At 42.1% G+C, this 59,559-nt stretch overlaps 2 protein-coding genes and 1 long non-coding RNA gene across 8 annotated transcripts; 1 reads left to right on the top strand and 2 right to left on the bottom strand.

Moving 5' to 3' along the window:
- Positions 1 to 1,310: 1,310 nt before the first annotated feature.
- Positions 1,311 to 36,819, bottom strand: rbfox2 (RNA binding fox-1 homolog 2). Of its 6 annotated transcripts, none has more exons than XM_023290140.3 (13): positions 35,732 to 36,819; positions 29,283 to 29,333; positions 16,276 to 16,482; positions 14,004 to 14,174; positions 13,432 to 13,485; positions 13,216 to 13,308; positions 9,206 to 9,293; positions 8,808 to 8,864; positions 8,297 to 8,441; positions 7,184 to 7,220; positions 5,137 to 5,225; positions 4,849 to 4,921; positions 1,311 to 4,307 (listed from the first exon to the last, which is right to left on the bottom strand). In XM_023290140.3, the coding sequence occupies exons 1-13, from the start codon at positions 35,981 to 35,983 to the stop codon at positions 4,263 to 4,265; spliced, it is 1,362 nt and encodes a 453-aa protein (XP_023145908.1). In that variant the 5' UTR covers positions 35,984 to 36,819; the 3' UTR covers positions 1,311 to 4,262. The 6 variants fall into 6 exon arrangements, 4 of the variants coding, with proteins under 4 accessions (XP_023145908.1, XP_023145907.1, XP_023145906.1 ...); XM_023290139.3 differs by lacking the exon at positions 7,184 to 7,220 and adding an exon at positions 7,675 to 7,720 and having other exon boundaries at positions 14,004 to 14,171; positions 35,732 to 36,814; XM_023290138.3 differs by lacking the exon at positions 7,184 to 7,220 and adding an exon at positions 7,675 to 7,720 and having other exon boundaries at positions 35,732 to 36,813.
- On the top strand, positions 23,866 to 40,775 carry LOC129348681 (uncharacterized). The gene is made up of 3 exons (XR_008601313.1): positions 23,866 to 24,016; positions 25,179 to 25,280; positions 40,636 to 40,775. It is a non-coding gene; the product is annotated as an uncharacterized LOC129348681 (long non-coding RNA).
- Positions 38,841 to 51,602, bottom strand: LOC111581803 (uncharacterized). Its single transcript, XM_023290153.3, has 19 exons — positions 51,153 to 51,602; positions 50,577 to 50,735; positions 49,636 to 49,754; positions 49,335 to 49,518; positions 48,263 to 48,375; positions 46,918 to 48,160; positions 46,234 to 46,358; positions 44,149 to 44,407; positions 43,818 to 43,945; positions 43,631 to 43,727; positions 43,387 to 43,509; positions 42,924 to 43,096; positions 41,898 to 41,995; positions 41,066 to 41,193; positions 40,655 to 40,835; positions 40,276 to 40,420; positions 39,238 to 39,314; positions 38,973 to 39,016; positions 38,841 to 38,888 (listed from the first exon to the last, which is right to left on the bottom strand). Exons 1-17 carry the CDS (start codon positions 51,553 to 51,555, stop codon positions 39,240 to 39,242), a joined length of 3,753 nt encoding a protein of 1,250 aa, XP_023145921.2. The 5' UTR covers positions 51,556 to 51,602; the 3' UTR covers positions 38,841 to 38,888; positions 38,973 to 39,016; positions 39,238 to 39,239.
- Positions 51,603 to 59,559: the final 7,957 nt, after the last annotated feature.

Genomic DNA, 59,559 nt, shown 5'->3' with positions numbered 1-59,559 from the left:
TTCTAAGTGACCCCAAACTTTTGAATGGTAGTGTATATATCTGTGGTCCCCACAGGATACAGTCTATATTTGGTGATCTTCTGATTTCTATGGCACAATCATAAGATTAAATGTTTCCGCTAAAGCATCTCATACTTTATCAATGCGTTGCCTTGTACTGGGATGTTTTAAAACTGAGTGTAAAGCAGCAGGAATGAAAGTCAGCACCGCCAACTCAGAGGCTGTAGTTCTATGTCGGAAACCAGTGGACAGCTCCCCCTAGGTTGAGGGTGGGTTGCTGCCCCAAGTGAGGGAATTTCAGGATTTCATATTTCACGTACACAAGTGATGGGGAAATGACAAAGATGATGAACATGCTAAACAATACTGGTAAGCACTAATTAAGACCAGTCTTGACCATGTGTGATGAAAAAGACAGCAGTTAGCAGCTGCTGGGTGAACGTAGTGATGCACATAGCTAATCAACTATGAGATTCCTTTCTCAGCAGTTTGTGGACACCAAATCGGAGGCAAATTAAGCTCTGACCAATTCACCTCATAAGTACAGTACTGAGAATATAGGACTTTCAGCTGAATGATATTGCTGCTTTAATCTGTTACAAACGTGTAAGTGGATGCCGATATATTCACTCTATCATCTTAAAAGGTGATATTATGGCAGTGTTTTTTAACCACGTGAACATTTCCAGAATGTGTTTCTTATGCGCAAGGAGACATTTCATGAGCAAAATCAGTATCCAGTTCAAACACGTGTGGCTGAGATATACCAGTACTGCACCTTGCTATGGTGTAGCACAGAATAACTTCACACTGTTTAAACTGTCAGAGATGAGCTGGTGTGCCTGAGGTGCAAGTGAGCTCTGAAAGGGTGGGTGGAGAAAGAAATGAGGACTTATTGCATCTGCACATTCTGGAGTTGCATTGAAGATATTTACAGCTTTAAATGATTATTTTTATGGGAAAATAACCTTTCTGATCTTAGTGATGAGAAAGGAAATCTAATCAATGTCAGGACAATGTCGGAAACTTAAAACCTATAAAATATCAGGTATATTTTACCAGGGGTTAAACCGGGATTTGTAATGTGGGGGTTTGGGGGTCTCTGTGGGTTCAGGGTCGCCATGAGTGCACATGCTCGCATGCATGCAACATTGACATTCCAAATCTTTCTACATACAAAAACCGAAATTTGAATCAAAATCTATAGATGTGACAGAGTGAGCCTATGATTGATATATTTTGACAGACTTGGCATAAACTACAACAGGGTCTGATTTTGAACACCAAAAGAAAACGATGTGAAACCTCCATCACAACAAAACATTTTTATATAAAACATTTTATATGGACATTCAATAACAAAAAAACATAATGGCAGTCAAAGGGGGATACAGACATGACAGAGGGAGAGAACTGTTCATTGAAAAACCATAGCAACTATGAAGAATGACCACATAGTTTACTATAATACAGTGGCAAGAAAACCATGACAGGAAAATGAAGCTGCCACATGTTATTTGTGCAGCAGCCATTTTGTTTGTCAGCAGGATTTTTTGCCAAACAGCACTGTGCTCTTTGTCGTGTTGACTAGCTTCAGACCGCTAGCTGCCTGTCATGGAGTTTAGTGGTAAAGAAGAACGCAGCTGGGCTCTGCTGCTCAGGAGTCAAATATGAAAAGACACAAGATTCATGCAAAACTATTTTTTTTTTTTAACTTGACAAGTATCGCTCATGCTGGTTTGTCCATGCCTTCAGTGGCTCCAAAAGTCCATCTGCGTGTTTTATGTAGCACTTTTCAAGTTGGGGACCAGAACATGCTGGGGACTGATAGCATCTTTGGATAGTGCCTTTTTTTAAAAAATGTTGTCCAGAGCACATTCTATATTAATATGAGGATTTTTTTTAAGAGAAAGAAATGTTAAATGTCAGGAGAAAATCCAACAGCAGCACGTTTAATAGAAAAAAACCCATTATTGACCTGTATGTTTTTCCAAGTGTGAGAAGTGGAAAACACAAAGGTTGCTTTGAAATTAGTTCAAGGGAAGAAAAACAAAACTCATTTTACACACAACTTAAGATAATATCCCACACTGACATTTTGTTTTTCACTACGTTGGAATATGAACCTGTGTATGTATGAGTGATAATACTTTCAGACATTTTACTGGAAATCTTCAAATAAACCTGGAGCAAGCGCACGGGCCAAGCTGACAGATTTAACCACTGAAATGTAAGGAATCTGCTTTCAAAATAAAATGAAAACTATATTTAAAAAAGGAATAAAGAAAGGAACACAGCTGGTTTTAACCAAAGTGCTACAGGCCTATGCTCATTCATTCTTGAATGTCTCAGTCGCCTGCAAATTCTGGACGCAAAATGAAAAAAAAAAAAAACAATCGGTTGTTTCTGTATATTTTGAAATATGATTAAATGTCATGCTAGTGGATCCTATGATCAATTAAAAACAAATAATACAGATTTAAAAAAAAAAACAAAAACAGCCTGAGCGGACTGAATATTTAACCGAGAGAACAAAAGTTTGTTAACTCATACCTCTGTTTGTCACTACTCCGGCACACTCTGAGCTCAAGAAAAAAAAAATTTAACTTGCACCTTACTGGAGAAGGAACAACACAAAGATATTTTTTTAAAAAAACTGAACATGAAAGAAAGTAAATAAAGACAGCTATAGGATTATGACAATAACAATAACAAAGATAATATATTTATACATACGGCAGAAAAATGTGCTTTCTACAAATCTTTGGAACAAAAACAAAAGTCAAAAAAGCCACGTTTTGGAAGTATAGAATACAATGGTATAGAAATATCCACAATAGTAAGGTGTTTTGCATTTAAATATTTACTATCAACTCGCTGACTGAATCTCTCTCTCTTGCTCAGTAATTGCCGCTGGCAGCATCTTGAACACAATTCACCAACTGAAGTATGTTTCAGGAAGACTCGTTCAATGTTGGACTCTCTAGAAAAGATGGAGCATGAGGGGAAAATCCAAATAATAAATCTCTACATTAAAAAGGATCAAGAAATACTTGAACCCCAGGGTCGTTGTGGGTGGAGGATTTAATTTGGATTTAAACTCAACTAAAACATGAAAATGTAGTTCTTTCAGTGTAGTGTAGCACTTCATGTAGTGTTTATTGATGGTTGCACACAAGAGTGTAGGGAAATCCTGTGCATGAGCAGGACAATGGGAGACTATAGCTATGTCATATAGATGGAAGGTGGAGGATTTGAAATATAGATGCTTATTTTCTGATTTTAACCCCAAGGTTCCTTGTTGAATCTTCGAACAAAATAATGGTTCAATAAGAATGAGAATAATTACAATAATAATAATAATAATAATAATAATAATAATTTGGTAGCTTTTTTTTCTCTAAACTAATTTCTTTGCATATCATAACAATTTTTAAGTTTAAAGGTTTACCATTTCCACATACTAAGAAAACTTGAGGTAAGGAACAGCTCTAATAACCCTCCCTCCTTCAGCTTTTGGACATGATTTCTGTAGCGTTATAAACCGTCACATCATCTCTTCCATCTCGCCATGTTCGGTTTCCCTTCTGCCAGAACACAGTAGGACTGGAAATCCTCTCATTACTATCCGCCCACGTAGAGGAGGAATTATAAAATCCATCAGTGGGTGGTTTTATCATTTTAGCGACTCACCATTCTGGTTCAAAAATGTTTTCAGGTGCTCTTTCAGCGCACCGTCTTCCTTCCTTCCTACCGCCCTGATGTTTTGTGGACACCTTGATTGCCTGTTTTCTTCTCTTGTTCCTGAAATGCAGTGTGTGCAGATCACACAGCTCAGCTCGGCTCTTTCTCTTACAGGGGTGACAGCTGTTTAAATGTCAGTTATCCACATACAGCCTTTGGAAGAACATCTGGGCGCCGTCCCAAATCTTGTGCTGCTGAGTGCCGAGGAAATAAGAAGGGGGAGACTATAATACAGCCGTGCAATAGGGAAGGTGGCCACTCTGAGTCTTAATTTTTTCTTTCTTTTTTTTTTTTTTTAAATGTAAAGGCCTTCCTTCAGTCTTTAATACAGCATTCCTCTATTTCTGTAGTAGCGTATATAAGAAAACGTGGGACTGCTCTGGGGTGGGATCTGAAATATCTTCATTGTGGTCGACTCCGCACTTTAAAACTGGGTGCAGTCCACCTCCACGACAACAGGGGGAGCTCTTTCAGAGAAATTCAATGGAAGAGAGGAGCTCCTGGGAAATGTAGTGTCTTTAATAAGGGGCAAATCTACTGTAGCCTCCCCTGTACAGCGTGGCCTACAGAACAGCAAAAGAAACACACATTTAGTAAAGAATATCGTTCACTAATAAAAACTGCATTCATTTCAAGATCAATATATAAATAGTCAAAGTTGAAGTATTTGACTATGAGTCGAGTCATTGCAAAATAAAATGATCTTTTTCTATTTTCTGCATTGGAAAACGAGGTGGTTAAAGAGCTGCTGTGTAGTAATTCATTTAAAAACACACTAATTTAGTCTAGACACAAAGACCTTCTTCAAAACCACAAGACCCCTTTAATGTTGGCTGATATTCTGTACATGGTACACATGTCTACATGAAATTTCCTTCATGTCATTACAAGAACACAGTTGACAATTAAAAAACCTTGTTGTGGACTAAGGTCCTTGGATTTCTGGGGCCCAGAGGAGCTAATGGGTCTTCCCAGTTTATAATCACAGTTTGATCTTCACGATATAAAAACTAAATGCAGAATAATCTGCAGCTAAAAACATTTTCCAAGTGATCCGACCTTATACTCTAAATATTTGAGAATATATTTCCTACATGGACTTACCATGGCTCCAACACCGTAGGCAGCTGGGGCGAGTGCAGCATGGTAGGGGTCTGCCGTGTAAACTCGTCCATAGCTGTCAGAGATACAAAGTTTAAAGAGGTCAAAACAAAACAAAACAAAAAAAAAAACAGGGAAATTTATGTGAACACCCCAAACTGCCTCACGTCTTTCCTCTCATCCGATGATCTTTGCAAATATCTTATGTTGCTATTGGTCATTTTTTCTTCAAGCTGCAACTTTTTCAAGCTTCTGGCGGCTCTAAGACGTGCTGGACTGTTGGCCACTCACCTGTCACTGTAAGCTGCCGCTGCTGCAGCTGCAGCTGCAGGAGTTGCTACTGCAGCCGGCTGGGCGTAACGATAAGCTGCATAGCCACCCTGTGAGGAGGCAATGAAGAGGACAGAAAGAGGAAAGAGTGTGCAATGGAGGAGAAGGGAGATAACATAAAGGGATGGGTGAGAAGGGAAGGAAAGAAGAGTAAATTCTGATTATAAGTTTGCCATATTTCCTCTGCAAACTGAAAGCCTAGTGGTGAATCTAAAGGGTTACATTGTGAGAAAAAAACTGCTGAGAAGAGAGCGAAAGATTAACAAGCAGACAGTCAGCAAAACTGGCTAATCTGGTGCAGTACAGCATTCACAAGGATGTAGCTCAGGCTCTGGGTGGCTCTCTCACTCCATGACTAAGCTGGAAAAAATGTATTGTACAAATGCTTTTTACCATTTGTAGCACTGAAGTGCTTCATCTTTCCCACTGCGACTTAGACATAGAGGGAGAGAGAGCTCAAAGCCATAACTGTGCCCCTACCCCGGTTCCCCTACCAACAACATACAGTTAAAGAAAGGGGAAGGGGTGGCAAGATGATTGTGACATTATTTATGTTTGGATGAACGGCTCATGAACAGACACAAAAATCTACAGGTGTAAGAAGACAGTCAGCCAGTCGGATTAAAAAAAGGGGCAAACACACACTCTTACGTGGTCAGCAACCAATCACTGACAGACACAGCATGCTTTCCCAAACTCAGTGTATTAGGTCAAACATCCCTATAAAATATAAATTAAAAGAAACACACACCACCGCATTCTACCCTAAAGAATCAGTCACGACCAAGTCCCTGCATTCAGGACCACACAGTTGCTGCTATGGGAGGAAGGCTGGACTGGGAAGATGGGAGAGAGGAGGGACAGGAGGAAGATAGGAAGAGGAAGGAGATGTAAAGAGGGACAGAGAGGGAGAAGAGGCGAGGTAGAAGGTTTACAAAGGAAGATCAAAGATGTAAGAGTGGACGAAGGGGGAGAAAAATGAAAAATGATGAAAGGCAAAGAAAAGCTGGTAGAAAAATATCCCAAACTATTGTAGGTAACAGAAAATGTGTAGCTACTTCAACAACTGAGGAAGGAAAAGGTGAGGAAAGAGAAAAAGTGGTGGTGTACAGAAAGAAAAACAAAAGAGTCGGGGGGGAGGGACTGAGAGGGGAGGGGTCAGCCTTGTAAGTACATCTGCATGCTGACATTGATTCAGTTAGCATGCCACAGGTGAAACAGATAGGGAGATTCCTGGAAGGGGTCTGAATTACAGATGATTGGAACAATATTCTCACCCTACATCCCTCTGACTGCCTGTGTACTCAAGTCATGTGTTCTTCTGCTTTTATGGTAAAATATCGTGTTGTGTTTTTTCCTATTTCAGGTCATGTTGAGTCTGCTTCTTCATAACAGAAATGCATCATGTTACTGAACTACCTCACTAGCTGCAGGGCACGACGTCTGAAGTGAAACTTCATGAGAACAGAATGATCAAATGTCCTGGCTCAAAAAAAAAAAAACAACATTTGCTTTTCATCCCAGTTAACCCAATTTTAGAGAACTTCAAGGATTTTAGAACAAAAATAACTGCAGTGATTAAAAGACAAAGCGAAACATTTTATACTGTGTCTGAAGAACTTGAAAAACATGATGCAAAATAATCATTTTTAAAGTATGTATCTACAACCTAATGAAAATGCACTAAAAAACTATACAGAATTCATATATTTCACTGGGTGTGAAGCACATCCAGATTTCTCCCGCTTTACTTCCCTACGATGGTGCCTTTAATTTACAAAAAAATGTCTATCCGCCTCACTTGCAAATGTTTCAAATTCTTTCCGACTTTAAACTTAATTCTTTTGTCCCCCTTCCGCAACTCCACCTATGTCAGAATCCAGTGCGTTAGTAGAAGAAGACAGAGAAGGCATTTCAATCTCAGATGGTCAATAATGTCTAGCAGCACGCAGTCATTGGAGACGAGGAGGATGCACACTGGCTCTCACACAGAGTGTGTAAACCCTACCTGGGGCAATCTGCCACTAATGTCCTGAAACACTAGTCTACAGAGAGAACAGAAACAGCTATTGTCAACCTGGTCACACACACATACACACACCATTACACACACAGGCACACACTCACAATCACATTGGTACAAACTAACTCACAAATGCACAGAAAGAAACCCAAGAGGAGTCTACTTATGAACGAGCATGTGATTAAAGTTTGAACTGAGCTGCTGATGTGTCATATTTCTCTCCTGGCTTATCGTATATTATGCATTATTTGTGGAACAATTTACATGAGACTGGACATGGAAAAATGATGAACGGTTGTGATTTTCGTATAATAATCATAATTTAAGTTGTCGAGCAGTGATGAATGAAAACACTCAAAAGTACACGTCTCTGTGGGTTTGATTTGTGCCGTTTCACACTTGAAAAAACCCACAGGCAAGAGGGGGGGAAACGTAGGTGACGAGGGAGGCAGTGGAGGAGAGACAGGCATACTTACATAGAGATCAGCTGCACCGTAAAAGCCATCCTGATAGGCCATCACACTGAGAGAGAGACAGACAGGAAAAGAAAATGGAAGGGAAAGGTAGAGAGCAGTGGTGGAAAGTCCAAATGGACAAAACAACAAAATGGTGTGATGCGCCACCGTGTGGCCGTTGCAGAAAACAACAAACGGGAGTGACGATTGAAGGAGAGAGAGGTGAGAAAATGGTGCCAAACAGATTGTGAGAGGGGGAAGAGAAAGAAGGGTGAGATTTTATTACACACCGTGCAACATGCAAGACAAAATACCACCTCTTTGTATACAACTGCACCAACTTTAAAGTGATACTACTATGAAAAAGAAACAAAGAAACACTACTTAATTTGACCTTAATGCATTAAAGTAGCATTTCATTGCCACTTTGGAGGTACAAGGAAATGGTATTTCAGCTCAGCAAACTATCACTGTCAATATCTCAACAAAACTGTATTCAACCATTCACAGCATGCTTAATTATCAAGTACTATTTGTATAATAAGTGAGGTCATGCTTTTAAGAAGACAGTCCTATACAGTCTACGTTTCATTATTTGAAGCAGTTTAGTGGTGTTTTTTTTTTTTTTTTAAAGTGCGTTTACCCAGGGTAGGTAGGGATGGCAGGTTGTGGGACAGCTGCCCTAACTGCACTGTAGACGGGCCGAGCACGACCCCGGAGATGAGCCCCTCGAAAGGTTGCAGCAGTGGAGGCAGCTGCTGCTGCTGCCGGGTACGGAAACCCTGGTACTGAGAGAAACACAGAGATACAGGGGGAACATTTAGGATAGATTATTTCTAATAATAACACTGGAAATGCACATTTACATAAATTGATTCATCTACAGATCATTTTCCCAAACGTTTGTTCTGTAAAAGCCACAAGTCAACAAATGCCTGTGGAGATCAATTCAAATCTCTTGTTTTATTCAATCAAAAGTCCAAAGATATCCAGTGTACACTCATATATGACAAGCAAAGGCATTACACTGTCGCATTTAAGAGACAGGACAGTAAAAATGTTTGCATTTTTGACTGAAAAACTACTAGAAACAGTTCTGTACTATTGTCTCCATCAGTCTCAGGTAAAAATAAAGTTAGCATTTGTTGTCTCACCTGTATAGAGCTCAGGACTGTACATGGCACCAACCATAGGACTCAACTTCCATCCAGCTACAGTCGACAAAAATTACAACACACATTTAAAGCAACATTTCACATCAAACTCAACTGAAACAGCCTGATATTTTTATGACTTCTCTGGGATCTCTAAGGAGAGGCTGTATATAGCTTTGATGCTCAAATGGCATTTATTCAATATATTGATTTTTAAAGACATGATCAGGTTAATTTAATGTAGTTCACTGCAATAGCATCAGCTTGACTATTTCACATATAATTTTCTCTATATATTTGTCACATTGTAATATCAAATCAAAATAGAAAAAAAGCTTTAATATGGTGATAGTGTTTTCTGCCACGTCTCGCAGGTCTGACTGTGCAAAATGCATTACCATACGGTAGTGCTGCGAGGCCCTCTCCATTAGAGTACGGTGTTGTCATCTTCTTGTTTGTCATCACTCTGGCTGTGGCATTATTAACCTGGACACCAAAGAAAGCGGTCAGAGGGCAATTTTACTCAGCTTAATAGATACACAAGTAGTGAGCAATTATCCAAATGTTGCATAATATAATCACATAATAGTTTGTGTTTGATTCTGTATTAAACTAAAGTAAAATATGTAACAGACAAAGGAGATACTCTTCACATGATGACTGGAGCTTTCAGTTTAAACTGGTGCTTTAAGTGCCATTACACTTGAAACCATTTTCTAACTTATGACAGGGGTTAATTCTGTTGATGAGCAGCGATGGTATTTGATGCATGCGCTTCTTTTGAAGGAGAAAGACATTGAAAACAAGGATCCTGGTGAGTAGTCAGGCAGTTTTGCACACAAACAATGCAACCATTGGCACACAGAACAAAGAAAACAACTAAATATTTCAGAATAAAGGCATTCAAAAAGAAATCGAAGACCATTATATTGCTACCTTTAAAAAAAAAGGAGGGAAAAAGAAGGTGAATTAAGCGGCAGATTCATCAGTTGAACACAATGCAAAAAACATCAATCGAAGAGTTCATACACAAATTACACACAGCCAATCAGGAGCGCATCACATCACCAAAGGTGAGCAAAACTAGCCAATCAGCAAGCATCAGATGCAGCAAGAGATCAATCAAATAAGGTTGGCAGCCCTCCCAATCAAATACACATCATACAGAAAAAGGAGGAAGAGCAGGGAGAGAGAACAACAGAGAAAAGACAGAAATATAGAGGGATGCAGAAGGAGGAGGAGCCAGTCCACATGAAAAGACACAGAAAAACACATACATGATGTGAAGAAAAGAGAGACAAAGAGAGTGAACAATCCATCCAAATGTGCAGTTCTTCTAATGAACAAACAAACGAGAAGATGCGATATGCACATACAACATACATCTGACTGTCTACGTTTGGTCTAACCGTACATGAGCAATGATGGAGAAATGATGAATGGAGCAAGAACAAATACAGAGAGAGAAGAGCCTAGATAAAAGACAGAGGATGGGGGATGCAAATATCATTCCTCAAAAAAAAAAAAAAAAAAAAAAAAAAATCAAAAACAAACAAAAAAAAATCAAATCAAACCATGGCTGTGAAACACTGCCAGGCATTTCAGATCAGTGTCACACACCAGAAACACCTCGAAGCACACAACCACCAACACACACCATCCAGAACCAAAGTGATCAAAAAGTAAAAACAAGGACACCTCTTTACAGAAATCAGAACAAAGAAAAGCTGTCACTGGTAGAAATGTAGAAGCTTGCTACAAATTACTTCACGAAAGCTTTTTTTCTTTCTTAATTGTCTAAAATTCTAAGTGTACATGTTACATACAGTATAGAAAGCAAGTTTGCTTTAAATTACAAGATGCTTGCATCCACTTTGGGACACACACTAGTCATCCACATACATAGCTTTAATTTGAATGTTGAGTCTGCACAGCCGTACCTCTACAACTGTCTGCAATCTACAAATTGATACAGAAAGTGATAATCAAGCACTACAGCACGCCATGATATACAGACAACTATTATCCCCTCGCCAGTAAAGCTAACATAGCACTCATGCTTCAGCATGCTGTCCCACTAAGGTGCAAAAATGCAGCAATTGGCTGACACATGACACAGAGAGATGACATAGTACTATATGACGTCATACAGATGACGAGAAAGAGAGTAAACCATGCAGGATACAGCTCTGGAATTAAATGCTGAATGCAGTTAGAGAGGTGATTGGAATGAATGCATAAGAAGTGGTAGTCATAGTTGTTGCACTTGCAGATAGATGCAGTACATTCAGTTATACAAGTGGCCTTTATAATGCCATGCGGTCAATGGCTAATCTCGTAATCGTTTCATTCACCACCTCCCCAATCAATCACAGGATTAGCCAATCAGGATTTTTTTGTCAATCAACCAATCAATCAAGCTCCCTTCAGCAAAAGGAGTCCTTCGTTTGGGTGTTGGGTGCATTTTATCTCATTTGGACGGATGGGGTGGGGGGAGGGGTCATTCAAAGATGATGCCATGTGTACACAACTTACCGTTGCCAGGGAAACGGCGTGAGGACACGCGAGCAGTTACCGTGGAGACTGACAACAACAACAACATACAAAAATCATCAGGGAAATAGAGAAAATATATGTAAGAAAGAAATGATGAACCAAAAAAGGAAAAAAAAGAAAAACATAAACAAACGAGGTAATGAAAAGCAGCCCCCACCCTGTGGTAGAGAGGAAGTGATGTAACAGGTCACGTGTCAACAGTCAGCTACAGCCATGTCACAGCAATCTAGCCTCAAAAAAACCCACTACAAACACAGATCATAAGGGTTTGTAAAGGAGCAAACAAAATGGAAATAGAAAATATAGAAATTAAAAATCTAACTCAGGAGGGAAACTCAATACGATATTATTGCCCAGATTATATTCAAAGAACTGACAAAATAATCACTCAAAAATCAAACTTAATCCCATTCTCCACTGTTTAGGCTACCTGACTACATCCCAGGACAGGGTCATGGACACAGATATGGGGGGAGGGATGGACAGCAGAGATGCAGGTGCATATGGGGACACAAACTGGGAGAGACAGACAGACTGGCCTGGTGAAAAAGAGTTAAGAGAGATGGAGGAGAACCAATAAAAAACAAAAAATTCCAAAAGAAAAAAAGGAGAGGGAACGACAGCTATCTATTGCATTCTCTTCACTTGTTCATTCTTTCTCCGCCCTCCATCTTTTTTAATTCTGCACACCCACACACAGAGACAGAGAAGAAGAGTGCAGGACATTCGAGATCATGCAGAAGAGCTTTAGTAGCAAGTAGAAATAAAAAAGAAAAGCGTGATTTTAAACTCAAGAGCCAGAGCAAATGGCAAAAGCATGGTGTAGTTGATCTCCCAAGGCCATTTGCAACTGAAATCCGAGCTCATGCTGACAAATTAAAAAATAAAAAATAAAAAACAATGTCACAACAAAATGCACTTCCATGAGATCTGGTGTTCTTTTTCAGGAGAGGTGGATGCAAAGTGCGTGTGTGTAAACAATACATGTTTCTTGTATTTGTACCATCCATCTTGCATGTCTGAAATTACATTTATTTTGTTTTGGTTCAAGTATCAAAAATGACACCACACTTCTCACAGCAGTCTCATTCCCAAAACTGCCCCCTGAAAATGCCCCCGACATGCATCAATCTCTTAACACATCAAAACATAAAATCTGCGACCCAGAAGCAGCCGCATAATGTCAAGTGAAAGAGTGGAAAAACTCCTTGACAACATCTGACCTTATGCTCCAACCATGCAACATACAGTAGCCTCTCACAGACATCAGCAAGCACTTTTTCCCAGAGGAAAGTAACTGAGAGGCTTTTAACTGCCCTTCCAGTCATAAAACACAACCATAAACCAAAACAGCCACTCATCGTGATCATGGAAGAAGTGATGATGGTGATGATGGAAAAGGTGCAGGAAAACAGAAAGAAAATTAAAAAAAAAACGATCCTACATGCTGTAACAGAAGCAGATATCGTCGGCAAACCGTGTCGTAGTGACGTCTCACCAGCCATGCCTGTTGTGTAGCCACTCCACCCAGCATGCTTTGCAAACCACACAGCGTTTTAAGATCAAGGTGCAATGGACAGCCCACAACATCAACAAGAACATCCACGACAGCATGAACATCGACGGGGAAGTGCCGTCAAAAGAGACGTCTGTGCGTGCGGCACCACTGCACCATGCTATAGTGAAGCTAGAGGGGGTTAGAGTTCAACACAGAACAGCCATCCGGAAAAAAACCTTCTCTGGGGCAAGTAACGGCCAGAATAAAACTCATTCTCATTGTCGAACATGGAGGGGAAACAGAGGAGAAAATGGTCACTGCTTCAAAAAAAGGGTGGCGAGGGTGGTGAGTTACCTCAATTTTACGTCCTTCCACCAGCGTACCGTGAAGCTTCTCTCGGGCTCGTTCTGCATCTGCACTCGACTCAAATGTGACAAAACCGAAGCCCTGCAAACAGTGCAGAGGGGAAATGGGAAAAGGAAAAGTCGGAAAACACCAGTTAAGCTTTAGCCGAGCCTATTTATCAAACCGATTTTCGATTTTTTTGATACGATATTTTTGCTGTCCTACCTTGGAACCCCTCTCGTTGAAAATGATCTCAACATCGAGGATTTTGCCAAATTGCTGCAACAACAAAAAAAAAAAAAAAAAAAAAAAAAAGAGGAGGAGAGTGAAGAGGCTGAGCGTGTAAAGTCACATGCTGCATCTCACCACAGGGTGTCAGCACTCTGCAAAGATGATGAGCTGGCACTGAGCCAGCTCGGGGAGTCTGCTCTTCTACAATATCTTTCTTGCCTCTGCTCTTTTCGCTGCACTACATTTTGGAGACGTTCCTCTTACAAAACAACCAGGCACAAGGCCAGATTATTACACCTCACTCTACATAACAAGCCGAAATTCAAAACAATCAGTTTGGGTTTTTAGTCAAACAGGACAACTGATTCCTTTTAGCTGAGACAGATATGACAGAGAATTATTTCTATTTAAAACAACACTTGAGGATCTTAAGCAATCCACTGACAATGAAAAGAAATCTGAGGTCGGGCTCCTGACGTCACCACATGGTTATTTTTACTACTATTTAATCGGAAGCTACAATTGTTGATGCACAATGAAAAAGAGGAATATTTTGCTCTACATACCCCAAACATCTGCCGTAGGTCTGGGTCTCGGAAGCGGAAGGGGATGTTGGATACGTGAAGGCGTTTGGGGGTCCCCTTGGCGTCTGAGTCGTCCCCGACGCTCCCCCCACCCCCTCCTCCTCCCGAGCCAACCCCAGACTGGCCGTCGATCTGGGAGGATCCATCTGACTGCTGGGACAGACGGACGCAGAGGACACGAACGAAACACAGAGGAAGAAAACAAAGAGGTCTTGTTATGGTTGTGCAACGACAATATCAAGTCCACCACGAGATGATGGATTCACTGCCATCTGCCAGAGATTTGGATTTCTCACACCAGGCCTGTCATTTTCATTATGGACTAATTAGATGTTTATTATCCTGATAAATCGATTAATCAGCTTGTATAGATGATGTCTAGAAACTGTGAAAAAATATCCACACTTTTCTCAGAGCTGAAGGTTTTCAAAGCACTCGTTTTGTTTTACCAACAGCCCAAAACAGTACATGTAACTCACAAATTAAAAATAAGAATTAAAATATAATCCATATATTAAAAAAAATGTTAAAAATGCTTTGCTTTTTCCTTGACCAGTTACTAAAATGATGAATGGATTGTGAAAATAGCTTTAGGCTTTCTGCTGCACGACATACTGACAGTAGACTGCAGGTATAAGCCACCGTTTTACTGTGTATTTCCATTCTGCTATTTGCATGATACCATTTTTGGAACCCCATTCGCTACGGGAAACAATAATAATAGTGTCTGAGTAGCAACCTACATTAGCAATAGCGAGTTTTGATGAGGGCACTATTTTAATGACAGTCCTCGTCTCCTTATGTGCAAATGTTGCGCCAAAACAAGCTCCTCCTGCTACAATTTTGCACGAACATCGTATTTACATTCTGAGCTTAGTGCTGTCCAAGACCAACGTGATTTAACAAAGAAGTCAGAGCATTTCCTCCCATATAACGGAAAAACAATGAGGTGCAGTCAGACCATTCTACAGAGCCCATACAGCCCTGTGGGGAGACGTCTGGCTACGTTAGACTAGTCCATTGATCAGTGTTTCAGCTTCGTATCTCTGGATTAACTTTGGTTATATTCAGCAACTGGAGGCAATATTGTGTAAATAACTGAGCACGACTGCGTTGATCAATATTGGATTTCAGGATGCAGGAGTAATGATATTCCGGTATTTAACTCGTTGGATTAGCAGAGAAAGATTCCAGTCTGCACATTTTGTCTATGAACTCTAGTGGTGATTTATGGGATTAACTGATGAGCTGTAGTTAAAGCAACCAAAAATATGCAGCTTCTTCTTTTTTTTTCTCAGCTTTAAATCATTTTAATTAATAATAATAATTTGGGGTATCTAGCAAGACCAGAGATTTTTAAATGCCATCATTAGGCTAAAAAAAGGAACATTTTTAATATTTGAATCTGAATGATAAGATTCAATGATTCAACAGATTTTCAGAATTTTGAATAAATGAGCATGTATAGTATTTTGATACTGTGACAAAACATTGCGTTCAATATTATCACAGCTTTTATTCATATCCTTCTATTCCAGAATTTACCAGAGATTTACAGATATGTTGTGTTGTTGTCAGCACAGACACTGATGTTATTAAAGGAACAGATTTAGGAAATTCTATGCTTTTTTTTTTTCCACAAAGAGCTGGATGACAAATCTTTCATATCTGTTCAGAATAGAAACAACAAATTGTGGGTTTACAGCGACTTGCATACTGGACTATTTTATGCCTCTGCCAGACATAGTGACTTGTTGGATTTGAAAGTTTTATACCTTTAAGCAGACTTAGTATCAAAAGGTTTCCTAGTGAAAGTTAAAAACAAAGCTAAAGGAAAGTGAGTATTGGAATTCACTTTTCCAACTGACCAGATATACAACTACAAATAAATACAAATGTTGCTCTATAGGTGCTGAACGTCTCAATAAGTTAATAATGTGACAGGGTTACATTCACAAATTATCTCTGCTGTCTCGAAGGGTCTAAAAAACTGTTAGCGCAGGATTTTATAATTTGAGCTTGAATATGCAGCTGCAGCCTGCATGTGGACAAAAGATCCTAATGAGCTCTACACGGGTTTACAGACTGCAACTTTGGGAAGAAAAGGACAGTGGTATCAAACCTGTAATTGGTCAGTAGACTCATAATTGCTATCAGAATCAGTATGGTGCACCCCTACTACCATTTATTCACATATCCCCCTACATGGTTGCTCTTTGCGCCCTCTCAAGGCCCGATGCGTTCTGGCACTCACTTGGGCACTGAGGCTGTTGGCGGCGTTGGCTGCGTTGCTCGCTGCTCCGCCGGCTTCCACGGGGCCCTGAACCGCCCCTGCTGCATACAGACTGCCCCCGTAATCCAGGGCCAGGCCGTTCTGGGGGGGCGGTGGTGGGGGAGGTGGGAACGCAGAGAAAGGTGGGGGCACGAGTCCCTCCTGACCGCCAGCACTATCCTGAGAGCCCTGTTGGAAGACGGCGAGAGAGCGGAGAGAGAGTGAGGAGGGAGCGAAGACTAAAGTAGCCGGCTGGCGTAATTCCACAGTGTCTTTTACAGAGAGCATCACCCAACCACACAGCAACGACTTTCCCAAGAGCTTCAGTGTAAAAGTCATACAGGCGTGGATATTATGTTTCCATTTCCACGTGTATATGTGTGTAAAAGCGTGCATGTATCTGCACCCCCCACCCATTAAATATTCACTGCAGGCACATCTATTATTGAGGGTCAGATGCCTCCATGCTCAGTGTGTTGTACAATGATGAGTGTCTAATGCCTTCACACACACTCACAAACGCCTCCGCACACAAACCACCTTTGACACGCGAACACCCACACACCTAAACGCTCACACAAAGACCAACTGTTAGAGAGGAAGCCTGCCCAAGCATTTCGTTGTTACCCCCCTCAGAAGATACTTGCTTAAGTTGCCGACACTCGCAGGAGAACAATGCAGGCGTCCAATATGGTGGAGACGCACAAACATGCACAGGCGGCTATAACACAACGCGCACAAATATACACACACACATTCCTTGCTGCTGGCAGTGGGGCATGGATACCCTAAATGGTAATAGCTGGAGAGCGAAGGGAGGCTGCATGGGTGGGAGAGAAAAGGGGGGAGGGATGGACAATAAAAGGTGATGACTGATAGAAGAGGCATGGCCTGTCTCTGACCCATAGCTGCCAAAGATAAACCGAACATCACTGTCTTTCATATCTATTTATAACTCTAATAACTGCACTGGGTGGTAAATAAATTACAGACTAACACAAACACGGGGAAATTTAGAAAAAAAAATGTGTGCAGGATGCATCCACATGGGACCATGAATGCATGAAATCTGTTGAGATATTTCAGTCTGCACCAACATGACGGAGCAAGTGACCATTAGTGTTAACTTGTCATTATTCATGTTAGCGGGTAGGCTAATAAAAAAATACAAAATATCAGTCTTAGTCAGTAAAAGAAGAATAAATTCCTGAGTTTATTCCATCATTACCCCTCGCTGTTAAACAGGCCACTAACCTTTATTGAGTCAGAGAGGCAGCGTCTCGCATTAAGAACTAAAGAACCAGAAAACTGAATCACATAAACAATCAATATAAATCATCAAACATAACCAAAATAGAAATTCACATCATAAAATACAAAAAAACTAAAGATCTTTAGAAATACAAACCAGCACCCACTGTTTAACCTTTAGTTGAGTCTATTCTTCTATTTCTGTCTGCTTGAACCCTTTTGTTCCTCTCCTCCTATGACTAATCATTATTATCATTATCATATTCACTATTGTTATTAGTAGTAGTAGTAGTAGTGTTAATAGAAGTAATGCGGTCGCTCTAGAAGCAGACAGTAATGATAATAATTCATTTGCAAAGGTAATATTTGGTGTCTTTTTTTCCCACCACCAAAACTGTATCACATCTAAAAAGACTCCACCGAGCTTAGAAGACATCTGCTTGGCTACATTTACTTCAAGTGTGTATGTGTGTGTGTGTGTGTTTGTTTGTTTGTTTGTGTGTGTGTGTGAGTGAGTGACAGGCTGCAGCGATGCCCATCTGAGTTGCACAATAGATCACTGTCCCTTTGGGAGTGTTAAAAGTGTGTGGGAGGGTGTGTATTCATGTGCATGTGTGTGTGTGTGTTTGTGCGTGTATATCAGCCATCTGTCTCCCAGCTTTTTGACCTTTCCCGGCGTCACACCTGTGACACTGTACTCCGGCCCCTCGACTCAGTAACAAACCGGGGGGATGCACGCAGTCGACACGGATCACATCGATACTGTGAGACATGAGAGCGGCTTCGGCAGCGCTGCAGCCACAGAAGAGTGGGAGGGAACTTCGTCTTGTAATTAACAGAGATAAACCAAAGTAAATACGGCGTTCAAAAGCATTTAACGAAGAGGTCAGACATATTCGAGGCAAATTTACATCAAAATTTAAATCAAACGGCATCTATTTATCCTGAATTTCAACTTCTTTCTATAAATCTATTTTGTCAGGTTGTATAATTAACATAGCCACTTTAAAACCAGGGCTACCTTTCATGATAGAACATTTGAAGGGTGCATTAATATGTCAAAACTGCTAAACTGCTACGTGTAAACTGAAAAAGAGGATACCCCCGCCCCTTGATGCTGCTCTGCCAGTCAAATTTAATGAATCCATTTTTACTAGCTGTAAGACATCACTACAAATTGTATCGCCTGTTTGAATAATAAACTACAATGTAAGTCTATCCATACCATTATATATTAAATACTTTTTGTAATGTCTGCAACAGCAATGGCAAATAAATCTCCCATGACTAAATATTTTTTTAAACTGATGTGTACCAAGTCATCATAAAACTGCAGAAAGTAAGAGGTTTACCATAAAAGGGAAAGTACAATCTTTTATTTAGGAATGAATGGCTCTCAGCAGCTCAACACTATCTGCATTTCTTTGTCTAATAAATTACAAGAACATTCCCTTTACTCCTGTACCTAGTGGCTGTTCCTCTTTTTCCTGCTGATGTGAGACAAAAGGAGACGGTGCCAGACGCTTTAAGAGAAATGCTTTGAACTCAACCTTTAATGACTGCAGCACTGGTCTGCCTCCCGTGATTTCAGCAGCGTAATCACAACCAGAAATCCTGTTATCGCCCTCCTTCTCGCTCGCCGATAACGGGCACTAAATGCATGTTTATCATTAATCTCAACACTTTGAGTCTGGTACTAAATCGTGCTGCGACACCATTCACTGCATACATTCTTCTTCCATACAAAAAAAAAAAAAAAAATGCCTGAACTGTCCCTGCTGCTCGGCTGCCAGGTGAAGAGTTTCCACCTCAGCCAGAACAGAAACCATTTTCTCCATCTTCAACGCTTGGCACTTGAGCAATGCAGCCGCAAGATTACTGACCACAGCGTCCAAGTTTAACTTCATTCACATTTTCAGATAGCAGCTGTGTCCGCTCATCTAAACCCTGCAGCTGTATGAACCTCTTCCAATCTTGTCCACAAGCATCCAAATTAAGATTTAGCTAAGTGATAACATCCCTCACATCCCTCCTGCCTTTCTCTCCGGTCTTCGTTTCATGTAGCAACACAACCACCTTGTACTTCTGTGGATGCTCACTATTGGTGGCAGTGATTGCTATAACTAGTAAGGATTAAAGTTATGCCATACCAAAACATAGGTATACAGTCATTCCTGACATTGCAGCATAAAGAAAAATGGATTTCAAGGCGTTTCTCAGCTGCATGTCTCATACACAACCTCTTCTTTCTTTTCTTTTAATAGTTTACAGTCCAATTAACGAATGCTTAAAATAGACCAGAAAACTGTTAATTTGTGAAGAATTTCCTCCTTATTGTGACAAAACAAATCTCCTCTGTTACATCACTGATGGTAATAATGTGAACATGAGCTGCAATCCTCTGATGAGGCATCCTGAATTCATTATATTTGCTCAATTCAGAGAGACAGAAAAAGGGAGAACAGAAACATGGAAATTAGCCAGTTTAGATCAAGCTTTTAACCGCAGGAGAGAAAACACACATAATATGCAAAATGACACGCTGGATGACCTCACCCTGCATCTATCCTAGACTAAATGCATTTGTGGAGGTGAAAATGGTAGTGGGTGGAGCGAGTTATTCTGGGTCACCAGGTAGGAGCTCAACTGGATGACAAACAGAAATAAAGAAACTAGACCCGCTCCTGTGTCTTAGTAGAAAGAGAAAGTTGATCACCCAGCTTGGGTGAAGTGGTGAAATGAGAAAAGTAGAAAGAAAGGAGACCAGACTGTCAACAATTTGCAGCAGTGAGGGAACGTTTTGTGTATACGTGTACACTTCGCACTAAAATTACAGGAAAAGTTTAATGTTACTTTTCTATGCAAGCTGTGTGATGTGTCAATGTGTCTGTGGGTATGTCCACCAATGAAATGTCTCAACAACTGCACATTTTAATAGACTGAAATCAATATGATCCCTGCTAACTGAATGTCGACCAACTGACTGAGGCAACTGTTTGGGAATTATTTACATCGTGAATTTATTTATTTATTTTTTTTAAAAGAATAATAACAGTCTTATCAGAGGTGGGCGGCCCACTTCACACAGTCTTAAACATGTTCAAATATATGCTGATCGAGACTCACCATTCACTATTTTTCTCTCCTGGTCTACTTTGTATTTTTCATTTTAGGTGCAACGGTTCAGACTTGTGCTTTTCACGGCTGTAGAAGCACCACCGGACTGCGTTTTCTCTTTTCAGATCCTCATATGGCTCAGTAATGGCTGCAGATGGCAGGACGGTCCCTCGATAGCAACACCGCTGTTATGTAGGAGAGTTCCGGCTTCAGGCATTACTGGGGCTGGAGCCAACGGCTCGAATTGATATGGCTCGGGATCATCACAGTCCTCCACCACACTAATGTCCGCTTCAGGGGATTCTGGAGGGGAAAATTCCTCCACCTCAAAAGAGCCATTTGTGGTATAGGTGCCTTGTGATTCTGTATTGCTTTTTTCTCTGGCCTGGGGACGTCACTGAGCAACTCCTGCACTGTGAAGTTACACTTCCAATGTTCTGCCATGAAATCTGGTACAACCAATCATCTTTTCCTGAACACTGAGAGAAGTTCAAGTGATCACTTAAAATTTCATGTAGCACCATCATCATGTCTGAATTTAATCCAGTCAACTATCTTAGTTGATACACCTGCACACCTAATGAAATTCCCATCAGCCTCGGCTTCATTTTGTGTTCTGTGCATTAGTAAATGTTCACATTCCAACAGACTAAACCAAAATAATGAGCGTTATAAACATTATACCTGCTAAATATGACCACATGACCTTACCTTTAGCAATTAGCTTTAAGTAACAAGGAGAAATAAGGATGGGGTTAGGCTTAAAAAGGCACAAGATGGCAAAACTCTTTAATCGCTGATTTAAACTTGAAGGTGGAGCGAGAAGACAGAAGGGAGACTAAGTGATATTATTTGAATGTAGGGATAACAGTATCAGCTGGAAGATATTCATAGTTTTTCACTCAAAAGTGACCATAATTGTCATTTATTTACCTCTGCACACTGGAGCAATCACAGAGTAAAGTGGATATGAATGTCAGATTAGTGATGGGTGATGGCTGGACAGAGCCACCGCCTAATTGAAGATTTTTTTTTGCTGATGCTATTCAACTATCTAATAAGCAGTTCCAACCAACTATACTTGAAGCTTAAATTTTGTTTAAAATCTAAAGCTATCATTGGTGCTACCTGTACTTGCTGTAAAATGAACTGCCTTGCATGCGACAATAAGCCAGATATGGACCAATAACAAAGACAAAGGAACTAAAAGGTGCGCGAAAATTTTATTCAAGGATCCCCCTGCTGTAGTGGCTTGCCTGTAGACTGGAAGACAAAATGCAGGTAATGGAACTCTACCTTTTGTCCAGTTTGTTGGGAAAACTACCCTCCTACTGTGCAGTAAAATGTTCATCGCGGCTCCAGTGTTGTCGTACTCGAGTCCCAACAATGATGACTCATGACACATCTCACTCGACTACAGATGAGTCAGTCCTGGACTTGACAAGTTGTGATGCAACTCGGACAGAATGATAGTGACTTGGATTTTAATACAGCACACTTGAGGTTTGATATCTCTGCACAGTAAAAAAGCCATTGATCAGATCAGAACTCTGTCAATCATTCTAGTCTCCTTATTGTTGCTGCTCATGCACAGGAACAGACTACAGCCTTGCAGGAGAATGGACAACCCCGGCTGTTGCTGCTCCTTCTGCCAGACCAAAATAGAAGCGGGAATACAAGCCAAAAACAACCTTGTATTTGTGTCTGACGACTGGCCTTTTCAGAGGAGATCCATTTTAGCTGCATCTCAACAGTCCTCTCCCTACCTGATACTCTGCATCAACAGCCTGATATCTACAAAAACATTATGTGCTTGCGTGCTGCTTTTTTCCCCCCCAGGTCTCTCAATCTGTCAAGCTATGGGCCTTTTGCGGACTGCGAGTGGCCTTTGTAATTTGCATCAGGATAAAAGCATCTACTGAATAAATGCACCCAGATAGCAGGATAAGGAGAGGAACACCAAGACAGCGAGGGAGGATATTCTTGGTCAATTTGAAGAGAAGTGCTGCCCTGTAGACAAGCAAAGTGTGTGCTGTGCATTTGTGTCAGCGCTGAGGTTTGCATACGGTTTGTTTGTGTACATCTCTTGTGCATGTCTCCCTGTGTGTGTTTGCACATACGCTCCCCTGGTGTTAGGATGTTAAGGGTTGTGTAAGTGTATGCGTTGGCCAGGCAAAGCCAGTGACTCAGAGCGGTAGCTGTAGCTGGCTTACTTTCGGGTCAGTTATCAGCAGCAAGTGCGTCTGAGGAGGCATGTTATAAAATGTACTCGTCTGCAGCAGTCTCACTACGCTACAGGCAGAGGAGAGGAGAGGAGAGGAGAGGAGAGGAGAGGAGAGGAGAGGAGAGGAGAGGAGAGGAGAGGAGAGGAGAGGAGAGGAGAGGAGAGGAGAGGAGAGGAGAGGAGAGGAGAGGAGAGGAGAGGAGAGGAGAGGAGAGGAGAGGAGAGATGGCTAGCAGCTAACTAGGGCATCACTGGGTCATTTCACATGAATAATGATATTTCAGGATCTTACTTTCTCTGGCCTCCAGCCATTACTCTATAGCGTAATTCAGCAAACTTGACTATGGAAAATGTGATTCATGTGCATTCACTGCAGCTCATATTTTAGCTCGATAATCGGATTAACTGGGGGAACTTCAGTGTCCAACTCCGATTTTGGCTTTTTCAGTCTGTTGTTACCCAAGCTGCAAACAGCTGGAGAAACGCTTACGCCGAGTCTGCGGCATACCGATGAGCCAGGAGACACCCTCTTGTTAAATTATTCCATCCCACGTCAACCCCTCCTCCTCCTCCTCCTCCTCCTTCATCATTCTCCCTCCTCCCCCTCTCGCTCTTCCTCTCTACTCCTCTTGCTGCTGTTCTCCCTTTCCTCCCACTCTCTCTGCTGTGCGCTTCACTTCTTTACGCTTCATAAAATCCAGACGGGACCCTTGCATACGTCCCGCCCCCACACATGTCAATCAAACCCATTTGCCTCATAGCAACAAGAGATCGGTGGAGTCCAGGCTCCTCCTTCCACACTCTTCTCCATCTCCTTATAGGGTAACATGTCTGCTTGTCAAACAAAACCCCTCCCAAATGCACCCCCATCCTTTGCCTTCTAGGGTCTCCCCTTCCTCGAACGCCATTTCTGGGAGACCCACCCCCCTTAATCATACATGTATGCACGGAACACACAATCTCCCAGTTTCCCTGTCATCTCCTCACCGGCTGCGTCACTGGTCTGTTCGGCACCACTGCAGCGTTTTTATGAAAGATAAACACTCCAAAACAAAAAGATGATGACACTATTTGTCCACAATTTATCCCTCATTAGAACCCGCACGGCAACCTGGACAAACACACGCGCAGGTGAGCACACAAACTGACATACAGGTACGTGTTTACCCGATGTGGACACACCTCTTCCAACGCATTTGGGATGACCATGAAACGAGTTTGTCTTGTTTAGGACGGGGCTCTTTAATAACACAACGCCTGTCTGGTTGTCCAGTGTGGTTTAAAAATGTACACAAGCCAGCTGTAGGGCGGTCACTGTCAACGGCACTATCCAAAGAGTCAGTGAGGGCAACCCCTATCCTTTTCAAGACAATTATTTTTTTTTTTTTAAGAGCCACACAGATGCCTCACAGCGAGCACGTTTACAGCAATTACAGATGCAAATAGCTGCTAAAGACGCAGAACCATTATGGCACCTCAAGAGTGGAGCAATTTCTTAACTGTTTCGATAGAAGCATAGTCCAAAAGGTGTTTACCTCGCACAGCTCTCTCTTTCCCATCAACATTTTCCTCATGCCTCGAACCATCTAACAATCAGCACAAAATGAGTGACTCACGCAAGTTGCCACGGCAACACGGCTCATTGGGATCATTTAACGACCATCATTGTTAACCCTGCAAAGAATCAATAACAAGATTTGGGAGGTGGAGGCGCCCGGGTGGGTGGGGTGGTGGATGGATGTAGGGAGGGGGGTAAATCCTCACGACCCGTTTACAGTTTATGCAAGCGTGGCAGTGTGTGCACAGCTTTTTTTTGCAGGAGCAGCAGGTAGGCGTCTCTCCCTTGCCTTAGGGCACACTCTTAGTTGGGGCTTGAGAAAATATTTCAGTCCTTTTGCACCCGATCTGCTGCTACAACTCTCCAACAGCGGCACAGGGCAAAATTATCAGCACAAGGAGCGCTATTGAAGGGCTAATAAATTACCCCCATCATGAGGCAAGTCTGAACACATGCACGCATGTAACTGCAAAGTCAGCTCTACGGTCTGAAATTGCGTCACTGAGCAAACTAGACCTTCTCCAGCTGACCTACAATATTGTCACATTTCCGCGTTGCTCTCCATGTATTTCAACTCATCTGTCCCTCTCTGCGTAATGCGAGCTTCCTCACCCGCGAGCTTCCTTGGTAACTGGCCGAAGGTGTCCCGTCACCTTAAAAATCAATTTCCTATTCTCATGATCCCATTCTCACTCTCTCTCTCTTTTTTCTACCCCATCCCCCTCTCTTTTCCAGGGGCTCTTAAAGGAAAACATTGAGATAACAGCTGCCAGGGCCCCAGGGAGAGCAAGAGGAGGGAGAAAAGAGGTCAAACAGTAAAGAGAGCAGGAATCCAAGGTACAGCTGAAAGAGAGGCGCACACATGCAAGCAAAGACAGGAAGAAACGCACACGCACACCACAACACACACACACACACACACACACTCATCCTGACTCACACCAATTGAAATGTAATGATATGAACATGACACTTTATGCACCAACTTTGCAGCCCACTGTGTGCTTGAGCTTCTGTGTGTTTGTGAAATGTGTGACACAGAAATTACAGTGAGGAGGTGTTGTTAGCTGAAGAGAAAGAGATGCAGAAGGGAGAAGGGAGGAAGAGAAAGAGCGAGCGAGTAATGATAAAAAAAAGACAGAGACAACTGCTCTGTGGACACCTGTCCCTTTCGCTCACAGGCTTGAGCGATATACAAAGACAGCTGCAGGGACAATGAAGAAGAAAGAGTTTTTCACTTACCTCTCCGCCCCCCCATTCCTTCTCTCTTTCCACTCTTTTTCCCTTCAGAAATGCCTAAAGAGTTGATCGCTGAAGCAAACCGCTACATATCCAGCTGTACGGACGAACAGCCTGTACTGTATGTTCACATAGATTCTTCTGAGCATGCATAATACATGGCAGAGCACAGTTTCTGGCAGTGGCAGCTCTTGATGTTCAGATTGCGTGCAGTTCTAGCTCTGGGCTGGAGAACAGATGCCACAACAACGGCGTACAATAATACATCGTCACTCGTGCATTTCACAACGGCGAATCGCAACTGCAGCCCGTATCTCGCTGTCATCTTACTACACTACTTTCAATGTTTATATCCTTCACGGCAACCGGCCGCCGAGTCCTAACAAGAGTCTGAAATGTCCTGACTGGACCAACTCTTAGCAAAACGGGTCAAGTAGAGTCCTCACCACTTAGTAGTTAATTAACATTTAATGCTGGATGACAGTGCCGCCCGCTCTCACGCCGTTTCATGTACAGTGGAGGCCGAGCGTTGGCAGATACAGACACAGCCGACGTGTACACAGCAGTAGGAAATGAAAAGATATGGAGATAAACACTCACCGACAACACGTTAGGATAGTACAGTCCCATCATCGTATTCTGTGCAACAACTCAAACTGTCGTCGCTCCTCTCTCCTCTCTCTCTCTCCTCCCTCTCTCCTTTCCTCTTCTCACGCTGCCTCGCTTTCTCTCTCTCTCTCCCTCTCCGAGCCTGTGTCACCTCACCAGCTCAGTCTCTCTTGTCTGTCTCACAGATTCAAAATCTCCCTCTCTCTGCCCCCGCTCGCTCTGCCTGCCCTGCCAATCCCCTCCCCACCTCCTCCTCCTCCTCCTTTGCTGGCCTCTGTCCCTGTCACTCTCCCTCGCTTTGCTTACTTGTTTTTCTTTTTTCTACCCCCCCCCACCACCCTCTCTTTCTCTCTCTATCCTTTCTGTGTGTCTCCCACTCACTCTTTTCTTTCCCTCTCCCACTCGGTCCTTGCTTTGCCTCTACCCCCAGCCTTCTGTTTTGCTGCTGTGCCCTTGCCTGCTCATCTCTTCTCTGTCTCTTCTCCAGTCCTCCTCCTCCTTTTCCTCCGTTCTCACCCAGATAGCCTGACGCCTCCCCTCCCTCCTACGTCTCTGCCTCTCTCACACCTGCAAACTTTCCCCTCCCCTCTGCCTCTCTCTCGTGTCGCAGTCCTCCCCTCCTCTCTCTCTCCTCCTTTCTTTCTCTTCTTCTGTTCTCTTTCTTCATGTAGGTGAGTTAACTGGGGCTGCTGGCACCACTGGGAGAGGAAGCAAAGACTTTCCTTCTTTTCCTCGCTCTCTCTCTCTCTCCCTTTTCAGACATGCACCTTGTTAAGCAAATGCGCTGGTAATATTACACGCCAATTTCACGTTTGAAGTAATTTTTCCGCAAGAGTCACGACTGCAATCAGGTCAGACCCAGTCACATTTTCATAACACTTGCAGCGTGGCTCGAGCCCGAATATCATCACCTCTGTCTGAGTCTTCAAAGCTGCATTAATTGATACCCTTTAAAATAACAAAGGGTCAAATGAGTGCAAGGGGTCGCTCATGAATTTACCGGCGATGCAGTTTCCCTCAGCTTTACAAAGCACTTTAGCACCTTTCAGCTCATTGTTTTGGCTTTACTCTCATCACTTCCATCATCCACATTTCCAGCAGCCAATGGCAAAACGAAAAAACGCCAATATGAGTTGTGTCCAGCACCAAACAGCAAAGAGATAAACTCAGCAAACCTGGTGAACATAGCAGATATTTTTCTTAGAATTAAATGACACCACTGGAGGCACCAAACACGCCTTGAGCAGGAACTCCATCAAAAATACAACAGAAGGACTGATTGTCAACATACAAAGTATCATCGCCTCACAACAACTTAATACAGAAGACCAAAGAAGGCCATCAACAATGTCAAATTAAGACTGTACTCATGGACAGGAATTTGTCTTCAGCACAACACAGAAAACATAAAGGCACTGTTTCCTGTTAATAATTTGTGCAAGTACAATCATGTTCACATCTAGAATCTAAAAGTCTGCAAGAGTGGAAATACTAATGATAGTGTCTTGTGCATATTTTAACTTGCTGAGAAGATGCTGCTTGAATCACATGTTAGCCTCTTTTTATATTTGGATTTTTTTCCTCCCTTTGTGTAAATCTTAACTTGCATTCGCATTGACTGCATACAGAATTAATACTCAGCCAGAAACTTTACATCCAACATGTTAGCAAACTCTCATGATGGGCTTCAACGAGCCTTTAGGGGCGGAAGATGCTGCACATCAGAGAACAGAAAACTCATCACCCTAAAAATGATTCTATTTGGCAACTCAACCATGTTTTGCAGCAGTGTTAATGCTCCCTCTCACTCGCCAGGTGACAAATACTGCCAGAGTCTTACATGACATACACATCCTGTTGTGCTTGAATAAAACCCATCAACCGATGATTTATCTACATACAATGAAACACAACCTCAAATGACTTCAACAGACAGCTAACGCCAGTCTGGTTTCATAATCCATCTGCAGAGCACTTGTCTCCTGCTTCACACACAGGGCTCCTGCTACTCTCCAGGCTCTTCCTTTCAGGAGCCTTTGATCACATCATTCTCACACTGCTGTTGACAGTTTAGCACCTCAGTGTTGTGGAAGCCTCCGCTGGCTGGCATTGTTTTCTTCCTCTCTGCCTTTTTTCTTCCCTGGTCAGAGGCAAGTTCACACTTTCAAGCCCCTCAAGTAGTCCTTGACTGACTTCTCTCCATCCTAACAAGTGATTGTTCGCACAAAGAAAAAGTCTTCAACATTATAATTATGAAGAAAAATGACTCAAAGCTCTGTGATCTTACAGTGAATCCAGACTGTCTAATTGACTTCCAGGGCTGACAGTTCGGGAAAAAAAATCCGCTCTAATACTGAAGCAAATTAAAGGGTACAAGTGAAGATGTAAGACAGATAAAGTGCAGATAAGCAGCCAGAGGTTGCTGGGCATCACGGAGAGCGAGGGATGAGGGGATTATGGGCAGAGCATGAGAGGATGAGTGGATGAACGGAGGATGAGCTCAGGATTAACCACATAAACTGAGCAGTCTAATAACACAATCAGCAGGCTAATACAAAGACAAGCAAACAGATTGTAGGCCTTACACACAGACAATCTCACACAAAACATGCTGCGCAGATGAGTCTTTTTAAGAGTGTGTCTTTGTGGGCAGAGAAACTAGAATATCTCTGTGTTTAAAGGTGCTAAAAGAGAAAAAAAAGATTTAGATTTACAAGCTGAAAGATGACTAATATTATCTTTGATGATTGAGAGTAGAAAGGAAAGTGGGAGGAGGGTAACACTGGAAGAAGGAAGGTTGTGGAGGCATGTCTTCTTCTACATAAGCGATAAATTATAATCCACACCCCCACCTTGTGGTTTAGAGAGCTACACTGAACCATAATAATGCTATATGAATAGTGTAACCAGATAAAGCAGAAAAATTGGATGGATGGAATGGGAGCACATTATACAACATGGATTTTTGCATGTGTTTGCGGTTGCCCTTACCTGACTGTGAGACGGGTATCCATGGTAACCGAGGGTCAAAGGATCGTTGTTCTGAAAGAGAAATGCAGATTTTTGGAAACATGATCAGTAATTTGTAATTCAAAAAGGACTCGTCTCCTAATATGATTTTCAGCGCTCAGGAATGCCATTTTATTTATTCTTTATTCCCTTTTCAGTCACGTCTCTATATTTGACTTCACGGCTGCATGGAATTTCCGACTCCTAATCAAATTAAGTCCATCAGTGACACACTCCTGCTATCTCCCAGCTCAGTCTCCTCCAGAGTTTTCCACCCAGCGGATCTTTTGTGCTGCTTGTAAAAGACGTGATAACGGGGGCGAGTGAGATCATGCGAGCACGGAGATGAAAGACAGGGAAGAAAGAACGAGTGTCGCCACGGCTCTTAAATCATAAATAGGTCAGGAGTGTCAGTGAGCATGAAGCCCATCGGTGTGAAATGCGATCATGAGCCCTGATGCAATCTCCAACACATTCCACTCAATGTTCTGGTTGTGTAAAGCAGCAACGGACACATCAAACATCTGGTGAGTAATTACAGTAAAACAAGACGGGGAAAAAAGAGATCATTTTTGTTTGGAGCCAAATATTAAACAGAAATCACGTCCGTACTCCCTAAAATAGTTTGTAACTCACTTTATTCAGACTCATAACACTGTGTTCCGGCTTTTATGCTAATGTATTCCATTAAAAAGGACGCTTTTCGCAGCAATTACAACACACTTTGAAGGGGGTAAACAGATTTGCCTGTCACCGACTTCATATCGCTAGATTAGAAAACAACTCCGTTCCTCTCTACTCTCTCTGTCCTTCCCCTCTGATCTTCCTTTCATCTGGAACCAATGTCCCTCGTCTGCTCTGTCCCCGGGGGGAACACTTTGCTCTGTGCGCTTCACAGCTTGAGTTCGCCTGATTAATACTGTAGCCATCTAACTCCGGACCCCATGGGGCCATTTCACTAAAACTAAGCACAACGTTTCCAAATGTAAGAGGCTCTGTCGAGGAGGAAGGAGCAGGAAGTGCCTTCGTGATTGAAAAATGCAGGTTGCATGAGTCTATCTCAAAGCCAAAAATGTACTTAGTGAACTGGCTTTGGGAGGTAGAAGCTCTAAATAATGAAACAGCTCTTAGAGGCTTGAATAACATGAATAAAGTATAAATGGTATTTTACAGAGAGGACAAACTGGAGACGCAGTGTACTGATGGTATGGAGGAGGAAAAACAAAACCAAATAGGAGGAGACAGAAAGAAACGTATGGAGTAGCACGATATATCGAATGAAGACACATCTGGAAGCATCATATTAGCTGGGAAAGGAAGCTGGAAATACAATGGGGAAATGGACAACAACAACAAAAAAAATGAAAACGAGATGGAGGGAGCAAAGACAATGACTCATACATGAGTGGAGTCATGTGCTTAATTTCCTTAAGGAACTGGGAGGGATGAGAGGGGAGGGCTGCATGGAGGCTGCTCAAGTCTCACTCTCAACACCGTCGTCGCTTCTACAGAGAAACAAAAAGATTCTGTGCTTAACGCAGTCATAGTTAATCGCGGTTCGACCTTATTTGGGCTTTCTTTGTTGTTTGGTGACAAATGAAGCACAGCTGAATCCTGTCTGGGGGTGGTGATAGCAGTGGTTCTGGGGGCGGGGTGGCTAAAACAACAGAAGAAACTGCAAGGGAAAGACCGGGTGAGCAATCAGGAGAAAGTAACAAAATGACCTGAAGTCAACAGATGGCAAAGAGGGGGTGAGGAAGGGTGGGAGGAGGAGGAGGAGAGAGGAGCTTGGGGCAGAGGGAGGGGGAGCGAACAGGAGGAGCCCTGTAATAACAAAATCTGAAATGAAGTGAAGGATGACAAGCTCGGTTACCTTCAGGTTTCCTCCTCACATGGCAACAATAATCCACTGAGCACATGAACCTTCCAAAAACTACAGGTGGTGGAAGGTGTGTGTGTGTGTGTGTGTGTATGATTGTTTTGTGTGTTGTCTAATTTGGTCACAAGACTCGTGTCTATTCCTATCGTGTCTTGGGACATCTGAGGAAGGAGGAGAAGAGGAACTACATTTCACTGCTCTGAGAGTCATCCTACCTAACTGCAAAGCAGGGCACTCCATACACTCAAGAGGATGTGAATCCATTTCTTCCACAGAGCACTAATGTGCTAAAGCCTCCGGTCGGCCAGACCATCTGAAGTTTATTTTCCCTTCGATATACCTCACATCCCTCTCACTTTCCACAGTAAACTTACACGCGATTTTTCAAGGGGATGCTGGCTGGAGTCAGTGGGTTTTGGAAGCTGGTGCTACAGTTCTGGAATTAAGGTAATCATATAGCGGCATCGGCTGCCAGATCACACGCTGCATAATGAAACCGATGTCCGCTGCACTGATCTGCAGCTCAAAAAAAGCTGTGATTTCCTCCTCCTTCCCAATTTATTTCAGATTTGATGAGAGCAAATTTGCTTGTAATTATTTACTGCAAAATATAATTGCCCATAATGATTACTTCATTTCAACATCATTCCAGTGAAACTAGAGCCTCCTACTGGGTGTTTGGGCCTGATGTCGATGCCTGTATTTGGAAGAACATGGTGGCTGCTGTTCATTTTGGACATTTCAGTTGGGAGATGTTAAATTTGTTCATAAAAAAAGGGACCTAAACCATAAACTCACAGAGTACTGGGCAGTGAAATAAGTGGAGAAACTACAAAACAAATGACCAGACTTTTATTTCCAGAGTCACAGCTACTTTCATTATTGATTGATCTGCACATTACTTTGCTGAATAAATGGCTGAAGAAAAGCCAGACGTCCGGTAAAAATGTCTAATACAATTTGCTGAGCCTAAGGTGACGTCTGGAAATTGCATTTTCAAACGTTTTTCAATGAGTCAATTTACTCAGTGCATTTTGTGATCGCATAAGAAAAAAGAAATGGAAGCTGTTGGGGCTTCTGAAATTATGACATTTAAAGAGCTAGAAAAAAACAACTCGAGCATTTCTGCTCAAAAAAGCATTGGAATCGTTGTTAATTAAACTTTAGCTACTTCATGAATCATTCCAGCCATAATTAGTTTATGTCCTACAAATATTTTACTTACTATTTTTATTTTGAGCTTCTGGCCAACAGGCTGTACACTGATTATATACTGATATATTTATTTTCTTGGCTAACTAACTGAAGTAAAATTCACCCCAAATGTTCTGATGTTGATGTATAACTACATGAAAAAAGAGCATAGCAGCACCAGTTGTAGCCAATCTTTTATATAAGCACAAATTAATATCCTACTACGCACCATCTAGACCAGACACACTGCAGAAGCACCAAATCACTTAACTGCAGTTGATGTGATGAGGATAACGACACTTTAAGCACATCAAATCTTCCCCTGAGCAGAGTCCCAAAACACTGATGGACTCTCTCCAACACAAATCAATCAACGGATTTCTACCAGCAATTTATCACAGGAAAAACAGGGGCCCAAAAACTAAACAAATATTCTCTGTTGGGCTGTAGGAGTACATTTTTCTTGCTGACGTTTTCATACTATTTCAGTGCCGGGCTGAGATGAAAGTACAGAGGGGTGATCCACCTACATTAATGTCCTAGTCAAGTCATTTGTCCTCGGTGCTGTCACCGCAGGCAGGACCTTATTAGGTTAGAGAGAGCCCCGGTTCCTACGCAGAGTGACAACAAAACACGGGCCGCTCAGCAGCGGGCCAGATGGATATTGAAGCCGACAACCACCTCTCAACATTTCCCACAATCTGACTCGGGCTGAAGAAGCAGGGTGTTGTTATGAATCCCCTGAAAAATCCCCCGATGCTGCACTGGAATGTGAAACAAGCTGATCATGTGTTGGTGTGGAGAGCAGAACACTCAATATTCATTTAACATCCCCATCATTGGATAATATCAGCACCAAGCTAATTTCGGCGAGCGGCAGCGAACATTTGAACACAGACTGCTGAAAGCACTCGAGCTTCTTCTTTTTTCTTCCGCTGGCTTCATTTTGCCCGTGTTAGCTGAGCACTCATTAATCTACTACATGCTGCACGGATTTATAAATGCGCTGCTGCTCAGCTAGAACTTTGCAGATCTGACTTGACAGAGCATTTCTTCCCCTGTGCTGTGGTGACATCACACCCTAATGAGAAAAACAGCAGTGTCAATAACCAAATGAGAAGGAGTCCATTATTAGGCTGCAGTGGTGCAAAATGGATTGCTCTCAACCACAGCCACACCCCATTGTGCTTTGCTTCACGTGCGGGTCAGAGTTCACCTCTTGCCGTGATGTCAGCAATAAAGGATATTTCCTTTTTTTAAATAAAGGATGGAAAGGATTAAGGAAGGGAGGTGCTGTGCTTTACCAGGCTGCTGCTCGCTGTAATATTTTCCATCCTTTACCCTCTTCTGAAGATTACAGAAGCAGCTCCCTGCATTTTTATAAATGTTTCTTGGAAAGTCAAGAGCTCCGATTTATTTTTTTAAAAAAAAGTAGGAAAACTGAACGTCACTCAACCCAGTTTGCTTCTAGAATATTAATGGTGTCACCGGGTTAGAAGAATAAAAATACGTCACAGTGTTTTATATACTCACACTGGGATTGGAGAGCGGTTGTTGTGTGTGAGGCACTGGACCACAGAGGGAAAAAATAGTCTATACACTGGAGTTATTTTGAAAAGGCCAAGCTTAGATTGAAACCCAGTGGAGTTCTGGGAGTCACGAAACAAATTTGGAGTGAGTGTTGCCCCTTTTCCCCATTGTGCATTAACTTCTCATTTAAAATAATGAAAAATTTCCCATCACAGTTCAGAGTTATGCATTGAGATGTTTTTTCCAATCAACAGTTCAAAAACTAGAGATACTCAGTGTAGGCTGTAAAGGGAGAAAAACAGGAGAGAATTAGTCAATTATAAAAGCAGCTGGTGAATATTTTTTGATTAATCAACAACTTGCTGCACCAGTTTCTGCATCATAATCTTCATCTGGATCTCACCATCTGTACATGCATGTGAAAATGTGGGCATCCTATAAATCCTCTGCCTTAAATAAGCATCTCAAAGATCAGTGTGGTTGTAATGCCCCCTCCAGTATGAGATGTGATCCCATTAGCTGGGAACAAAGCCTCTTTACTGCCAGTGATAGGGCAAATCTGTTCCTGCACCAACTGAGAGCAAAGGAGGAGGGGGTATATCTCTCCCACTCTCATTTCCGGACTGGCCAGTCGGTCCACGTTCAATACATTTTAGGGCCTGAAGCTATTGATCTGTGCTTCTCTCTCTCTCCCACACACAAACATGCTTCCACTCACATCTGTTTCTAAGTGCATTACATTTCTGAGGCTGTCTGTCAGCACTCACCGACAGCACGGCGATGTAAAGCCAGCCATTTAGCTTCCCCAAACAGGAGCAAACAGGCCACTTCACCTCCATTACTGGTGCTTTCAGTGACAGAGAAATAAGCTTTCTGTCTTCCACTGGAGTACTTCACCCGACATAATCAACCCCAATGATATCCTGCGCAGCCCCCACCACCACGATGCTCTGTTAACTGCAATATTCCACCATTTGTGGGTCAGAGAGGGGGAAAAAACGGCAGCAAATTGATTTTGCCGACACTGAAAGAAAAGAGTTTAAAACCTAATAGAGGTCACTCCAAACCGTCATGCTGATAGAAGCAAGGGTGCGAAGACCAAGGTAATTAGATTGATTAGATGTGGGCCTGACTGCCCCCCAATAAAGCTGGTGGTCTTTGTTTACCTCAAATACCCCCTCCAGTCTGACCTCCCGCCTCAGAGACCAAGCAAGCAAACACTGACATCAATTCCCAAACGTAGTCCAAACCATTATGCCACATGGCACTGGGTCTTTTTTCCCTCTTTTTTGCATAATGAAAGGTCAGGTTTGTTTACATTCTCCACCCTCTGCTGGGACTCTGTCTGTGCTTTTGCAGATATTCATAAACCAGAGAGATATTCTTTTTGGACAGTGTCTCAGCAGGTTAATACACACCGGATGGTTGCAATTCCTCCTTTAAATATCTGTGTGAGCTGCAATGTGGTAGCTAACAGCCCAGTTAACACCGTGGATTACACTGGTACTATTTCAGCTCTCTCCTAAAACTGAATTAAAAGGACGCACAGTCATTTACAGCTGGGAAACGTGGTGGTATTTCCTGCACAGCTGGTAATGGACTGAGCAGAGGATATGGAGGGCCTTCTGCTGGAGCTGTAACTGCAAACCAGCTACTGCAAGTATCACTTAGACATGTGAGCAGATCACAGATGTAACCACAATAAAAGCACTGAGGCAGTGTTGGGTAGAAGCACTAAAATGCACAGGCATGAAAACATCAGGAGTACAGTGCCGAGTGCAGTCGTGTCTGTTTTTACTGTATTTGGACAAAAGAGTTCCCTCCTCACCTGACCAACCTCGCCGATCCCTCCTGAGCCGTCAATGCGGGGACGCTTGCACTCCGCCCCGGCCGAGTCCACCAGAGCCGCCGCCGTTTGTCCGTCGGGCTCCGGGTCTCCGCGCTTCATGCCCCGGACAGCTGCCGGAGCGCCGCCCGGGTTGGGATGCACCCCGGCCATGGTTTCCAGCTCTCTATCCCGGTCTATGAGACCCCGGGACACAGGCAGCATGATGGATGCAACGTCGGTCGACATTAACATTTAAAAATCTTCGTTTGTTCCCTTCCTTTAGCTAAACTGGGACTTAAAAACCTAATCCGGTGCACCTCTGTGCGTAAAGCAAGTCGGTGTTGGATTAAAATGACTTTAATATGCCAAGTAGCCTCCTCTGTGTTTTCCACTAGGCCTTTGTATGATCCCCTCCTTAAAGGGTTGATGTATCTGGAAATGTTTTGACTCCCTGGTTAAGAATTTGCACCTAAATACAAATCATACACACCGCTTTCTCCTGATTCCAAAACACAGCGGCTCAGTTTAAAAACAATTGCGGGTTATTTTGCAGCCCTGTAGCCCCTGTCTGCTGACCGTGTATTTATTTACTGCGGGGCTGCCTAAGAGGCCTACGTTATTTCAGATCATAACAAACCAATTAAACAAACACCGATACAAACAATGGCTCCTGAGCTGCTTCGCCTACCGCCCAGTTTCCATTTGCCCTCTTTTTTCTTCCTATACGAGAGCCGTGTGTTTTAACACGCTGCCGCAACCTCAAGACGAAAAACCCTTCAACATGTCTTCCCTGTCGCCTTTTTCCTCCCTATTAGCCACAGACTTGTACCACAGAGCAGAGGTTCACTGAAAGTCAATCCTTCTCCTCAGCAGCTTCCCATGTTAGTCCGCAAGTCTGCGTATTTTAACGAAAAGACGCTCTCTTACAAAAAACCCCCCACAACTAACCAAAGGACGCACGGACGGACGCAGAGGCTGCGGTGTTTCCTTCTCCCTCTCTCTCGCTTATTATTTTCTTTCCTCTCTCCGTTTTTCCCGGTGTGTTCATGTAGCGTGTGTGTTACAGAAAGGAAATTGTCCTCCCTCCCTCCTCCTCCTACTCTCTTGGTGTAGTCATTCCCCTCCTCCTATCTTCCGCTCTGCCTTTGAACGCTGAGCCAGGCAGCCATGCAGCCTGCAAATACACGCAGTGTGCCGCAGTGCTTCCATACATTTTCCCTCCCCTCAGGGAAACGTGTTAATGTATGTGTGTGTGTGTGTCTAAGAGGGTTGGCGGGGGTCTTGTGGTCCAGAGACAGCGCTATGCTCTTACAGTCTGTACATTCAAAAAAAAACCAAACAAAAAAAAAACCCTTTAAATCAAATGCTCCTTTTGCGTATTTCTACTTGTGCGCAATTGTCCCCCAGGAAACAGCCTAATGGTGGTCACATCACATGGCTGAATATTAAAGAGGTGGGTTGCTCTGGAAGATTTCATGCCTAACTCATTACACAACCAACAGCCAGGCCAAGGTCTTCACACAAGCCCAGCTGTGAGTCATGCAGCATGGAGTACCTTATGTTCCTCTGGCATTTTTATTGCTTGGATGACACCCAGTGGTCAAAGGGTACCATGAGAAGCGAATACTTCAAAGGCAATTTGCTGGAGCAAATTACTGTAAAAGCAAAAGCTGATTTTTAAAATCCTAATCCTGCCTTGCAAGATTGTAGATGGGTTGCTCAACCACTTTACACCTACAGTCCTCTACTCTCTGGGTGCTCATTATTTACATTTTTACTAAAAAAAAAAAAAAAAAAAAAAAAGCCTCTCTTTGTTCTAATGGCTTCTCTACTATTTCTGCTTTGATAACTTGTTTTTTGGGGGGGGAAATGTGCTCATTTGCTTTCTTGCTGGTAAGATCAAAACAGCTTTGCATGAGAAGCCAGGAGGTCGTTAGTTTAGCTTAGCTTAGCATATAGACTTGAAACAGGGGGAAACTGTTAGCCTGGCTTTGTCTGAAGCAAACACCTCCAACACTCACTGTTCAACATTTTTCTCAAACTTAGTTAATTCCTCCAAAATCTAATAAACAACTGAAAATTGAAATAGCAATGATAAATTGTGGTTTTAGAAGGGGACTATTTTTAGGCAGGGAGCAGTGGCTTCCCTCAGTCTCCACTTCATGCCTCATGACCCAAACAAGCCAACAACAGCTTTTATGCTTTGGTGTTAGGTATGTTTTTTTTTTTTTTTTTTTAACCAAAAACAATGTTCCTTAACGAGCTTTTGAGGTGCTGGTAGGGAGTCTTGTTGTTGGTGTATGCATACCTCCCAAAATGTCATTGTTACAATGTCATCTGTGGATTCAATATTCTATCTTTAATAGGCCTATCTGTACATTTTTAACCTCCAAAGTCTCAAAAAAGACTCAATGGGTGGTGTGCTCTATAAATAAAGCCCCTGCATACAAGGTTGAACAACCAGCCTAAGTAAACAACTGCCCCAGGGCACTAAATGCCCCAGGCTTGCTGCAGTTTTGACCGTGAGAAGGATAATATAATGTAGGAGGGGCCCTTTAAGTTGCTAAGTTATTTAATGATTTTATGGTTCATTTACAAGGGGGCATGCCATTCCATCAAAGAAGACACTTGTATTCCCAAATAAAGGAGTGTAATCAGATCACAACACAGTAAACCCAGGGCTGAGTAATATTCTATCAAAGGAATACAGTACCTAGAAGCCCAGAAGCTCATTTTTGTTCCAACACGCCCAAGCAAGTTAACTGTCCCTGTGTGATGCAGCTTGAGTGGAAATATTCAGAAGTCCCCACTCAGATGCAACGCCCACACTGATGCATCGGACTGTTTTCTTTGCTTAGGGCAGATTGGTTGCATCCATATTCTTCAGTTATCTTGCTCAAACATGCCTACTTCAAATGCTGTAAACCTTTAAACCCCCACATAAGGTTCAACAAGTCAGCCTGAGTCTCACTCTAGCTCAGTCCACTCCACGCTGACCATGTGTCTGTGCAAACAATGCTGCCTCCCACTTTTTTGATGGAGAGCCACTTCCCTCTGTAAAACCTAAATGGCTGCAAGCTGAGGAACAAAAGCAAACAAACACCCCCCATGTTATTTAAGAGCTTTTATTGGTAGTTAAACGAGTGATGTCTCAGACCTGCAAAAGTGAAGAAAAGATGCGGTCAGAAAGTAACTCTGGGGTATAAAAACAGGAGCTGAACACAACTGTTGTGTGACTCACCACAACATCATCCTGACTAACTTCTAGCGTCTTCCATGTCGTAACTGAAAAACAGGAAATAGATCAGACTTAATAAATAATTCAAAACTCTCCTCATTACTAAAACATTGTCCTGCTGTCGTGTGGAACTGTAGCTACTACAGGCTCTCAGGCTGCTTTCATTGTGGAGGAAGATTGTAATGAGGCCCATCCATGGGCGTTTTTATACGATATACCAGAGTCCATAAGGGTGTGGTGGATGTTTTGAGGACAGAAAGTTAGTCACCATCAGTGGCCAAAGCATCCCTCGACACAAGGCCCGTCACGGGGCGAGCAGATTTCAGTTGAACACATGAAGTAGATCTAAGAGAGAGGCACAAGCAGAGCACAATTTGATGGCGTGTCCAGTCTCGAGAGTGTGCAGTGTACTACGACAAACAGCTGCTGGCAATTCTGAATTGGCCAGAAAATTTGCAGTTTACAAAATGGCCTTGCCCCATCTCCACATAATGAATGCTGATGGAGAGATTGAGAGATAAAACTGCAAATAGTTTCATTTTCCCAAGACGTTATGCGTCTGCACAATAAAAAGAACCTGCGTGAATTTGCCCTCAGGGAACTTTCACATACTACCAACCCACTTCTGCTCTAAAACAAGACTCTATCTATTCCCTGGGGCACAAATTCACAGGCAGACAGCTGCACCTTTGACATTTTTTTCTTGCTGCAACACATAAAAACTGTAGGGTAAGAGGGATGAAAGCAACAGTTTGACATTTTGGGAAATATGCTTTTTTGACATTCTTGCCATAAGTCAGATATAGTTAGAAGCAGCTGGTGATTAGCTTAGACTGGCTGGAAACGGAGGGAAACAGTTAGCCTGGCTCTGTGTAAAGGTAAAAAAAAAAACTTAAAAACTTGTATAAAGTTGCATGTCATTTTTGAATCAAGTTTTTCCACAGAAATATATATATATATATATATATATATATATATATATATATATAAAAGTGGGCTTTAAATACGTTGATGGGCAGATCTGCTACCTTTACACAGGGCCAAGATACCTGTTTCTGCATTTCCAGTCTTTATGCCAAGTTAACTCACAAGTAAGGACATCCCATAAAAGCTCTTTTATATGGATAATATTAAATCAGGTGCCTCGATAGAACACTTAAACCACACTTCTGGTCTAAAGCTTGATCACTAAGGAGAGGATTAATGCCAAAACATCAACTTAAAAACACAATAAAAGCATTCAGATCTCTACAGAGTATTTCCACACCATTATTTCCAGAACTCAAGAGTGTCTGCTCATCCTTACCTCTTCATCTGGGTCCTTGAACTCACCATCGGGAAGGAACTGGAAGGTTCTGATGGTGAAGCGGCGGGTCTGGCTCTGAGGAGAAGTTGGCTGCTGGTTAGACACTACGGCCTGTAGCTGGGCTGGGTCATAGGGATTGGGACACCTAGAAGTAACGTGTGAAATTAGAGCACCAGTTAGCTAACAGGACAACAGGTATCAGAACTGTACTTCCCTTCACTTGTCCCGTTCGCTCCCTGCAGCACAAACACTTCAAAAATGAGATATTTTTGTTGGAGTAAATCTTCATTTTTGTTCCTTCTACAGCAGCCTCCTCCTCTGCTGAGCTCGATATTTTTTTTGTTTGTGTTCTCTTCACAGAGGAGATGTTTCAACATACCCGTTGTAAAGCAGCACCCACACAGCTTTTCCTGAGCGGGGGTAGGCCACGCAGTAGTGCACCAGCAGCACTAAACTGGGATCTGGAGAGTTGAGGAGCCGCACTTCCAGATAGAGAGGTTTCCCCAGCAACATCTGCATGGGCTGGTGATACTGTGGGTAGTAGCTGCTGTAATGGGCATCTCATATGAGATGGGTGTAAAGAAGTAGAAGGAGATTTTATCTTGAACCGCTTTGTACACACTCAAAACCAAGTACAAGTTCTCCAAGAGGTGAAATAATGGATTTTACTGTAATAAAGATGTGTTACTTTTATATTTTCATCTTTCTTCCAGCACAACAAGAAACATAAGATTTTTATTTTTTTGGATGTTGAAAAGCAGTTGTTAGTGTTGAAATGAGGGCAATTTACCTTTGGAAATCCTGAGCTGGACTCCAAACACCCCCTGTGTGTGAATTTCAGGACCAAGAGAGGGACTTTTGACCACATAGCTCACAGTCAGTAGCGCTCCTGGCATGAACCTGCACTCCACCAACAATCTGAGAACAATGGAGAAGACAGGAAGCACGATAAATGAAATCTATACAGTTTATTGTTTTATTTCTGGTCCTTTCTGTGTCCTGTGTGACTTGCAACAATCATTTTTGCTCCCCCTTCCAGTGTGACCGTTTGGACAAATACATTTGATTTCTGACGCAAACCAACAGCAAATCTTAAAAAGCAGTTCTGAGACCTTAAATCTGAGAAAGTGGCTTCTAAGGAATGTTTTCTGCCACTTACTTTCTCTCATTGCTCACTTTAATTGTCTATATTGTCAATTTCACGACTCAGGTCCTGTCATTATTTACTTTTTTCTTGTTTTGTCAGATGACGTAGTAATTAGAAAATAATGATTTCACTAAAACCACATTGTTAATGACTGCAGGTCAATATATTAATGTATTTAAAATAGAAAAACATGTAAATGAGAACAACTATATCATGCATTTGGTTGCATTCAAACAGTATACATGATAAGATAGTTACAAACAACCATGAGCTTTTCTGTACCTGTGTTAAGACACATATATTTAAAAGCGAAATTCAGCTTTAGACCCAAACAAGTGCAGCTAAACAGAGGACAAGAGGCATGAGACACTGGACTCACGGACCCAGTGGAGACGCCCACATCAGGTATAATGACAGTGGATTGTCTCCAGCAGCTGTGATGGAGCGACTGAAACGGGTAGTAACATGTTCTGACCTGACAGGAGAGTCTCTTGTGATGGTGCCATAGTTGAGGCTGATTGTTTGAACCTTGTTGATGACCTCCACCATATAGACTACAGTTTTCCCCACCACCTGTCAGAGTAGAATTGGAAGAACAATTTTGTATACAGACAATAACATATACCAAATAACACTGACTGCTTAAGAAAAATATTAACGTTCTTGTGCTTTTTTTTTTCTTTTCTCTTTTTTACTTTCAACAAATCCCATTAATAAAAAGGCACAAAAATTGAAAAAGGGTCACTGAATCAAAAGAAACTGCAGTGGTCATATTTACAGTAATAAAGGAACATGCTACCAAGTGTGACAGTGTGGCTTGGTGTTATAATAACACACTATCAGCTCGAATACAAGACCATTTTCTCCCTGGAAATTAGGTTTGAAAAACTGGAGGTATATATGATGACTCAATTACATGTTCACAATGTGAGATATTCTTTTACAGTATTAATATCTGAATGGCCTCACAGGTGAGAAGGAGAGTCTATGACTGATAGAAGACACACCAAAGTGGGCTTCACACATTACAGTATTTTCTCATATGAGAGAAAAGGGCTCAAGGATGAGGACTCTCTTTTCTTTGGCTTAATAGTATTTCAGGGAAACTTTCCCAACAGGATGCGAGTCAAAGTGTTTCCTATCTGCAAAAAACTTTCTCTCAAAAACAGATGTTGGAAAAAGGGGGTGTAGTCTTATAATCTGGGTTGCCATATATTCAGTTCAGTATGGCAGCTTTTGGACACTAGTGGAGATCCATGGCACAAAAGGAATAAGATGTCAGGCTTTTGTCACACAAGAAATACTTCAAAGATCAATTCAAAGCTTATGTTCATCTTTTCATGAGATTTATTATGAAGAAAAAGGCTGAATGCAATTAAAAGTTATTCTTTAAAACAACACTTCATCAACTGGATCAGACAGTCCATGAATCCAGTTCTTACACTGGGTCGTACTCAACCCTCGAACATTTTACAAAGTGTTTTCTTTCATTTAATCTCACCACTCTGCGCGTCCCACAGCCGTCCATCGGGATCTTGAACAACGCGTAGTCAGAAGTGACTCTCTCGGGTTTGCAGGTAGAGTTGCTGGCAGCGACGAGCATGGCGGGGGAAAGAGGGGGCTCGGTGAGGGCGGCGGGCACAGAGAAGACAAAGTGGCGGTCAATAGTGCACTCTGGAGGGGGATGCAAACACACAAGCGCAGATACGCATGCACAGTTATGTAAAGGTCAGATGAACAAAAGGTCAGAAATCTCAGGAGGCAATTGATAATGAGACCCAAGGTATCTTATACCCTTTTCACATTCTGTGTCACTGCCAGCTTGAATCATGCTGCGCTGGCTCCGAATATGCCTCTTCACACATCCAGCAGCTGCAGACCTTACATTTCCGTACCCAAAACGGCTCAACTGTACTCAGCTAAGTGGCGTGAAAATGCCAGTAGGGACACAGATTGCGGCTCACCGTCCATGGGGTAGTAGCAGGCAGGGGGGTGCTTGTTGAAGCAGCAGCCCATGGAGAGGCACTGTGGCTGGGACACAGAGCCCGATCCGCAGGGGAGACGCTGGTCGCTAGGAAGGTTGCACTCTGAGGGACAGCACGACAAATGTCAGCTGCACAGTTAAAATAACTCTGAATGGCCTGCAGAAAACACCCTTTGGCAAATTGAACAGCCTTTCAGGGGAGTAAATATATAAAATGTATCTACCTTGCCTGGACCCAGGGTTGAGAACTGGGCAGGAAAACTGAGCCTCCTTTCTCCCTTTTAGTGTGAGGTAGGCGACAGTGATGATGTACATTTTACCCTTTTAGAGAAAAAATGTTTATACAAGAGTTAAAATAGTCAATTATACAAAAGGTCATGGGCTCAGTGTGAAACCCGAGTCAATACTTGCCTGCACACTCATATGACAGCGCGAGTGCAACTGGAAACTCAAATGTATTTTGCCATCTTTGCCTTTGCTTGCAGAATACCCACAGTGCTCTGGGGCTTCCTGGAGCTTCATCTGGTTCCCCTTGATGTCTGAAAAATACATTTGGAGATATACAAGATGCTATTTTTGAGGTAAATGGCACAATTAAAGCTCTCAGATGTTAAGTGTTCCCTTCTCCCCTCGCACCCCCACTCACTGTACACCAGAACCCCTGAACCATGTCAGCATTAAACTCATGCAGAGCTGATGGCAACCATATGCACTTGGAACACACACACAAGCTCACACACACCTTTTACAACTATTCCTGAAATGGGACCGGAGGGAAGCTCTACAGTCATCTGATGAGAGGAGCAGAAGACTTTAGTCTTTGGGACAACAGACGGGTTGATCTTGCCCTTGGTGGCGCTCAGTGGGGTCGGGGAAGGGGGTGGGGTGACCGTTGTTGGATATTCAGGGGGAATTTGATATGGGCATTGCAGTTCCAGAGTCCTATAGTGCGCTGTGGAGAGGTCCCAAAACCTTAGAGGTAAGGAAACGGTCGTGGGAGTCTGAAGCGAGAGAGAAATCAATACAATCAGTAAAAGCAACCACGCATGGTTTCCAGCTACCGCCTTTAAAAATAAAGTCTGTGAATTGTGCTCAACTCACACACACTGAGTTCCCACCAGCTGGGTTGCACAGAACATTAAAAAACTCCACCCAGTTCAGATGCATGCACAGCAATTGCTGCATATATAGTCCATATGGGATTAATCATAAATGTAAGCTGCTGACAAAGAAGAACGGCTCGTCTGTGTTCTACATACAAGCAGGACTGGTGTCGTAAATTGCTGTAACGACAACCCAAGCGGTGCAAACTGCCAGCATCAGCAATCCAAGCTCATTTTGTAGGTTAAGGTGGCGCTGTATTAAACTACATTATATTTAAAGATGTTTTTAGCTCTAATCCACCCATTTATTTACACTAAAATGCAAAAAATGGAAGAGGCACTAGAAGGAATCTAAAACACAAGCACAAGCTACAGACTCAGAAACATACAGCTTCACTAGCACTGAAATCTTTGCCTTTTCATTTCTATCATTATGATAGTACTTTCTATTATGCACTGTCCATCCAAAAAAAAAAAGAAGAAAGTTGCACACTAATATTTCATTAGACCACCTTTAGCTTTGAGAACGGCACACATTTGGTGTGGCATCGTTTCGATAAACTTCTGCAAAGTCACAGCATCAAATCAAATCAAACCAAATGAAGCTCTATTGTCATCGTATAAGATGAGACAGTGTTTCTCCAGGATCCAAAAACCGGATCAGCAGTTTAGTATTGTGACTTTTTGGCATGAAGCTGTTTATCAGTCCGGTGGTTCTTCCTTTGATGCCTCTGAAACGTTGGCCTGATGGCAGCAGTTCAAACAGTTTCTGGAGAGGGCGTGAGGAGCCCCTGACAATGTCCACTGCCCAGCTCCTGCAGCGACTCTGGAAAAGTTCTTGAACAGAAGGGAGGGAAACTCCGATGACCCTCTCAGCTCCCCTGACTATCCTCAGCAGGGCTTTTCTGTCTAAAAATGGTAGGCACTGGGCATGATGACTGCATCACTTCATCCACCTCTCTTCTTACCCTGATGCATCCAACACTTTGGAACAGAGTACATCTGGACTCAACAGACCACATGACCGAGCACATTTCTTCCTCAAAGATGATGGTTCACCACAATCCTTCTAGGTTTTAATGATGCGTTGGACGGTTCTTAACCTGAGCTTGGTCGTTTCAGACATCTCCTTAGTTGTTTTCTTTGCTTGATGCAGGCTAATAATTTAACCCCTTTGAAACAGATAAACATCATTTCCATGTCTTCTAGCACGGTTGTTTAAGACATGAGAAGATCTTCACTGCATCAACTAGGGTTAAATAAGTTGTTGCCAGATGAAACATGTTCATCACTGCAGTAATTATTCTCTTAGCTATTTGCTTAGTTAAATCCAGGTGGCAACTTTTTTTGGATAGGCAGTGTAGTACTGCAGCATTTCCTCTAAGTTGGTCTGTCTTGTGCCTGATGTTGTGTATGGCATATTGTATATACATGTTGGATAATTCAATATTTATACCAGTGCATTTGTTGCATGCTTAATTGTCAGTGTTATTTTGTAATTAAGAATGAATTTGTCTCACTAATATGTATATTTTTATGTGAGCCAAAGTGGATGGTTTATTTATCAGCCAAGCCAAGGTTTTTGATGCTGCACACCAAACGCAAAAATTTAAAGTACCCGAGAACTTTTCGGGAACTGTGGCACAAAGACATGATTAAAGTTAGGCAGTTATGTAAAGATGGCATACGTGCAGGCAGTGACAAAGCATTAAGGAAGGACTCACCCGTAACTGGCTGTGACAGGCAGGCAGAGGAGAGTGGAGGATTACCCCAGAGCCCTTAGCCATCTGTAGCATGTACCCACACAGTGGAGACACTCTGGACAGGGACAGCCATGTCTGTTTTTGGTCTAATGTGGGGGGGATATCCTTGTTAGAGCTATTACATTTGCAATAAAATTCATACATTATAATTTTAGAAGTGATTCTCTCTCAGAACAAGCTGCCATACAGTAGATACCAGCATGGGTGTTCATCTGGGTGTAGAAATTGTATTTTAAAATACAAATCCACTGATGTGATTTTTAATAAAAGTATTTTTAGAACAGAAAATGAATTGCCGTTATAATCATCAATTAATCATGTCAGTCTTTCTCAGATGTGTTATGTAAACTATACCACATAAAACACTACGTATTTGGGTTTTGGACAGATTGTCAGATTCCACAGATGTATTTATTTATTCTTACTGTGAGTCGTCCTATGCAGCACCGAATGCTCACTCACGATTATTGTTTTATGGGATGCTGGAAGATAAAAAATTATCTACACGTGGAACTGAAGAGATTTTTGGCTCAAGATGGATAGTTGGAAACAAAACAAAATTCCACATCTGGCTCCTTTCTCTGCACATGAAAAGCTGCACTTCTCAGTAACACAAAGAGCTCTTCTGTTTACACAAACACTGACCTCTGACCTCGATGGAGTCTGGGTGAGCGAAAGGCAGGAAGGCAACCATCCTCCCCGTCACACACTGGAGTTGGGGAGACTGTGGAGCGGGCCAAGCTGGGGATGTGAAACTTGTTGTGGAGGGAGTTGGAGAAGGCGTCGTGGGGGGCATATGTGTTGTCAGTGGTGGTTGTACACCTGGATACTGGGGCACAGGGGGGTAAACTGGACTGTGGTGTGGCGGGTAGAGAGTATTATAATAAGGATAATAAGAATAGGAGTAATAGCTACAAAAGGTGTGAGCGTACGGTGGACAGGTGGGTCGTGCAGGTTCCTCTTTGTGAGGTGGCAGAGGTGTGGGTGGTTGGTAGTAAAAAGGTCTTTGGAAGTAAAACTGTCCAGAGGGGTTGCTTGGACTTTGAGTAGCGGTAGATGTTGTAGGGCTAGGCGGTGGAGCAGTTGCAGGAGGTGAAGCAGAAAGTTCAGGGTAGGAAATTGGCCAGTAAGGATAGTAAGAGCTGTAAGAAACGGCTGGATAAAATGCGCTGAGATGATAGTGTGGACTCTCGGGGTGTTTCGGTGGAGATGGAGGGAGAGGAGTGGGTGCTTGGGCCACTGGTTCTGTAGGATAGTAAGATAAATGAAGGAAGTAGAAAGGGTAATAGGGACTTGGTGGCGGTTTAGGTGGTTGGGTAACTGGAGGAGCAGTAGTAGTAGTAGTGGTTGTTGGAGCTGGGGTCACTGCAGGGTACAAGAAATGCATGTAGGGGTAATGCAGACCAAACGGAAACTGAGGAGGGCCAACGGGTAATTTAGGAACCTGATGGGGATAAGGATCCTGCATTGGGGTAGGATTTGGGGCAGGTGTAGCTTGTATTATGACAGGAGGCTGGTAATGAAGAGAGTAGGGCAGCTTGTCAGGCCATGTGGGGTGGAGGACCTGCTGCTGGTGTCCAGGAGGACTATCAGGGCTGACAGGAGTTGGACGTGCAGGCTGTGGACCAGGAGGGAGGAATTGGGGCAGGTGGGCATACTGGAACCCAGGGTAGGAGTAGTGGGGGTAGTCTGGTAGTCGTGCATTTGGCTGCTCTGTTGGAGGCTGAGGAGGGGGAGGGGAAGCAGGGCTGATGGGATCTAGGATGAAGGGAAACTGAGGGTCGGCAGGAGACGAAGGTGTAGAGGGGATGTAGGGGAAGTGAGGGCTGAGGGGACAGGAGAGAACATATTCTTGATCGTCTAGTATAAACTGGAGATGAAGGTCATCCTGTAAAAAAAAAACAAAAAAAAAAAGGCGTTGTATAAAAACATTGTTGCTACAAAGAAGCAGCTTTTCATGATAATCTATTTCATAAAAACAAAAACTTACTGCACTAGTGATACATGGTGCACCAAAGGAGATGAAGAAGGTAAATGGCTGAGACTGAGAGTCGACGCGATCCGCACACTGTTCAGATTCAAATGGACTCCAAGCTCCATTTACTGCAAAACACAATTACTCACATTTTACTGAGAATGTCAATAAAAACTCAGGTTTAGGGCTTTCAGGTAGAGAATACAACTATTTTCATAACTTTAGAGGAGTTATTCTTCCTCAGTTAAAATACAACAGCAACACATTTTAGGCCGCTTACATCATCTTAACATCTATTTATTTAACCTTTCCTATTTTCAGGTCAGCAGAATAAATAATACAAAGATTAAATGAAGAACCAGCAGAGAAATCACAGAAATAAAGCAATGAAACGTTATTTTCCTAGTTCAAGATTTCCTGTTAGGTTTTCCAAAACACAACAACAATATAACTGAACTAGTACATAAATGAATAATAAATAAAAATGTTAGAATTTGACTTCCCCTCTTTGAATGGGTTTTATTTTGTGTATCCGTCTGCACTAGTCTCCTGCTAAAATAACTGTCTCAGAGCTTTGCCTCTTTCATAAAGTAAAACAACCATGAAATAGTAGTTTGAATGGTCAAAATTAAAGTCTAAAATTAGTTTGAAAACCCTCTTCATGGCATTAGACATAAAATTCTAGTGGAGAAATACTTAATGTTTATTTTTTCATTTTGTCAGCCTGAAAGAAATCACAGTTAAATATACTGATTTATTTATTTATTTATTTTTAAAGGATCTAAAGACATTATAATAAGAATAACAAAATAAATGCATGTTGTTAACTGTAACTCTCAGGACAGCTTTAGGTCAAATTCCCTGAAAAACAAAAACATAACTGAAGAAACAACCCTTATGTCTTTAACGATAACTACATCCCCAACATAAAATCTATGACTAAATAAATCATTTATTCACACTGTAATCCATGTGGATTGTACTATGCTGCAGTATGAAGCACAATGCAGGTATTCAAAAACAATCAAAGGCAAATCATCCAATTATGAAACAAGTGAGGACTGAGCTGTCAGTACAGCCGACATACCTACAACTCCCAGCACTGGTAAATCCTGCTCCTGTCCATGTATCTGCACAGCCATGCCATAGGGGGAGCAGAATACTAGAGGGGCAGAAAGGGAGAACAGCGGGGTAGGAGAGGGCATCTGCATCGGGCAGGAGAGCTTCAGTGGGCTGCCCGACATTAGCATGGGCAGAACGTAGCTGCCGTTCTGACAGACAAAAAAAACAAAAACAACACACACAGAAATAAACAAACACAAGGAAGGGATTAACACAGAACACAGGAGTTACTGCTGGTGGAAACAGAACACAGGTGCTGATGGTACCTCCTGAGTGATGTAACATGCATCATATGGCACCATCATCTCCAGGCTGCTCCATGATGTCCTCACTGAGTAACCACAGTATGGAGGCAGCTGGAAGACCGAGATGGGAGAGGCTACCGCTGTGGAGACAAAATGTTGGTTCCAGCTTCTAAAATGCCAAGTTTTGCCGATTTACCTTGTTTTAGTTAAGATTTGACTTTATTAATCCCGAAGGAATTCTTGTGCTAGATATTGCTTGGAAAAAAATAAATGACATAATATGACAAATGCAGTGCCTGAAAAGTAGAAAAGCAACAGTATTTAAGTACAATACAATGCTTGATTTGACAAAACCAAGCTATAATAAGGCTAGAATAGAAAGGTATAAAGTAATGCTGGCAGTTATACTGAGGTAATAAGTAATATCACACATTATAATGAAATATTGCACCGGAGAAATGAGATGAAAATGAAATGCTGTCCATTACATTTACAAAGTTAGATCACATACACTAGAAATCTAGAGCTTTTTGAAATTCTGATGTGCTCTTTAAACAATTTCTGACATTTTACAACATAAATATACAGCCCATTAATAAAGAAAAAAATTAGGCTAATCACTAATGAAAATCATAGTTGCAGTGCAGGCCTAGTTGATTTAAATAAAGAACAGTGACGTGGGCCTATAGGGATGTGAAGATAAAGCCTTTTGTTTCATCACGATCATAAAATGTGTCCAGTTTAACTAAAATGTAGCAGAAAAGCTCTGAAAATAGACACTGCATTTATTCTGTATCTGAAATGAAGGCACCGCTTCTGCATTGAAACTATGACTCCTGCACATTTTCTTGCCTGACGAAAAGGAAACAAATACAAGAGAGATCCACTGCAAGAAAACATCCATTATATGTTCTAACATCAACACTGATGCCACCTGAACAGGTCATATTAGACAATCCTACCTCTGTCCACTAACAGGTGTGTGAATTCTTGACCAGTGGCAGTGAAGGTCATGAAATCATCGTAACACTCCACTAAAGGCTTCATAGCCTGCCACTCAGAGAAATATGGACTGGAGTCAGATGGTAGGCCCAAAACCTTCCCCTGGACTCTGAGGAAATCTGGAGGAGAAAAAAATAACATCTAAAAGACAGAACTGGCTCAGCTGCACTGCTCCATGTCAAAATGCACTTGCATGTCTTTAGCACTGAATTCACATAACACTGTTGTACTGTTATCTGAACCGATGCAGGAGAACCAGAGACAACAATTCTTCCAACTTCCTGAAGCCTACATTACCCAGAATGCAATAGTTAGGCTCCCAGTTCCAGGTGTGTCATGGGCTCTAAGCAACTTGGAGAGGTCTGGTAAACTCACCTCTTTCTAGCTCCCCTTTAAGGTATTTAACCAATGCAGTCACAAATTACCGTTTCATCCAATTTATCACATTTTATACAACTCTTAGTGTATAATACACCTTTCCCCCCTACATATGTAGTAAACAGCACCACCAACAGCAGGTGGAGTTGCCCTTTAACCTGCAAAATCTGCTTGATATCCATCTCCATCCTTGGATCTTGGCTCCAGGCTGACATTACCAACAGTCCAGGACAAGCTGCTGGATGCAAAGCTGCTGCCGCTTCCATAAAGCTTTGGTAAACTAAAATATGGGAGGGGGTCTTTGGTAGAGGCAGCGGGTCCAAGCAGGAGCTTTTGGAGACCCGGCGGCTTGGATTTACGCAGATTCGAGCTCCGGACAACCTGTTCAATAAAGTGCCATTTTCCGTGCTGCGCGTCCGTGTCTTCTTTAATCCTTTCCCACCCGCTGGAGGCTGTGAAATCATCTTCCCACTCCGCTGAACTCACCGAATAGCAAGGTAGAGACGTGTAAAAATAAATAAATAAAAATAAACTTATTCCTAGTTTCTGTTTGCAAGACATCGCCGGAATGTTGACGCTTTTTGCTCACATGCGCAACAAGGCTTCACCTGAACATGAGGCCGATCAATTAACAGTCATCAAGCAGGAGCCAATTAAAAAGCTGCAAATGCACAGTCAAAAACCCAGGAAAGAAATGTGGTGTGTGTCTTCTGATTGTTACTTTTATTGTTTATGAGTAATCATATCAGATTGTGTGCAGACAGCGAAGTTCTTATAGTACTTACAGAGATTTACTGGGGCATTTAAATTGATTTAAAGAACAACAACAGCAAAAACTTTCCCAGCATAATCATACTAATTTTGGCTTCTTAAATCACAGAATACTTACCCTCACAAATTAAAAAATACTACTTTTAAAGATATTTTCCCTATTTTTGACATACACAAAATATCACTAAAATTACAAAGAAAAACTCCTTTTTACATCAAATGTAAAATTAAAATTAAAAATTAAAGCCTGTAACTGTAGAAAAAAAGTAACTTTTAGAGTTAATCTTTTTTCTTTTATTGCAGAAAAACAGAGTTATACATTTGCCACAATTTCTTCTTATTTGAATAAATTAAACTGTGAAATTCAATATTAAACTGTAAACATCTTTCTGAAGTTAGATACAATTAGTGGAAAAATTAACGGACAAATAATAAAAGAAAAATATCACTAAAAAAATTAAAGAAAAAATTAAACCCCAAAACACAATCAAATATATTTGCAGACTTACTTTTCTTTTCATTTAAAAGATTAAACCATTACATTTAAGTTGAATATTGTATCTTTTTTAAAAATTAGATACAATAAGTAAAAATGAACAGAAAGATAATAAAAGAAAAATCAAATAAATACATATATGCATGATCTCGTGTATGATTAAGGCAAGAAAATGTATTTTAATTATGTCAGATTACTGCATTTTTGTAAGATGGCTATTTTCTGTTATTTTACAGTATTTTTGTGTCACCCCTACTGTCATAATATCACAGGCTTTTGTTTTTGTTTGTTTTACAGTGTGGGATGCATTAAAATGCTTTTCATGCTTAATATTTTTCAATCCATCATGGCCTGTAATTATTGCCAGTAGCTTCACAAACTGCCAAATACCATCACTATTGTTGGACCTGTACCTTTTGCTTTTTCAAGCTGGTATTGGCTACGACCATATGTCAGCAAATCATCAGTAGACCAGGCCTGTTCTGTAGTTGCTCCTGGTCTTATACACACACGAGATCAATCAGTCTATCCTTGAAAATCTGCCAGAAATATTAAATATGTCCTCTTCAAACTCAATCAATCAATCAATCAATCAATCAAACTTTATTTATAGAGCACTTTTCATACAGTTAAAAAATGCAACGCAAAGTGCTTTACAACATTAAAAACATTAAAAACAAGAAAACCCATCCCTCCGTCCCTCCATATATACATATATGCACACAACTGCAGAAGCACACACACACACCCATACATTCACAGACACACACACACACACACACAGACACACACTCCCACCACTGACAGCAGGGAGACATGGCATGGCACTGACGATTGTGGAAAACTCCTCCATTGGGGTCGTCCACACTGGGAGGAGTCGCAGGCCATGACCACTGGGGGCGCTGGCACCTAGACCCCCAGACCCCCTGACCCCGACAGACAGGGGGACTCCCACACTGAGGTGGGGAGCCCCCCCAACCAGCCGGGCCGAAGGGACTCATGGACAGCACCCCCAGTGGGAGACCGGACACAACCCCCAGCGTGGAGGACCCCCCTGAGGAAAACACTGGAGTTAAATAACTAAAAATTTAAAACTACAAGATAGAATAAAAGACCTATAACATAAGTAAAAAGGTGAAAGGTTAAAAAAAAAGTAAAAATACATAAGAAATTAAATAGAAAATGATAAGAACATAAAGATTTAAAAGGTTAGTTAAAAGCCTGATTAAAAAGGTGAGTCTTTAACCTTCTTTTAAAAATATCGACAGTCTGTGCAGTCCTGAGGTTCTCCGGCAGGCTGTTCCACAGGAGGGGCCATAGTGGCTAAATGCCGCCTCACCATGGGTTTTTGTCCTCGCTTGTGGTATGGATAAAAGGCCACTGCCAGAGGACCTCAGGATCCGCGAGGGTCGATATGTTAAAAGGAGATCAGATAAATAAGAAGGCGTAAGGCCGTTAAGACATTTAAAAACTAATAAAAGAACCTTAAAATCAATCCTGAAGCGGACGGGGAGCCAATGCAGCGACTTTAAAACTGGTGTAATGTGTTCCCGCCCTCTTTCCTGCTTTATAGACACCAAACATCCTCAATGATGAAGAGAGCAGCTAAGATATTTGATCCACTGCATTCTGTAGGGGGAGTGGGTTTTGTATGAGGTGGAGGTGACAAAAATTTGCTCTAAATCAGTGGTACTCAAACTTTTGGCTTTTAATGACCCCTCATTACCACTGGTGACCTTTGGTTATTTCAGCCAAGGAGCCAGTCTCAGTGTACATCCATCCATCCATTATCTATACACTGCTTAATCCTCATTAGGGTTGCAGGGGGCTGGAGTCTAACCCAGCTGACTTAGGATGAAGGCAGGAGACACCCCAGACAGGTCACCAGTCTATCACAGGACTACATATCGAGACAAACAATCGCACTCACATTCACACCTACAGACAGTTTAGAATCACCAATTAACCTCAGCATGTTTTTGGACTGTGGGAGGAAGCCGGAGAACCTGGAGAAAACCCACTCATGCACAGGGAGAACATGTAGTCTCCATGCAGAAAGATCGCTGGAATGCCGGGACGTGAACCAGGGATCTTCTAACTACAAGGCAACAGTGTTACCTGCCAAGCCACTACGCAGACCCCTCAGTGTACATTAGTGGTTCCAATATTTTCCTGCTTTCTTCTCCTCTTAAACATCTCTGATTTCTTATCAGCCCTGGCAGGTGTCCCCACAGCCCAGGATTGGGACCCACCAGTGTACTGTATAGTTCAGATGTAGAAGAAACTGGCTAAAAGTGGAAGTTCTAATCCCACATTTTGCTTATGAGGAGAAGCAGTGAAAGGTGAAAGGATAATCTTGCAGGTATAAGTCAAGAGGTGTTGGAACATCAGGAGGAGAGTTGTGCCAGTGTGATTGCAGTGGAATTTCTTGGTTACTGTGTTGTTGCTTCAGGATGGAGATGCTGTAAGTCTGAGTGTCCAGAGGCAACAAGAGCCTCGGCAATTAATCTGAAAAGCTCAGACTTCTGGAACTTAATCCTGCAGTGACGGCTGCGGTAATAGAGTGGATGTAATAGGAATATGCAGAGACAGTTCAAAAGAAATCAGCCAGAGCTGCGAGCTGGGGAGTGTGGTCTATGAAGGGCAAAGGGATTTGTTGTTAGAGGATCTGTGCTGCAACTATTTCATCACTTTTTAGCTACATATGGCTTCTGCTGCTTTGTTTGGGGCTAAAAATGAATGTGTTAGTGTTTTATGACAGTAAACAATATTTGAGCTGTAACCTACGGACATTTGAGGACATCACTGGATTTTGGGAAAATTTCACAAGCATCTTTCACAATTTTTAAGACCAATCAAATAATTAAGAAGATAATTGATTAATTTATCATTTAAATTATCCGCAGTTCCAGTGGGGTTTGGGTTTTGCTTTTTGTACACAATGCATGAAAACATAGAAGTGGAAGATAGAAATAAGGATTTTATCAGCATTTATTCCTGAAAGATATGACAGTTTTAGATTTAGTCCTTTCAGCACCAGCTACTTCTGTGTAACATCGTTCCACTGGACACCCACTGCACAGTGAATGTTGGATTGTATGTTCTGCAGAAGCCCACATGTTGCGACGGGAATAGAAAACTCCACTGACTCAGAAGTGGCATACAAGAGGAACCAGCGCTGCTCAGCACCCACTCACAATTCACTGCGAGGATATGGCAAACCGTCAGGGGTCAGAGATAATGGTTTTGACTTCTATTCAGAAAAAATACTTCCACCAGTTCATTCCCACACCCTCTGACAATAATACATCGCTAAAATGATTTTCATCTCAGCGGTACTACAATAAAACAGAGATTCACACTAATGACTCTATCAGCACCCAGTCAACACTGCATAATGTTATGTAACAGAGTGTGTGAGAAATGTATTCACTCTAGAGGAGATAGTTGGGTTCAGTAGGTCTGATCTACACATACTTTAAAAGCACATAACCCCAGTTTGTGCCTCTGGTGGTAATCTGATGATTACATAGATTTTTAATTTCAGTTTGTCAGTGTGATGTGGGAAGTCACTTTCTGTCTGCTTATAAACACGGTGAGGATTAATAGTTTCAAAGGGAGAGCCTCACATGCACTAACAAGCACTAACAAGCATGGTGTGGTTGGACTAGCTGCCAAAACATAAAATACATAGAAAAGAATATGACTTCAGTTTTGGTAAAATCTCTCTGCTCTAAAACATCCTAATATAGCAGATAGTTGTTTGCTTGTACCGTCACAAAACATGGCCCACCGGGACAGTTTCAAAGGGAGGGCCTCACATGCACTAATAAGCACTAACATGCACGTGTGACTGAATCAGCTGCCAAAACATAGAATGCAGAAACTGGGATTACAACACACACGTCAGGAGGATGACTTCAGTCTCTGCTAAAGATGTCATTTCTTCAAAATAACATAATATAGCAGATAGATGTTTGCTGCTATATGAATGCTATGTTTATGCTCAAAATCTTGGCCCACTGGGCTTGGTGGGAACTCAGGCGTTTGGGAGTACATGTGTTCTCCACATTTTTGTGATCCATCCAGACCATACATGGCTGTTCTCCCCCTTCCACACAGTACCTCTACTCCTCTAGAGTAGCTGATCTGTCAGTACCTCCCAGTTGCTCTGATTCCTCTCTGCTGGGGATAATTTGAAATGGCAAAGGGGTACACCTTCCTGAACCTCTGAGGACCATAGGGTTCACTCAGCTCCCACTCCAATGTTGGAGGCATCCACCTCGACAACAAACTGTCTGGAGGGGTTAGAAAGGGTCAGAATGAGGCCAGAGGTGAATCTTTGCTTGAGTTCACAGAACAACCTTTCAGCAGGGGTGGACCAAGTGAAGGGCAGTTTCAGGCTGAAAGAACTGTGAGGTCAGCAGTGGCAGGACTGTAATATTTTAAGAATCGAGAGTAGAAGTTGATGTAACAGAAAATGTTGAGTTGTCTACATGAGGAAGGTTGAGAGCAAACTGTGACTGCCTTCACTTTGGCAGGGTCCATTTGGATGTTGAATCCCTGATGGATAAACCCTTAAAATAAAAACCACTTCGGAGTGGAACTCGCTTCTTGGTTTTGACATGAAGCTGAGCCTCTGCAGGGCCCCTGGCATGATTCATATGCTCTTGCAGGGACTTAGAGAAGACAAGTATGTCATCCAGATACACAACCATAGACTTAAAAGTCGTGTCTTAGGTTTGCTTAAAGACTTATTGCAGTATTCTTGGGGCACAATAGACAAATCTCTAACTTAGAGGAAGAACTGAAGAAGTGGTTTTAGTACAGCAGGTAGGACAGTGTTCACTCCACCCTGGATCACACCCATAAACCAGTTAACATATGGGAGCTGAGAATTACTGGGAGTTGTGGAGCATGAATAAAGTGGAATGTGAGAGTCTTGAGGTGATTGTCGGACATGCTGAGATGCAGCTGGTCAGTGATGTGGGTGATTGAGGCGAGCAGATGTCTGGTAAACATGGGTGTCCAGGGGTGCTGCTTGAGCTGAGAAGTGCAGTCATACAGGAGTCTGAATTTTTACCCAAAATGTTTTATGACATGTGTGTTATAACAATACTTTGTCATTTAACTGTATTCAAATTCACTCACCTTCCCATGCCCCTAACATTACCTGTTAGCTGGTATCTGCATGCACAATAGTCCCTGTTTTTAGTTATTTTCAGTGTGTGACGTAAAACATAACCTGGTTTTTCATATTGCTGTGTGATTGCAACATTGTGAAATTATCCAGGACACTGTTCATCTGTGGCTTTGATGTTACCACAAAACGGACAATCTTTGCCATTTATGTACAGAGGAGCAGGTGTTAATGTGAGACTTTCAATTTTGGCTGGCTTGGCAATCCAACATTTATTACATTTTTAAAATTTTTTTTATTTTAATGTACAGGTTACATGCACACTTTAGGCCTGTATAAAACCATTTGTATATTTGAATAGCTACAAAGCCCTATGTTGAGAAAATATTTCTTTTTATATTTTCTCCAATATTTTCTAGAATACAATATTCATAGAGAGAGGACAGTAGTGTGTTGGTTTAGGGTTTAGACACTCATTAACCTCAGCATTAACAGAATGCTGAAGATTTGAGCCAACAGCAGCACTTTATAGGTGTGCCACTGAAACAACAAGACAACTAAAAATAATACTAATCACTATTTTTATGTATTTTGCGGCCTAGCAGTTCACTTGCTCACATAGCCTTCAATGTTTTAATCGAGCTCAGGGGGGAGATTTTGACAAGAGCAAACATCTGGATTCATGGCTAAGTATTAATCAAAATGCCCGGATTAGCCGCTTTGCAACCTCAGTGTTTATCATTACACACTTGGTGAACCTACTGACTCAGGGACATCACTCGAACTGAGAACTCATCTGCAGAATTATCTGTGTTTCCAATCATGATTTATGCGAGTGTGAATCATCTCACAGTGTTTGTCTTGAAGCGGCCTGGTGAGGCTGATGTGATTCTTACACAGTGGTGCGAGCGAATCGTCTACAGGACAGCAGAAGCAGCAGTCAGCAGGTTATATGACAATAAGTGTCTGTTTCCAGCAGAGTGACTTTCTGCTGTCTGTCTGTTGTTTCACCTCATTATCAGGTGGAGGTGCAGCGAGCTCTTCATAGGTAACCTATGGCCAAAAACAATCTTGACTCTGGGTTATATTTTGTTATATTCTGAAATTTTGCACACATCCATACTAAATGTCATTAGCTACAGCCCTGTATGAAATAATTTCCCCACCACAAGCACCTGCACCGATAACATCATCTATAACTGTCTGTCACAGTGCACTATCTATAAGTGTATTAGTTTTATTCTGATACTTTACAACATTTTGCCAGTGTATATATTTGGACTATTTTATAGTGATGTACTACTGCTTCTGCTTTAGTAAAGGATATCCAAACAAAGATGATAGTTTTACTAAAAAACATACATTTCTTACACAATAACACAGAATCAGCAAATGCAGTATGTTCTGGTTTACTGGTATTAGAAAATGCAGTTAAACCCTTTAAAAAAAGGCTTAAAATCTGAATATTTTTTACATCCAGATGTTCAAGACTGTGCGCATTCTGGAAATTGAACAGCTGCTTTGTTAAAACAGTCTCTGGATTTTTAAACCGTTGCCTTGAATCTGTGGTCTGTAAATCATTGATGATGATTTAGACACAACTGTGGGAAAGGGGAGCCTTCAGTGGAGCTCCATGCCAAACCACAGGAAAGTACCGTCCTGTTCCCGTTTGACTTAAATCACAGAGCTGTACATTGTGTACCTTCTCTGCCTTCGACACCGAGCCACGTTAGCTGGGTGTTTGGTGTGTGATCAGGTCGGGCTGCTCGTACTGAGTTAATCTGTATTGTCAACAAATGTGGGAGTGACTGAGTGAAAAAGCAAAGGAAGCAATTATTGTATCTATCCTCATCCCACCTCCTGCAGGATAAAGCAGCCATTGTAGCAGTGGGACCTGACTTCCTCAGTCCATGTGGTCTTCACTGAGAGACCACAGACTGACGGGAGATAAGACACAAGTAGAAACAAGCTGAGGCCTGCCAGGGGGAAAAAAATTGAATATAAGTACAGATATAGATGTTCTTTTATAAAGCTACACTGTAGAAATTAGAAAACCTATAATCACTTTAACTTTTCTTCATTCCACACGGATGACGAAGGGCTTTACTAGATATGCACTGTCTGCTAAGTAATCCCCTAATAACGCAGTATTGTTTGA

Source organism: Amphiprion ocellaris, chromosome 4 (assembly GCF_022539595.1).
Source record: "Amphiprion ocellaris isolate individual 3 ecotype Okinawa chromosome 4, ASM2253959v1, whole genome shotgun sequence".
Classification (NCBI taxonomy): Eukaryota; Metazoa; Chordata; class Actinopteri; family Pomacentridae; genus Amphiprion; species Amphiprion ocellaris.
The sequence above is the reverse complement of the archived record's forward strand: the minus strand, read 5'-3'. Positions and strand labels throughout refer to the sequence as shown.

Excerpts from the sequence above, each read along its gene's own strand:
- rbfox2 (XM_023290138.3), bottom strand. The coding sequence starts at position 35,983 with ATGTTAATGTCGACCGACGTTGCATCCATCATGCTGCCTGTGTCCCGG. Across the intron at positions 29,334-35,731 it reads GGATCGGCGAGGTTGGTCAG|AACAACGATCCTTTGACCCT; the intron begins GTGAGGAGGGAA and ends TTTCTCTTTCAG. Across the intron at positions 7,721-8,296 it reads GCCATCCCTACCTACCCTGG|TGTGATGGCCTATCAGGATG; the intron begins GTAAACGCACTT and ends TCTCTCTCTCAG.
- LOC111581803 (XM_023290153.3), bottom strand. The coding sequence starts at position 51,555 with ATGTCTTGCAAACAGAAACTAGGAATAAGTTTATTTTTATTTATTTAT. Across the intron at positions 48,161-48,262 it reads CACCATGTATCACTAGTGCA|GATGACCTTCATCTCCAGTT; the intron begins GTAAGTTTTTGT and ends TTTTTTTTACAG. Across the intron at positions 43,510-43,630 it reads CAACCCTGGGTCCAGGCAAG|AGTGCAACCTTCCTAGCGAC; the intron begins GTAGATACATTT and ends GCTGTCCCTCAG.